The sequence below is a fragment of the Hydra vulgaris genome, chromosome 13 (genome assembly GCF_038396675.1).
Source record: "Hydra vulgaris chromosome 13, alternate assembly HydraT2T_AEP".
Classification (NCBI taxonomy): domain Eukaryota; kingdom Metazoa; phylum Cnidaria; class Hydrozoa; order Anthoathecata; family Hydridae; genus Hydra; species Hydra vulgaris.
In genome coordinates, this window is record NC_088932.1 from 43,172,969 (window position 1) to 43,245,057 (window position 72,089).

Sequence of the window (72,089 nt, forward strand, 5' to 3'; positions counted from 1 at the left end):
AATTAATTGATTTATTTTTTGTTTCTCTTTTTTTCATTTCTTTTGAATTTTTTTGTTTACTTAATTATTACACTTAACATGAATATTATTCTTGAAGTGTTTCTTAAACTAATTGTTATTTAATTTTTCCATTTATAATTTTCAAAAATTAATTTGTAAAGTATAAATATATTATACGGTTATTGTAAATACGTACGAATGGGGCTTGGTGAAAAGACGATTGGCGCTCGGTGATAATGTCTTCTACTTGCTCCGACAGTGTTTTTATTAATAAACTTTTAAATTTTAAAAGTTATTAAACGGCGAAACAAACAAATAAACAAAAAAACTCAAAAGCTCTCTCTAAAAAATATAAAAAAGTTGCGTGACACAAAAAAGTGCGGTTGGCTAATTATCATAGTTGAAAAGAACAAAAATATTCAGTTTTGTCAATTGTTAATGGGAGCTATTTTTTACAGCGAAAAGTTGCACACGACTTTTCTTGCGTGATTTTTAAGTATCATAGGTATTGAGTCTAGAAATGCAAAGAAAGTTATGTGATACCTTAGGCCTATTCATAAATTATGGCTTGAAAAAAAATGTTACAGTATACTTACAAAATGACCCATTACGGCAGAGGCGCTAAGTTTTGTAAAAAATGCAAACATGTCCAAATGTCAATACAACATGGTCCTAACATAATAATAAAAAAAAACTCGTGGGATTTTGTCATACAAATGATATTACCTGAATTAAAAATCGAACAAAAATCTTTTTTTAATGCTAATTAAATGAAACATAAATCAAACATTTAAATGTATTTCCACTTAAAACATAGTTGTTCATTCAGAAATAGAGTCATTTACATACATGAAACAAGTTATCCACCACATATTTTTATGAAACACATGTATTTTTTACAAATTATCACATATATTTTACTCTGCTGCAGTAAGTTTCTCTGAGAATAATGATATGACTGCATTATCTTCTTCGGATAATGAATAATCGCCACGACCATTGACTAGAAAAGGAGCATCTACTAAACAGATAATTTTTTTCAGTTTGGTAGTTTTTCTCCTCGGGAGTAACTAGCCAGCGAAAAGTATTTTTCTCTTGTCCGTTATTCATACAATTAACTCTGAAGCCAGTTATAAATACCTTAAAAAAACTAATATATGCTTTGAATAATATTATCTTCACAGTTTGTCCAATAACAGCAACCAAATGTATCACTTTCCATACAAAACAAATTTCTTTTGCAAGGTAGGCGATGTCTTCTTCATATTGATTACTATCTTCATTGTCCCCTGTCTGATTACAGTCATCATTTTTGCCATAAGCTTCTTTGTTATCGCTAATCTGACTATTTCCATCATTTTCTTCTATCGGTTCCACTAGCTTACCTTTTCTTTTCAGGTCACTAAATCTACACCAATATCAATTGCACATCTTTTTAGATATATGTAAACAAACACACAAAATTACAGTTTTCACTGAAATTTTAATTTCATATATGCAAAAGAACTATGTAACACTCAGAAACATAATCTTATTTGTAAAAGTTTTAATAGCAACAATACCTGCTTTGAAAATAAAGAACTTATCTATCGGCTAGTTACATATTGATCATGCGGAAGTTACCTTCTAAGTTGCATGTGAACCTGTTCAGGGCTCATTTTATTACCTGATTCTTTTCCACGAATAAAGTATCTATACAACAGTGCTTTCTGTTGATTTGAAAATCTAAAAAAACGTCGAACTGGTAATGCTAAACCTTGCAATACAAATATGTTCATGCAATTTAGTAGTTTGTCTTTTACAGAATCATTGTTAGAGAGTGAAGAAATTGACGTATTTAATTGTGAAGTAATTTTTATCTTATGAACAAACAAGCTGCAAACTTTATCCAAAAATATTAATGATTTTGGTACTGTATGAAGACCGGATAGCATGTGTTCTTCTAACTCAGCATTGCTTTCAAACGATAAGGTAAAATTTATTCAAAATCTTAATGAACATAATTGCCTGTCTGTTTTTCTATTAGTGACAGTTTCGCTTTATCAAATTATCTGTTTTGCTATATGGTAACAACAACTTAATCGAGGGTTGAATTTTAGGATTTCCATACTCATGTTCAATATCGAAACCAAATCTTCATACTTTTCTCACCAAATTCAAATAAGTAATAGTTGCCAATGTTCTAAATCTTTGGTCCAGTAACTACAGTTTCATCATTGCTAATTTGAGCAATTGCTACTTTTGCATCAGCGCCAAAACTATAACGTATAGCCTTGTGTATATCTTCAACAGTCAAAAAATTATTACCAGAATCAACATAGCTCCTTAAGTTTGTAACAGCGCTTGTCATATTATTCTTTTCCACTACAGAGCTAATATTTCTCTCTTTGCATACATTGTACATTACTTCAGCTAAAAGACTTTTCTGATAGCAGCCGGCATTATCAGGTTTGGTAAACATATGCTTGAAATGCGGTTGAATAAATTCTTGATATACGGTTGAATCAAATCTGAATTGGTGTTAGCAGTGGCTAACAAAACAACATCACCTATTCTCTGATCACACCTATACATTGAAGAATACATTTTATGAAGGATATATTTACATGCAAACTCATTCCTTTCATGCCAAAATAATCTCTTTGGCGCTCTTTGTATCAAACCGGAAGATTTTTTTAACAAAATTCTTCAAGCCAGAAAGCAGTTTAATTGTTTAATTGTTTAAAAGCTTCGATCTTTGCCTTTTTCTGTTGAAAATCTTTCATCGGATATTTAATGTAGTTGAAAACACCCTTTACAGCAATTTCCAAACCATAAAGAGAATCAACATCTTCAGAATTTTAAATTTTTCTTTGATCAACTTGATAGCTTTGCACAAATCATAACAATCGGGACACCACTTCCAATATCTCTGTGTTGGATTGAAGATTTTTTTTTAGATGGATTAAGAAAGCATGTTTTGAACTATAAGAAAAAATGCTTGAGTCATTGACACTAAAATTGTTTGATAACTTGTTTTCAGCTATCTTTTTCCTTTCTCAAGAGCAGCTTCAAGAGGTTCAGAATTAAATCTTTGTGCCAATTTTTTAATGTTTTAAAACCATTCATACCTGAAGCAGTGACATTATCTAATCCAGCTAAGCTTTTTCGACTTGACGGTTTTATTTCATGCAATACTTTCCACAAACTTGAATTGGTTAATGGTACATAATTGTTTTTACTGCAACTTTTTTGATAGAACATGATGGCAAATTTAACGCGGTTAAATTCGTCGTCAGTATTGCATGCGCTATCTTTTGTTCTTACCGCTGTTGTATTTCAATTTGGTTATTCCATAAGCAATATCATGTAAAATACCGCTTGTATATATATAATCTAAAAAATGTTCAGACTTTGTTTGATCAAGACTAGATCGAGTGAACACTTTCTTCTCTGAAAATGCCAACCTTTAATTAGATGCATGTCATTTTCTTACTATATCTATACAATGTTTGGTACACTCAAATGTATTAATTATAAACTATTTGGTATACTTAGTATGGTCTAATAATGAGAGGATAACTAAATTTCCAATGGAACCACTTTGTTTATATACTTTCTGAGCGCGAATGGTTTCATCTGGGAGAGGGCTGTTTAATAAGTTTTTTAAGCAAATATACCTGCATTTTAACTTATCTTTATTAGTATCTTCCAGATATTCGATCTTCCTTTTTACCTATATTTTTGTGGACTTGCATTAAAAACTTTGGTTACAGGAAGCTTCCTGATGATCCAGCAATGGTGAAACTTCAAGCCGAAGATAAAAGTTAGATAAGTGTTTTTTACTAATTAATTATTGCTCTGTTCTTTAAGAACATTGAGCACTCTATTTGTAAAATACACTAACATAATTTACATATATATATATATATATATATATATATATATATATATATATATATATATATATATATATATATATATATATATATATTTATATATATATACATATATTGTATGCATATATTTCGCCGTTTAAATAATGCTACTATACCAAAATGTATAAATAAATATTTACATGGCCGGGGTAAAAAGAAGACAAAAATAGTCTTATCACTAAGCCCCGTAGTTTATATCGTATTTTTACTTTATAAGCAGTTTTTAATAAGATAAATATATTATAATACCGTTTAAAAATTAATTGAAATATATATTTTATTTACAAACAAAATATGGCACAATTTAATAAAAGACAATAAAAACCTCAAGGTGTACAAAAAACAAAACAAAACAAAATTAAATATAAGAGGTGATTTGAAATATAAATTGATTAAAAGGACTATTTGTTAAAGTAATTTTATTGACTGTTAATCAATAATTATTAATAGGATTAAGAGTTATTTTTTACTCAGTTTAAGTTAATAATAACAACAACAGAAAAAAGCAAGCCAGTTGGCTTGTTTGCATAAGAGAAATTAAAAAGATAAATAAAAGATAAAAACCTGAAAATAATAAAAAGAAGATAAAAATAAAGTTAAAAGAAAAAAAAAAAAAATTAGAAATAACTTAATTCATTGTCAATAGTAAGAAGTTTTTGTTTAAGTTTTATTTTAATTATTGTGAAAAGAAGCAGTAGTTTTGATGTCGTTATTAAATTTAGAATTCCATAATTTGGGTCCTCTATTTGCAATAGAGAAATTGGTGGCCGTATAATAGATTTTGGATTGAGTGTAGTTTTGATTTTAAAATCTAGTAGAGCAAACATGATTTAATTGTAGAAAAAGGTATTAAAATTTAGAGGTGTCATTTTATTATCAATTTTTTACCTAAAAGTAAGTATCTGATAAATGTTTAGTTTATAAACATTGAGTATATTTAGTTAGTTAAATAAACTTTTTGAGGGTGTTAAACTGGTTACGTTTGAAATAACTCGTATAGCATGTTTTTGTCTAATGAGTAGTTTTTTTTATCTTGGTTGCGTTGGTGCTGCACCAAGCACTGTTCCCATAATTAAGGTAGCTGTGAACAAAATAAAAGTATATGTTTTTAAACAGTTTTAGTTTAAAAACCTTTTAGTTTTATACAATAAGCCAATACTTTTTGATATTTTGTTTTCTATTAAACTTATTTGTTCACGCCATGAAAGATTTTCGTCTAGAAATTCTCCTAAAAACGCGCACAGGTGCTCTCTTTTTATATTAGAATTATCGATACAAAGATAGGGAAGTTTTAATGGCATAATTTTTTTTCTCGTGGAGTATATGGAAAGAGTAAATTTGGTTTTACGTATATTTAAGAATAGTTTATTCGAGTTGAACCATTCAGTTAAGTTTGTGAGTTCCTTATTGACTGTTTCAAATAAGAAGTCGATGTTACTATTAGAGTAAAGCAAGTTTGTTTTATTGTCAAATAAAATTGAAGTTAAAGTATTAGAAAATCTATGTAAGTCGTTTATATTAACAAGAAAGAGTAGTGGTCCAAGTATTGATCCTTGAGGAGCACCGCATGAGACTGTCATATATTTTGATTTTCCTTCGTTATACGATATATGTTGTTTTCTATTTGTTAAGTAACTTTTAAACAAATCAATATTTGAGTTTTTTATGCCACAATGTTTTAGTTTAGTTAGAAGAATATTATGATCAACTGTGTCAAACGCTTTGCTGAGATCTATGAAAACCGCTACTGTATATTTTTTTTCATCAAACGCTTTAAGTATGTCATGAATAATGGCATGGTCAGTGAAATGTCTTGACTTAAATCGGAATTGTTTGTTGAAAAAAATATTATTACTATTTAGAAAGGAATAAAGTCTATTGTACATAATTCTTTCTAATATTTTTGTGAAACAATGAAGAATTGAGATCGGTCTTTAGTTTACAACGTTTGAAACATCACCAGATTTGAAAATTGATACAACTTTTGCAATTTTAACTTTTTCAGGACAAACGTCTTGTCTTAAAAATAGATTAAAAATAAGTAATAGTGGAATAGTTATATATTTTACTGATTTTATAATGACGCGACTACTGATATCATCATACTCTAAACATTTTTTAGGTTTTAACAAAAACTTTGCATCCAACAATTCTCTTACGGTAAGTTCATTATTGTCCATTACATTGATATTATTAGAATTTAAAAAAAGCTTTGAATTTTACTTTTGTGGTTTCTATTTTTGATGCTAAGTTAGAACATACATTAATATAATACTGATTAAATTGTTCTGCAGCTAAAGATTTATCTGTAATAAGTTCATTATTTGATTAAAGATTGATTGGAAAGCTATTCCGATCAAGATTTTTTTTCCAGTTACTTCTTTAATTATGTTCCAGATCTTTTGCGCTTCATTTTTGTGTTAACTGTTCAGAATAATAATGTTTTTTAGAACGTCTTAAAACTGATTCAAAAAGACGCTTATAGTTTTTACTCTTGATTTCATTTTCAGGTGTTCTGTTTTCGATAAATTTATTATATGATCGTTGCCCAGCAAGCACACAACGTTGAAACAACGTTGAATTAACGTTGATCAACGTCGATCAACGTTATTTCAACGTTGTTTCAACGTTGTGTGCTTGCTGGGTGTTGTTTTTGGACGACTTTAGAATACTCTTTGTTATCCAAGGATTTAATAGCGTTTTTGTTTTGACAAATTTCGTAGTCTCCGGAAAAACTTTGTTATAAACTTTTTGAAACTTGTTAAGGAACGCACCATATGCTTTGCTAACGCTTATAATCTTTAAAAGATGATTTTAATTTATAAAAGATAATAACTAATTAAATAATAATAATAGGTTATGAAAAGGTTTCTATAATTTCAGTTATTACTCTAGTTGTTCTTTTCATTTTTGGTAATATTATCGCACTTTTGTGACACTATAAATATTATCGCACTTTTGTGACACTATAAATATTATCGCACTTTTGTGACACTATAAATACTGGAAAGTGGTCAGAAATGTCAGATTTAAATATTTCTGTTTTAATTTTGATATTTACGAATCCGTTAGTGATTATTTGATCAATTGCAGTAGCACTTTCTTTGGTAATTCAAGAGGGTTTATTAGTGGAATGTAACCATTCTGGAAAATACAGTAAAAAAAGTTTTATTTTTTTATTTGCGTCAAGAAAGTTGAGGTTAAAGTCGCCCACGAGGTACACGCTTTTATTTGATCTTGATTTGATTATAAATATCTTTTCTACATAATATTCAAAGAGTTTTAATGTTCCAGAAGAACAGTGGGACAGAGTGTGCCAAAATACCAAAAAAACAATGTCAGCATTGCACAGCGAAATTTTGTCATAATGGTGAAGACATGTTCATTAGAGTAAATATCTAGTTAAAAAAACATTAAATATTAATTTAAGCGTAATTTTATGCGGTTATTTACACGTTAATTTGACATGTGTACCAAAACGCTTTTTGCATTTTTTATTTATCAACTTTCTTACGCTACAATTTTTTTAAATCAACTTAATTAAATTTCATTTTAAAATATATTATTTTAATAAACAATGTTTTTTACACTAAGACTTTTAAAAACAGTTTAGCGTAAGTGTAATCATAAGTTTTTATGCATCGAAGACAGACAGTTTTCGATATTTTTTTTGCTACTAACCTTTTTTACTAATTTTTTTTGCTACTAACCTTTGCTATTAGGTATCAGATAAACTATCCTCTAAAAAAGCTATTTTATGACAAATACATGCATTGAAAAGTAAAATTTTTTGATGCTTTCACTGATAAAAGTTGTTTTGTCCATTAAAAATGTTTCGCATTTTTCACTAAAATTTAATTTTTTTAATATTTTTTTTTATATTATATAATTACATGTTTATTACTTTATTTATGCATTTTATATATAAATAAGCTATTCTAATAAAAAAAACTACGAAAATAATTTTGGCACAAAAAATTCGAATTAGTCCCACTGCGAGGTGGCCTGTATATAAAGTAGATAATATTTTTCAAGGATTTGTTTGCGATTAAAATGCGCAGCAACTCGTAATTTCTTGTGTTTAGCAAAATTTTTTATTACCTCAATACGACATTAAGTTATTTATAAAAATACATAATCCCCCTGTCACCCCAGTTCCTAAATATATATTCTAGAACATTTTTCTACGGAAATTTTAAGCTCATAATGGATATTTTTCATTGAGTATAACTGATTTAATTTAAATTTTAGTAAACACTGTTAAAAAATGGCAAGTTTAAAACAAAAAGCTAGTGATGTGAAACTGAACTCAACAGAAGATATTGTTAGATTTATGCTTGAAAGTGACGAAGAAATTTCAGACTGTAGTAGTAGTGACTTAGATGATGTTATAGATGGCACAGACATCTCCACTGAAGAGGACAGCGATGATGATATGGAAAAGTCAATTGCTGAAAATAATCAAAGTATTGTTACCCAGCCTGTTTCTTTTGTTGTTCCAATTGAAAAAAGACAGCGAATGACTACAAAAAAAACAAAAGTTATGGATAATTTATGTTGGACAAAATGTAAACCTGTATCAGGTATGTGTAGGCAAATATTTCATAGTGAGCGAGGTGTCCACGAGATTTTTGAACTCTTATTCACTAATGAACTTATAGATATGATAGTCAAAATGACAAACAAATATGCAGATCAAAGTAATATAGGTAAACTTCACTCTAAGACATCACGTCTTTCCAAATGGGTAGACACAACACCTAGTGACATTCGAATGTACTTAGCTGTACTAATATACCGTGGCTTGTTACACAAACCTAGAAATGACTGGTATTATTCTAAAAACTTACTAATCACAACACCTGGATTTAGACGCCTAATGTCTCAAAATAAACTTTTACTAATTGAAACGTATTTCCACTTTGTTGACAATCAAGAGTTAGAGGAGAATTATAATCGCTCTGCAAAAATTCAACCAGTACTAGTTAGTCTAATTGAACGCTTCAGGCTTCTCCTAAATCTTAGCCGTGATATTTCGATTGATGAATCTCTGCTCTTGTGGAAATGTCGTCTAAGCTGGAAACAGTATATTCGAACAAAAAGAGTACGTTTTGGACAAAAATCATTTGTTTTGTGTGATGCAGCTACTGGATATATCTGGAATGTAATTATTTATACAGGAGCAGACACGTTAGGAATAGACAATCGTGACGAAGATTATCATGCATCTAAAATCATACTTTCTCTTCTGGATGGGTTGTTAGATTAAGGCCATTGTATTTATATAGATAATTGGTACACTTTAATAGAAATCTGCAAAATTCTCAAACAGCGCTCTACTGATCTAATTGGTACTATTCGGAGAGATCGTAAAGGTTTGCCTCTATCAGTAACGAAAGTTAAATTAAAGCGAGGAGAAAGAGTTGTAGAGTATGAAAATACATTAGGAATTTCTCTCCTACATTGGAAAGACAAAAGAGATGTATTTATGATGAGTACATGTATACCAGACACAGAGAAGATTGTAGTTAGACGTGGCATTCAAGCAAAAATACCAACTGTTATACACGAGTACAATCAGCTAATGGGTGGTGTAGATCGTTCTGATCAAATGATGACATCGTACCCAACGGAGAGAAAGCGTGTTAAAAAATGGTATAAAAAGGCTTTTAGTCATTTAGTCAACATGGCTTCTTTTAATGCACATATCATTCACAGCAAAAAAAATGGGAAACTAGATGCTCTTTATTTTAGGCTAAAGCTAATAGAGCAAATTGCTTTAAAATATGGAAATGAAGTTGAGTCTGCTTTTGATCGACGTGGTGGACGTCCAACACTTGAAGGGAATCCATTCCGACTTACCGAGTCTAACCATTACCCGAGTATGATACCTGCTACTGCTCTAAAAGTTAATGCTACAAGAAGATGCGTAGTTTGTTATAATAAACAAAACAAAACAAGAAAAGAATCATGTTACTTTTGTGCAAAATGTGATGTTGCACTATGTGTTGCACCTTGCTTTGAAAAATATCACACTGTATTAAAATATTAATTTTATATTAAAGTAATGTCTATTTAGTATTTAATATGGACCTAGTTTTATGTAATTTTATAATTTTTTAACTATTTTGTTCACTTTATCTTATAAATGCAATTTTTATAGAATTTTTTTTTTTTTTTTTCAAATTAACCTGACGCTGAGGCTATTGCGCGCTAAAATTAGGTGACGGTTAAAGGGTTAAGTGCTGGTTTGTTTTCTCCTAAAATTTTTCACATTGAGTTTGTTTATTTAATGCCTGTAATACCTTTATTTTGTCCTTATAGTGAAATAATTTGACAACTATGGTTCTGTTTTTCTTCGTTTTTTCTGGTTCTGTTTTCTTCATTTTTTCCCGTTCTGTGAGCTCTTTTAAATGAATGTTAAAAGCACATTCTTTGCATTAGTTTTATTTATTCATAATAAAACTTATCTAAATATTATTCAAATAAAAAAAATATTTAAAATTGTTTTAAAATGCAGTCGTAAGTGGTTAGCGCGCTTGCCTCCGAAACTAAAGATCCGTAGTTCAACGCCACATCTGGGCAGGCTTTATAACATCGGTAAGGAAGGAATGAACTTCCTTTCAAATACTCTTCCGTCGGTGCGGTGTAGTGACTTCTTGGGGCACCTAAAATAAAAAAACTCAGAAAAATCTAACTTTTAGAAACCCAAGTCAAGGCCCAGTCTGACTTATTGGGTAATTCAGCTCTGCACTAAATTTATACTTGAAATGCTATCAAAAATACTTGAAAAAAAAAAAGAAAAGAAATACTTGAAATACTGTTATATTATCATTCTTGTATATACTCCAATTTACTTTCACATTAAGAATTTACGCATTTATATAAGTTAATCGCAATCGAGTCTCATGGCAAATGTCCTTCTACAAGTTGTTAAGATAAAACAAATCAATACTATAAACAATTCAGAATAATAACAAATACAGTGGTAAAATTTTTTGAATTTGTTATTTTGGTTTTAATTATAGAATTTAGTCTTTTTTCTTAAACTAAGGTCTCTAAAACTTGGAGAAAACTTGTTTACTTAGAAAATAAAAATACTTTTTTTAACAAAAAGTGTCTAATAAATGCAGTTAATAGAATTTTTGAAGCTAAAAAAAAGCATTTTATATACACGTAAAAACGAAATGTTACAAACTTGTATTTAAAGTATAAGGATTTTGTTCATAAATATATATGAATTCCATCTTTGTAAAATATATACCATTTTATATATAACCATTTTTATTAAAAATTTTTAGTTGAAGAAAACATTTCTTTATAATATATTTATGTATAGTATAATATATTATCATATATATTTATTTATAAATATATATGAATTATATCTGTTTAAAATATATGCAATTTTATATAACTATATATATATGCATATACATATATTATATATATATATGTATATATATATATATATATATATATATATATATATATATATATATATATATATATATATATATATATATATATATATATATATAAATATATATATATATATATATATATATATATATATATATAACAAACTTTAATTAAAAAAATTTCAAATGATGTGTAAATATTCACAGAAACATTTCCAATTATGTCAATTTTAACTAAAAAATGACTGGCATGCTTTTGTTTTGAAACATCTTTCTTTGGTCATAATTAAAGGTTTCCTGTTATTTAGGTTCATCTCAATAACATTATTTCTGTATGTACGTCCATATATAACTTCGGTGCTAGAATCATATCCGATTACATCCAAAAATTGAATTGAAAAAACTAAAAAAAATTATTAAACAATAATATTAGGCATGTTTTAAAAGTACTAGCAAAAAAACATCAAAATTAAAATAATGATAAAAAATATTCTTTTAGTCTTTAAAGTCTTATTTTATTGTTGTTTATAAAAAACAATTCTAATAATTCAATTAATTTCAAATTTATAAATAAATTGATACTTTAAGCTTGTGCAAAGCTTTTCTTTGTACAAAGCTTTTCTTATACAAATTATTTTGCTAATTTTTTTGAGATTTTCTTTCTTCTTCTTTAGAAGCTTTCAATTTAGAAATCCTCTTTTCATTAAATTTTTTGCAAAAAAATACAACAAAAAAAACAACAAAACAAAAACAAACAAAAAACAACCTATTTTATTGATACAGTGTTTTTTTATAAGGTTGATTTGTTATAGTTGTGTCATATTTAATTATATTTATTATCGTTTTAAATTATTTTATATAGTTTTAAATATCTTATGCAAGTAAAAATCTTTTTTTTGTTATGTAAGTAAAGATTTTTTTGTTTCTTAAATAAATATAAAAGCTACATTTTACTTAATCACAAGCTTTATCAAGGAATCTTCTGGCTAACAAAAAGCATTTTTAAATTCTTATATTGACTAACTAAAACAACTTCTGCTGGTCCCAACAATCAAAGCAATCCCTTCAAATTATTAATCGAAGCTCAACAAAACTTTGTATAAAAATGATTGTTATAAAAATCATTGGCTGCCTTGACGAGTCATACAGAAAAAAAAAACATCGTTTTTTCATTAGTAGTATCATTTTTTTAATTCAAATCGGTACTTCTAAATCTGTATTTTGTTTATTGATTTTTTTTTTAATAATAACTTAATATTAGTTTTTATATTTATTAGTCATCTATTTTATGTTTAACATTTTTTTACAAACTATAATTATTAAATTTACTTAAAATTACCATAATAAACATTTTATATAAAATACAATTTTTTTTTACTTTTAAAAGTATGTAAAACCAACTGTTACAAAATTAATTTAAAAAAATCTAAATCAATTTAAATATCAACAAAGCGTTGACAACTTTTCAAATAATTAATAAATACATACACGTAATTATTCCTGTGGATATTTCACGTTGATAGCAAGGACTTGGTTGTCTAACAAAAACAAACTACATGTAATCAAAAATAAAGCATGGATGCTTAAAATTTTAAACCATTTTTCATAACAAAATAAATAAAATATGTATGTAATGAAAATTTTTTCATTTCCAATTTTTAAAAACAATAAAGCTAATATAAAGTTTAAATAAAGTTTAAATAAAGTTAAATTATCCTTTCACACTTTATTTATTTTTTGTACTATTTTTGAAACGAGAAAACTAAACAAAAAAACAAAAAAAAATACACTTGTTTACTATTGCAAATCATATTTTATAATTTTACAACTTTTAAATCTAATAATAAGAGCCTCATAAAAAACCTAAAAATTAGTGATGATACCAATTTCAATTAAATTGACTAAAAGTTGACTGCTCGATAGTCAAAATTAGTCAACTTTGAAAATTTAAATATTTATTTTATTTGACAATAGATTTCCTACCAATAGACTAAAAGTTATTATAGTCGAGTTAATCTTAACATTCTCATATCTTTTCATTCGATTTAACTATTTTAATCTTTAATTTTTGTTTGTTTTTTTACTAACAATAGTATGTACTATTATATCTATTAACATTATGTATATATTTACAGTTTTTTGTTTACTCTCAAGAACTTTTATCTAAAGTTTAAGGGGGTCCTAGAATATTAGGGCCTTGGGATAATTGTTCTGTTGTTGGAACAGTCCTTCTTTCATACTGTTTTATTCCACTATTATTTAAATGACATATCACACTATTATTTTAATATACATACATAAATATCATATTTAAAAATAAAAGGCAAATACAAAATACTTTCTTATTTTTATTCAACTATTTAAGAAAAAAAATATTACTCTTATTTAAAAATGTAATAGTCGATTTAGTCAACAGTCAAACTATTTGAAACTTGTAAAGATGTTCTTTTCATAGCTTTCAGTGCCTCAATTAAACAAGGAATTTTCCCAGAATAGTTACAAATTGCAAAGTTACACCATTTACAAAAATGGTAAACAATCCCAAAAAGCTAATTATCGCCCCATCTCTGTGCTCTCTATATTCTCAAAAATCATGGAAAGAACTATGTGCTGTATTATTATAATATAGAAAAACCTTGATAAAAATGACCTACTGTATGTTAATCATTTTAGTAAAAAGGATAACTAAATATAGCATGCAATTATTCAATTTGTAGATGAAATTTCAAAATCTTTTGAACCATCAAAATATACCTTAGATATCTTTATCGACCTATCGAAGGTCTTTGATACGGTTGACTATCACATTCTACTTGAAAAACTTACTATGGAGTAAATAGCCAAGTGTTAAGGTGGTTTAAAAGTTACTTAACAAACCGAAAACAATTTGTTGTTGGTAATGACAACTATCACAACAATTATTTAAATATTACCTGAGGAGTTCCACAAGATTCAATCCTCGACCCCCTTCTTTTTTTCAATCTATATAAATGATCTAAATAAAGCTACTAATCTGATGAGCATCATTTTTGCTGATGATACTCATTTATTCATCTCTAAGAATGATATTAGCAAACTTTTAGCCACCGTAAAAAAAAAAAAAAACTTTTATCCCACTGGTTCAAATCAATAGATTAACATTAAATACTGACAAAATTAAATAGACTTCTTTTTGTTGTAAGAAAAAATTTTTTTTTTACTCTCAAACTTGTCTCAAATCTTTATTATGAAATTAAAATAAAAAGAGACTCCGATATTTAATTCTAAGGTGTTTATCTCGATGAGAACATTACTTGGAATCAGCAAATTAGTTATGTACGCGCCAAAGTTCCTAAAAACATTGGAGTTTAATACAAAGCTCGAACTTATCTCAATAAAAAAACTTCAGACAACTTTATTTCTCATTTATTCACTGCTACATAAACTACGCTAATACTGCCTGGAGAAGTACTGAAAAAAGTAAATTACATTGTCTTTATCGAAACATGTGATTTGCATAATTAACTTTGCTGATAGTTTTCCTCATTGTAAACCTTATTTTACTGAAGATTTAAATATATTTGAACTCAACGTTTTAAATATTTTATGCTTTGTTTTTATGTGGAAAAACAATCTATCCCCCCCCGTCTTAAAAGATCTTTTTAGTTTAAACCCCAGCAGCAAATGCACTCTTAAAAAAAAAAATTTTACGAATCTTTTTGTCAAACAAATTTTAATCAATTAAGTCTTACATATTGTGTAAAGCACGTATGAAATAAACATGCTATGCCAAATTTTGATCAACAAAATTCTTTTTGTTTTTTTATAAAGCAAAATAAAAAGATCAATTCTTTCCTCGATAACATTTTACAATATTATTTTATCTACAATTTATCTTTAATTTATTTATCTCTAAAGTTTTGTACTTATGTTGTTTACAAACATTTATATTGTTTTTATATTTATATTATGTTGTTTAAATTGTTAACAGTTTTGCTTATGTAAAAAATGATCTCTCTCTCTCTCTCTCTCTCTCTCTCTCTCTCTCTCTCTCTCTCTCTCTCTCTCTCTCTCTCTCTCTCTATATATATATATATATATATATATATATATATATATATATATATATATATATATATATATACATACATACATGACTATCACTGTAAACTAATCAAAGAAGTAAAAAGAAAAATGAACAAACAAAAACAAACAGCAACAGCAACTACTTAAAATGCAGTTTGAAATTTTTTTTTACAGTAAAAAGCATGTGTTTTATTATCTTTATAAGGAACGCCAGATAGACCTATTTAATTTATCAAAAAAGTTTGGAATAATATGTTTCTTTTTACTTTTTTTACTGATATTGTTGGCGCAATTATGTAATATGATATGCCTCAGACTGTCAAACTTGTGTGAAATTGCTCTAACTATTACACCACTACTGAAAAAATACTTTCATAAAGAACATTTACACAAATTATTCTTTAATTAGTTTTAGTCTACAAATCAAGACATTATATGTTAAAAACACTGAAATTAGGACATATTTTTGAAAGAAAAACTTTTTCAGAAACTTTTAGTTTTTATTTGAATTCACCTCACCAAGGCTACAAAGACGACTACAATGGAGGAGGCTACTTTTAGTTGTGGTTAAAACACTCTCTTAACTCTTTAACTCTGAAACACAAACCTTGACGAACAAGCTCGGAAAAACAAGTTAAGCGTGATACTAAGAGGGACAAGGTGAATATCAAACTCGGAACTTCTTGCTTATGAGGCGAGCGCTCTACCACTTCCTAACTACCTCATTATAATTACAGAAACCAAGACACTTTACAAATTATTGAAATATTTTATAAGTTTTACTGTTGACTAGCTAAACTATTTATATTACAAGAAAAAAAAAACAAAAAAAAAAACAGCATAAACTGTACCTTTTCTGCATGTTTGTGCACACAAAATAATATTTTTCAGTCTGAAAAAATGTTTGGTTTGGTCCGCTATATGACGATATTGGATTCATTTTGACTACTAATGAAATTATAACTATTAATTATAACTCTTGGTTTCTATTTTTTCAAAATCAGTATATCAAATAAAACTTTTAAACAAATAAATCTATAATCTAGACAAGCAAGGACATAAAGTGTTGTATATAAAGCTGTGAATGTAATGTAAAACATTAAAAAATTTTATAAAAATATTTTTATATACTTGTTATAATTTATAATTTGATAATTAATGTGGAAAAACAATTAATAATGATTTTGATAATTTTGACTAAAATAATTAAACCAATAAAAATAGCAATGAAAATTAAATTACTAAACAACAGTTATACTTCTACTTTTTTTATTACCTCAGATAATTATATGAAAATTTTATTAAAAAAAGATATGTACATGCATTTGCTTTTAAAATGTAGAAAAATATTTTGCATGAGGTATGTGAAATAGTTGGTTTCACTCGTTTCAAATCAAGCTAATGTTTTCTAGCTTAAAGGCACCATTTAAACGAAATTGTCCTGGTAATTTGATAAGCACACCTACTCTTTCAATTTTCCTTTTAAATGCACAATAAGACATACACCCTTGACTAATCAATCTTATACTTACAAATTTTATCATTTTTACATTTATGATTATATAGGTTTACAGTCTGACAAAAAACCTGACCTTGACCTGTGCCTAAGACATAACAAAAAAATCTTGGTAGTACTCAAGCTTCTGACTCTATTTCAAGAGCAGTAATAAAATGAAAAGTGTTGTTATACTGATCACAGGGGCAAAGTTATTGCTAGATATTAGCAATTAGTTTTAGGCATGACAGGTTAGAAAACAAACTTCATACCAAAAAACACACACAAAAATGAATTAACAAAATTTTTATTCATCTTTTTGTAATCCATGACATGCCAAAAAAACCAAGTAATTTTTAAGTTAATAATAAAATTAATAAGTTAAAATATACAACTTTACCTGGTGTTTTAAATCTTTCTATTATAGGCACATTGAAATTCAGTTGATTAACTTTAAATACTGCGTCTCCATAACAACAACTCCATTTTGAATGACCTTCCATAGATGCATTAACCCTACAATTCAGATTTTTTCCATAAACAAAGATAGACGAAAACCATGCAGGTGAATCTTTAGAAAGTTTGGGGACCTTAAAATAATATTATTTTCTGTTATAGAAAAGTACAGTTTTTTTTTGATGTGAATACTTAAACTTTTTTAGATACTAACCCTTGATACGAACACCTACTTTTTTAGATAATAACACAAAATATGAATTTTTTCAGATACTAATATTTTTTTATATACAATTTAAATACAATACCAATCCTATTAAGTGTTTATCAACAACATTATATTAAAATATGTTGAACTTTGTTATATTAAAATATGTTGAACTTTGTTATTATATTAAAACTAGCTGGAGTTACCCGGCGTTGCCCTGGTCAATATTTAAACTGGCTTACCTGATATCTGTACACAAAAATGGGCCCAAAAATGGGCCCAAAAAATGGTCCCCCTTGACCCCGGGTACGGGGTCAAAACCCAGCTAAGAATCTTCTCCCCCTCGAGGACTACCCCCATGCCAAATTTCATCAAGATCGGTCCGGCGGTTTGGATTTCTATAGAGAACAAACAAACAAACAAACACACACACAAACACACATTGCCCTTTATATATATTAAGATTAAGATAAGATAAGAACATAAGATAGCTGGAGTTACCCGGCGTTGCCCGGGCCAATATTTAAACTGGCTTACCTGATATCTGAACACAAAAATGGTCCAAAAAATGGTCCCCCCTGACCCCGGGGGTCGGGGTACGGGGTCAAAACCCAGCTAAGAACTTTCTCCCCCTCGAGGACTACCCCCATGCCAAATTTCATCGAGATCGGTCCAGCGGTTTGGATTTCTATAGAGAACAAACAAACAAACAAACACACACACAAACACACATTGCCCTTTATATATATTAAGATTAAGATTAAGATAAGATAAGAAGATAAGATAGCTGGAGTTACCCGGCGTTGCCCGGGCTAATATTTAAACTGGCTTACCTAATATCTGTACACAAAAATGGGCCCAAAAATGGACCCAAAAATGGTCCCTCCTGACCCCGGGGTCAGGGGGGCCCATTTTTGGGCCCCCTCGACCCCGGGGATCGGGGTCAAAACCCAGCTAAGAACCTTCTCCCCCTCGAGGACTACCCCATGCCAAATTTCATCGAGATCGGTCCGGCGGTTTGGATTTCTATAGAGAACAAACAAACAAACACACACACATTGCCCTTTATATATATTAAGATATGTTGAACTTTGTTATTATATTAAAATATGTTGAACTTTGTTATTATATTAAAATATGTTGAACTTTGTTATTATATTAAAATATGTTGAACTTTGTTATTATATTAAAATATGTTGAACTTTGTTAAAAAAATAGATTGCATTCACAGCACTTGTATACTTTTTTGTGCCAAATAACTGATAAGTTTTATCTTAAACTTTTTTTCCAAATATCTCATAATGTAAAACATTAAATGTACTTTTTTGATATAGTGCTGTCGATTTATTTAATATTTCCTTTTCCTTTTGGACTTTTTTCATTAAATTACAACTTTAAAATTTTATGAAGGAACAGCTGCTTATTGCTACATACTTAAAAGAAAAAACTAGATTTAAATAAAAGAAGTGTAACCATAAAAGTTAAGGGTTACACTTCCTAAATTTATATGGACATGTTTTATTTTAGTTTTTTGCATTATCTTTAAATAATTATAATGGCACTAAAGCCAAACCAAAAATTTTAAAAAAGATTAGATTTAAAAAAAAAAAATTATTTTTGTCTGCCTGTTTTTGGTAGAAAAATTATTTTATACCAAAAACAGTCAAAAGACTTGGAAAAATATTGTTTATACTTATTTTTATACCATAAACAGTCAAAAGACCTAGAAAAATATTGTTTATACTTATTTTTACTTTTATTTTAGATAAAAGTTCAAAATATAAAAAAAAAACTTAATGAGATTGAACAACAAAATAATGTAAAAAACAAATGAAAATAAGAAAAAAAACGTACTATTATTCTAATACTAAATATTTTATGGGTATAATATTAAAAAAAGACAACATACCAAGTACCTTAATCTGCTGTAACACTATTAATGCAATTAACTAACTAAATAACAACTATTAATGCAATTAACAATGTTTAAAAAAATGCTTGTAACTTTAAAGTTCAAGGAAAAGACATTCTTGCTGGATTTAATAATGGGAAAGATCCTAAAAAGCATTAACACAAATCATAACACTGGTAAATAAAGTTGAAACTTTTCTTTACCATATGCACTTTTATGGTATTACTTTATTAGGTGGTTGCAAGAACAACCATTTAAAAAAATTTGTTGACAAAGATTTTTTTTTTAATAATTTAAATACATTTCAAAAAGCAATGACCTCATAAACTAAAAATATAAAAAAATATAATTAGGGAATTATGAACTAAATATTCCTTGCAAACTTTTCTTCTGATTGGGCCCTTTAGTTGGATCAACATATTTGAATTTAGTTTGACACAACTCTTCTCATTGATTACGCTCATGAATTCTCAGGGAAAAATTGCAGACATCAGCCTAAAAAAAGAATCTTGAGTGATATGTCGCAATTTAATGCTTGATAAGCCAACAATTTGATAACAACTCTCTGGAGCTCTCACTCTTATAACTACCCAAAAAACTTTCAACAAAATTTTCCAAACAAAAGTTTTTATTCTTTTTTTATGCGTTGCTAAAAACTCTAAGTTCTTCTTTAAATACTGAACTTTTAATTAACTTCCTGATATTATGTCTGATGTATTCACAATTAGCATATAATTAGCATATAATTAGTAGATTTATCATGTGGCAAATAACAGTTTTAATTTCAAAAAGAAATTTTTTTATGATGAAAACTACAACATGCTTGGAAAAATAAAATTTTCAGAAACTATTTTAAATCATAAACTACAACTTTTTTTTTTTTCAATTATCCATTTATTCAACCAAAAATTGAAAAATTACAACTTTATTATTAGTTATTAGAGTGACACCTAGCCTGTTTGTTTATTTTATTTAGTGAACTAAATAAAATAAACAAACAAAAAAATCAACAGCAATAATAATAAATAAAGACATGCATAAATTAAATTAATTTAAAAAATAATAATAATGATAAAGCTATAATAAATTAAATAATATGACAAAAAATATGAAAACACTCAATTAATAACAACAGCAAACAAAAATAAAAATAATTAGCAAAACAGCACAAATAAAAACAAACTTTACGCAAACAAAAAGGCAAAACACAAAAACTACAAAACTAAAATTCAAACACAAAAGCTTGTACAAAATAAAATAAAATAAAATTAAAAACAATTTACAATCTTTTGTTATTTTATCGAAAAAAGAAAGGTGTAGAAAAAAACAAACTGCAATTAAAACAATTAGCAACAACAGACAAAATAATAACAAACTTTACGCAAACGAAAAGGTAAAACACAAAAACTACAAAATGAAAGCAAAAGCTACAAAACGAAAATGCAAATATAAAAACTTCTACAAAATAAAATAAGATTAAAAAAAAATCTTCTCTTATTTTTCGCAAAAAAAAAAAAAAAAAGGTGTAGAAAAATTCATAGTGCACAGTTGTCTAAAAAGGGTCCTAACCTCTTCGTGAAAATTCCAACTGGCATTTGCAATTCATGTAAAAGCAAACTATAATGACTTCATACTGTTAGTATTATTGGACAGATACCAGACTTGTACAATTCTAATTTGATTATCATTAAGCCATCTACAAGGTATTCGGGTGCTTACCAGCGTATAATTTGTAGTGTGGCCAAATCAAAGCTCAAAGAAAATCTGCCACAGATTGAGCTTGATATATTGAATTAAAAAACAAAAGTCTACCCTGAAACAAACCATATCAAAGTTTTCAGTCCCAAACCTTCATCATCACATCACAGCTGAAAAAAGATGCAGTATTTGTTTGTCAGTATTTGCAAAAAGGACATCCACAGGCAAAAAAAGGCAGAAAAATGTACATAAACTTGCTGTAGAGGACCATAAGTGTGCTGAACAAATAGCAACTGATTTAACATCTAAAAAAGATGCCTTTTAGGAGGTACTGTCAACCTTAGTCGAGCAAGTGGAGGTAAATCTGTAAAAGTTCTGCCAGGACAATCAGGGAAGTACAAGTAGCAACTACATACTGCTGAAACATTGGTCCAAGTTCAAAACAATATGAACCTGTAGTTTTTTCTCGTAATCAACAAATCAATAAACAGATAAATTAAATCAATAAACGATAATCTTTTCTCCTAACTAAAACTCTCCTATTTACAAATTTTTCCTCAAAATATATACTCTATGCTTTTCCTAAAATATCCTTCAAAACACCGTCATAAATCACCGCAAAAACATATTTACAATTATTATTGGAATAAACTATTAAAGTTATTAAATCTCTAACGTCATTAAATGTTCTAGAACTTTCCGGAATTACACTCCTCCTTGATCCTTACGAATCATCCAAATAGCAATCAAAGTATTTCGAAGGCATGCGCCGTTCCCGACCACTCCGTCGCAAAAGCATGTCGATTTCTTGGGGTCTATCTTCAGCTTCAACATTCTCCACGTTCGTCTCTAATACATCTTTAACTTGCTCTCCTTGATTTTTAGCGTTCTCTAGACCAGTTTCAGTATTCATCTCTATTTCCACATCAGGGATAATGCAGGACTGAGTATCATTTCGAGGTCTAACGTGTTTCACATGACGCAGAATGCCGTTCACTTCTACGATTTGTTTCGACACATTCCGAGTTATCGTAGCTGGTTGCCACTTTGTATAGGACCTCGCATTTGGTGGTTTCAGCCAGACTTTATCGCTGATTCGAAACCTCTTTTTCGTGACATTTTGCACAGGAAGATTCTTTTTTCCCAATCCTTTCACACCAATGGTATAACTGTATATTTTGTCCATCGGACTTGCACCATTTTTGTCAGCTGAGACATTGTACCAATATAGTGCTTCCGGTATCGACATTTTCAATCGTTCAGCTATTCTCTTGATCGTACGGTGGTTTCTTTCTACAATTCCATTTCCTTCAGGATAGTAAGCGGCTCTAAATCTAATTTGTACTCCCCAACTATCAAGGAAACTCCTAATCTCTTTAGTATTAAATGTCGGCTCATTGTCAGTCAATATTTCAGACGGTGCTCCACGTTCACAAAAAATAAGACGGAGTATTCGGACTATGGCAAGACTTCCGTATGAGCTTGATAATTGTCGCCACAACGTGTATTTTAAAGGTCCGTAATCAATTAGACTCAAAAACTTGTCAGTGCCATAATGCGTGATGTCCATGTCTAATCTCTCCCAGTTTCCTTCAACATCCAATTTCCGCTTTTCCCACCGTATTGGCGCTGGATCTATTGACTGACATGGTTTGCAACTTTTTATCACATTTCAAACATCGTTTTCAGTAGCAGTCGGAATAGCTTTACGAACAAAGTTTAACGTTCGATTCACTCCGAAATGTCCAGTTCTTTGGTGTATATCGGAAATAGATTCAGCCTTTGTAGCTACGATTCCCATACAACTATTCCGACACTCTGGCACAGTCAGTTTGTTGAACCATCTGCTGCAAACTCTTGTTAATGCGTCAGCCAAATTATCTTTAGAAGGAATGAGTTTTACCTCAACGCTAACATTGTATTCTTCAATTAGCTGTTGCAACACGCTCAGTCTTCTTCGAATCAGCATTTCACCCGTCGCTTTTGATCTCAACCTTGATTTTCCTGTAAGGGCGTCAGAAACCCAGTGGAATACTGTCACGGAATCGGTAAAAACAGTGACTTTCTTCAGCTTCCACATCAGAGCCATATTCATTCCACATAACACAGCGTCTAATTCTGCCATGTTTATATGAATATCAGACGTTTCTTTTCGCAGCCATGTTGCATCCTCCACAGTAGTTTCCCCAACTTGAATAAGAGCATCAACCCACACTTTTCCCTCATCACCACACACAGCCCAATCACCACAAGCAGGCTCGCAACGCTCCACCTCAGCAAATACTTCTTTAAGCACCCACTTAACGTTCTCATCACAAATTCTCATCGTCCCAACCCTTCGTCAGACTGGCAGCTTTCCTCTTCAAGAGACTACAAATCACTTGCAGCCAACCACACACGGGTAAATGACCTACCAACTGTCCACAGATTGAAAACACAACTCATATGGTTAACTTTTGCGAGATAGCATCAACTCGATTCTCTCTGGATTACATCAGTTTGTTACCAACCTTGCGCACACACAATCCTAACACACGAACTCCATCATTATCAATCTGCTCACCTTCTTTACTTTCTAAACCATATTTTAAAAAATGCCTCTTGACATAATCAAGACTCACCACACTTTCGTCTACAAAAATATCGTCAACATAAGCGGACGTTCCACTCTTCACTAATTCGTCTTGATCAATGACGGCACTCACAACGGATTTCATGATCATTGGCGCAACGTTCAATCCGAAACCAAGTCGTATCAAACAATACCTTTTATTTCGAAACACCACTGTTTGGAAGGGCCAAAGAGATTTATCAGTTTTTAGTTGAAGATAAGCCTTGCGTAAATCAATAATTGCTGGTTTTTTACCCATTCTTCTCCATTCTCTAAGCTTTTCGACACACACATCTGCATCTCTCGTGTATGTCTCAATGAAATCGTTAGCTTCTCTCCAGTCCAGAACAAGTCGGATTTTGTGGTCTTTGTTTCTCTAAATGACAGCCATTAAAGGAATCTGCCCTTTGGGCGGCCCCAATTAATTTTCGTCATACTCTAACAGCCACTTCCGATCAATCCAATCCTGTAGTTCGTTTTCATAGTCTGCTCTAGCGTGTTGTGGAATTCCGTACTGTGCCACTTTATTGCGCAATCGGTCGGGGCTTTCTCCATCTCTCCATTTCCATTTGACTCTCCATTCAACACCATTAAAAACTGCTTCGTGATATTTCTGTTTTATTTCGATTTTCTTAACTTTGTCCTTGTTCAAAGCCGATGCTCCACAGTAACTCAATCCGATCTTCGCTTTTCCCAAAGGAGAAATGGATACTCCTCCTAGTAATTTAATGGAACTCATTCCGAGCATCATATTAACTCCAAACGGTTGGAAGTCCACTAAAATAACTTCATCACGTGAAGTTATTTTAGTGGACCATCAACCTCAAGAATCACGACCGCTGACCCAGTGCACTGATGAACTTTTCCTTCAAACGTTACTACCTTTTGAGAGTTTGAGTACCTACATTGACTTTTGGGCAGGAATTTTTTATTCAAAATCGTCTTCGAACATCCTGTGTCCACTAAAGCTGTCGCAACCATACCGTTAACTTTTAAACGAATAACAGATAATGTGCTCATTCCACCGTTGTTAAGGAGCGAGGTAGCGCAGATTCCTCGCTCCTGCAATCGTTTCCCTGCAGCTTCCAGCATTTCGATGCAATGTGTCCTTCCTCACCACATTTAAAACATCTAACAGTCTTCGGTGACAAGTTCTTCGCAAGCAAACAATTCTTTGCAACGTGATTCAAACCTTTGCAGTTGTAACACACTAACGCGGTTTTTGTAGCATGGCGTCTAGATACAGCGCCAACAGCGTCACTGTCAATCACATTTGCACAGTTCAAAGCAGCTCTCACTCTGGGTAACATTATATCAATCGGGTCCATTACGGCTCGAAATCTTGATGATAAAACTTCTGGCAAACCCACAACAAACGCCAAACGCACAGACTCCTCTGATAATTTAGCAAGATAGGCTAATTGTCTTAAATCAGCCAAAAACACGTCGGCTTTTTCTCCGTCGCATAATTTTCGTTTTGTAAACAGTTCATATGCAGTATAGGCATCTACAGAAAACACCGCTAATAACACACGCTCGACTTCCACAACATCTTTTTTATCTTCCGCGGTTAAAGCATTGTACACTGCATAAGCAGCTTCTCTAAGAAGAATCGGAAAAAGTAGTTCAAGCTTTAAGTTCTGAATTTCAGCAATCACTTTCGTTCGTTGAATCCAAACAGCAGCATCCAAAGTGCCATCATATGTTTCAAACATATCAAATAATCTCATACTTGGTTCCATGCCCGGCTAGCTTGTAGTTTTTTCTCGTAATCAACAAATCAATAAACAGATAAATTAAATCAATAAACGATAATCTTTTCTCCTAACTAAAACTCTCCTATTTACAAATTTTTCCTCAATATATATACTCTATGCTTTTCCTAAAATATCCTTCAAAACACCGTCATAAATCACCGCAAAAACATATTTACAATTATTATTGGTAAAAACTATTAAAGCTATTAAATCTCTAACGTCATTAAATGTTCTAGAACTTTCCGGAATTACAGAACCTTTCCAATGTTAGTGTGAAAAGGCTTGCATCAGCTCTAAACAATGCAATGGAAAAGAGAGCTGTAGAGGCAAACGTGAAGTGAAAACATGACAACCTTTGGAAAAAATTAGCAGATTTTTTTTATGATGTCAAATATTATCGTTCTGGACAAAGAAATGAAAAACCAAGTTCAAAAAGTTGTTCACTGCAAGAACTTGAATGCCTTAATCAACCATATTCTCTCAGTAAGAGGACTTACATCACATCATTTAATTAAACTTGGAATTGATAGAGGTGGTTAATTTTTTAAAATTACCCTAAGCGTAATTGACACATATTCCAAGCAAAGTTATTCTCAGGGATCACCATGTCTACAATCAAGCTCTTCTGTTATGAATGGTGGTGTAAAAAAACAGCTGATTGTTGCTGCAGCAGAAGGTATTCCTGAAACATATGACTATCTTAGGACACTACTAAGCCTTATACAAATTGAAGATGTGTCTTACATAATTTCATGTGACATTAAAGTAGCCAAAATTTTATGTGGTATCCATACTCACTCTAGCAAACACCCATGTTGCTGGTGTGATATCAAGTCTAACAACTTTACAAACTCTGGCCAATCAAGAGCATTTAGTTCTTTCTGCAACAGCTATGCTGGATTCCTGGATTCAGGTGCAAATCTTCAATTGGCTAAGAATTATGCAAATGTTGTCCATCCTCCATTAATTAACCTTAACAGGCAATCTGAGGTTATTCTTGATGTAATTCTTTCAATAGAACACCATCTTTTTTTTGGAATCTTCAACCATATTTTCAAGCAACTCCTTGAAATATGGGAGCAAGCACACAGTGGCAGAATCTCTTTCACCTTCAAATGCAAGCATATCATAAGGGACAGTTCAATGGAAATAAATGCAACAAACTGTTAAAGAATGTTAACATTCTTTAGAGCCTTACCCAAAAGCATTGTGCATTGCAAGCAATGCCTTTTGTTGATTGCTTCAGAAAGCTTCAATCTGTTAAAAAAGCTTGTTTTGAAAAGGATCTTGGAGACAGGATTTTGTCATAATATTTCAGAATTCAAGCATTTTTACCTAGCTCTTGGAATTTCAGTTACTCCCAAAGCACATGGAATTATTCATCACATTAAGGAAATTGCTGAAAAAAATTAAACTGGACTCGGAGTTTTCAGTGGCAAACCACTGATACGATGCATGCCGAATTTAAGATCCACTGGCAAAGGTTTGAATGGCAACCTTCTCATCCTGAGTATGGGGACAAACTTCTGAGTGGTGTTATTGATCTTAACAGCAAAAACATTTCCAAATAGACTGTTGTGGATTAAAAACTCTCAGGAGAAAAATCTCAGTCAGAATATATTTTTCTGTGTGTAATTACTTATTTTTGTCAGAAGATCTACAGTCTCTAATTTGTATTTAAGCAACTCATTTAGGCTTGGTTTAAGCTACTTTGTAATTCAGTGTATATATATTTAGAAATATATGCACAACTTTTTGAAAAAAGTTGTTTTAAATAATAAGAATACAATTTTAATATCAATATCTTTTGATTTTTATCCTACTAAAAAATCAAAAGAAATTTGATATCTATTTTGTATATTAATAAACTAGTATTGGAATGTATATACAAATATTCTTTATTAAAAGCATAATTTTGAATTTAAGGGATATTAGTTTGTGATAAGTAATTAAAAAAATTTAATTTTTTCTTTATAGTAATCCCTATTACCTATAGAATCACCCCTCCAAGCGATTTTTCAGGTCATTTTCAAAGAGGTAACCCCTAACAATTTGTTCTTTTATTCTTTTTGCTCATTTTCTTATTTTATTTTGTCTTCAATCTTTTAGTTTGTTTATACCTTTCAATATTTTTCTTATTTTACTTTATTTTCATAATAACCTTTTTTATTCTTCAAAATAATTTCTTTCGCTTTTCTTTTTTGAAAGGACAAAAAAAAAATAATAAATAAGTAGAGATTATTTTATTGTTCCAAAAACATTTCAGCTGATTTTTTAATAAGTATCCTTTCACTATGTTAACAGTTTATGACCTTGTTCCATGTTTACTAGTTATTGTTTTTATCACTGGCACGCAAAAGCAACACCGTAAATATTGGGTTTCAATAATAAATAAGCTTTATCATCCAAACCACAAAAAAATCAACTTTAAATTCATTTTTGAAAATTAATGTTGGATAAATTTATGAAACAAGGCTAAAAAATTATCAAAGAATTGAATATAAAATAACAAAAATATAACGCAGAGCAGTTACAAATTTGGGTTAAAAAAAACAAACTTTTAATCCATATAATATTTAAAATATCATTTTCAATTATTACTATCTTTACTCTGGTATGAAGTTTGAAGTGCTATTAAGAGACACTTTTTGTGTAAATAGTTTGAACCCTACTACATTCAAAAAAAGAAACTAAAAGTAAACTTTAAGTTTAATTTTTTTATTAATTACTTACATTAACAAAAATGAACTTTCCATCTATTTCCACAAATGACTCATTTAAGCTTGAATTATCCCATGAAAATCTTTTAAATATCAAAAGTTTATCTGGTTGTAGATAAAGAGTGACATTCTGGAGATAACATATACAGTTTGTTGTTAAGTTTATGTGAATATGTACTTCTTCACTAATTAAAAAATAATTGTTAAAAAACTGATGCTTTAAAACATATTATATATTTTAAAATAAAACTAAACTTAAGTAAATAATAATAAAAAAAATTCTTTAACAAAAACATCAATTATATATATGTATATATATATATAATAATTTATATAAATATATATATATATATATATATATATATATATATATATATATATATATATATATATACCCGTAAACTACTTTATGTATGATTGTGTTCTATTTAAATCTCTCATGCAGTGTTGGCTCAGTACCCAACTAGCAACCTTAACTCTAAAGCCTACGACTACCTTAATCTCTTGTATTTTGTTAGTAATGTTTTTCCTTATGCATTTCCAAAATAATCTTATTTATGTTTTTTTAATTACTCCAGGTCAATTGTAACTCAGAACAACCTGCCCCATGCCATGCTGCCTCAAATGGTTTGCTTTACTCTACTCATAGATTTTTGCTTGTGCCTCCTTGATAGTGACTATGAAAATCTTTATGTTATCTTCTAATAAGGATAAAGCTCTAAAATTCAGTTTAATGTTTTGGAGGCTGGCTGGTAGTAAGATTTCCGAACTCTGTGGTAGTTCTCAGAAAATATCAACAGCTAAAAAAATCAGAATATTAACAGCACCATCTTGTGCATAGATGGTGTCCCCTGTTAATACTTTTGATGTTCATTGGTAAGGCCACATAAGAAGTCCTACATAATGACGTTGGGTTAACAAACGAGATGGAGACAACTGCATAGCTCATTACTTGGGAGGCCATTCTCTACCTATAAGAGTCGATTTTTCTTTAAACTTTAATCATGCCCAAAGTAAATCAAAGTTTTAAACATAAAAAACCATCCCCACCACCTAACTGTTTTAATATATCTTTCACAATTATTTGTTTTTAGTTAACCTGAGATAACTGGGATTGGGTTAAGGCTTAAAATTGATCTGGGTGCCAGATGGGTCTCATATGGTGTAAATATATTGCCGCTGGGTTTCTACTAAGATTGACATGAATACGGGATAACTGAATAAGAGTGAACTTCATAAGTGCAAACTGGCATAAATGTTAACTTGCATAAGTGCAAACTGGCATAAGTGCAAAGCAGTTGCAAACATAGACATAAGTGCGATTTGCATTTCAATTAATATATATTCGCACTGCAAGCCACAATCTGTTACTGATTCCATTCTCTACCTCTAAAAATAACCTATTCGCTCCTGTATATAATACTGTTGTCATAATAGGGCTCGTTTTTTAATGATTTTCTTTCTTTTCTAGACAAGGTCTAAAAACTCATTATAAAAATTTTTTTTTCCGTTCTTAAAAAGAAATTCAAAGTTTTTATCATTAAAATTTTTAATGATTAATTATTGTTATTTAAATAACAATATTTAAAAAAAAATTGCGTTTGTCCACCGCTTTTTAAGCAGCGGATAAACACATTCACTAATATGAAAAATTTATTTACACAATATAACATAGTATTGGTTATTTAAAAAATGTACATTTTAAAAAGATTTTGTTGGTGCGCCTGTGTAATAAAAAAATAATTACAAGACCTGGATGCAAAGTGAGTCTGTATTGCTAGGAATTTTGATAGACAAGCATCATTACTATTACAATGAATATTTGTATAAAAAAACAAAACCGAATGACAATAATAACATTACGATAAAAATTATGTTAGATCCAAACAATTACATTCTGGAATAAATATAGAAATAATTGAATGTAGGGTGTAAAAATAAAACTTTTAAACAAAAAGAGCACCTGCACTCCACTTCACACCAAGACCCCGTACTAGTGATGTACTATGAAATTTTAGATCTGAGTACATAGTCAGCAATATTCAACATAATTGTAAAATAGTGAAGCAGCACTAGCTAAGGTGTTCTACCTATTTATTAGTCGATATAACAGCTCACCTTGCATGTTCTTCCTGTTTGTTAGTCAATATTTTTACTGTTTTTTTTTACTGTTAACATAACAGTAAAAAAATAAAATTATTTTGAATGTTTATACTTTAATTAAAAAAATAAAAAACATTCTAGTACTTATTTGCGTTTTTCATGATTTTTAAAAAGCAATAAAATTTAATTAGTTTCCTCAATAAAATGAAGTGGTTGTTACATAACTTATGTAAAAATCATTTCATCATTTCATTTAGGTATGTCACATGCAGAGCCGGTGTCATGAAATAAATTAATCCCCATAATAAATTAACTCCCGCAGTGTAAAAAAATATCCAGGGAGTTAATCTATTTCGAAATAGATTAACTCCCCTTGAAATAAACTAACCCCTGTCGGCGAATATATATATGTATATATATATATATATATGTATATATATATATATATATATATATATATATATATATATATATATATATATATATATATATATATATATATATTTAAACAACTTTAAAAAGTATTCTACACAATAGAGTGCTCAATGTTCTTAAAAGAACAGAGCAATTATATTAGTAGTAGAAAATCACTTAATGTTAAGTGATTTTCTACTACTAATATATATATATATATATATATATATATATATATATATATATATATATATATATATATATATATATATATATATATATATATATATATGTATAATATATATATATATATATATATATATATATATATATATATATATATATATATATATATATATATATATATATATATATATATATAATCACTTCTACAACATAAAATTACAACGAGAAAGTCTTAATTAAATCTGAGTTATTATCTAAGTTAAAGTTAACGTGAAAGTATTATCTGAATAATCTCTACTTCCAACAGCAAGAAGTGTGTTATTAAAGAATAAAGAAAAAATATACACTATGTGAGACCAGAGTATAGTGATACGTAGCAGTGAAACAAATGCGATAAAGGTGATGTCCATCAAATGATGTTCTCTATTTGGAAAGAATTGAAAAGGAAACAATCAGATAGATGTGCGGTGCAACTAAGAAAACAAAAAAAGTAGTGGTGATCTTATAAAGAGATTAGGAATAGTGAGTGTACCTGGCGGGTGCATCAGGGAAGATTTAGGTGGTTTAAAGTCGCAGTTGATCATGCAGTAGCGTCCAGAACTTCGAGTTTCAGGAGAAAAAGTTAAAAGTACAAGCTGAAAACTTGGAGATGGTGTGCTACAGGCGGCATAAAAAAGCTACAGTTAAGGAAGAAAATGCTTATGATCATATACAATAGAGAAACAGCTTTATCAGCGATATGATATTTCTAAGTGAAACTGCAATATAATATTATATGTGTGTATATATATATATATATATATATATATATATATATATATATATATATATATATATATATATATATATATATATATATATATATATATATATATATATATATATATATATAAATTATGTTAGTACGCAACTCCACAGTTATTTACGAGGCATTTTGATTTTTGTAAAGTCACATTTTTAGATTTATATTGTTTGTTTTAACAAATATGATGTTTATATATTGATCAGATGATTATATATAAATCATGTCAAAATCATTCATTTGTTTTCCTGTATATCGAAGTTCTGTTCAATTATTATAAATTTAGGATTTATAGTTGAGTATATGCTGTGTTTCTTATGGGATGCAAATAAGCATTGCCTTAAACCTGTTGTTTTTAGTTGAATATTTCAAGCCAAATATTTAACCTACATAAACTGACATAAACCTTCATAAAATTACTCACAAGGTTGTTTTAGCTTGTTGTGGACTCAAAGGATAAATGAAAATAAGTGAATGAATAATTTTTAACTTTTTATTAATTAATTATTACTTTTATTTTTTTATTAACTAATTTTTATTAATTAATGTTCAATTTCATTACATTCTCCCCGACAACTTCATGGCAAGATGAGACTCACTAGATATTGTAGGAAGTTCGAATGACACAGTCTCATCTGATTTTTGCAACTGGTGTGCAGCCTCATCTGGTTCTTGAATCAAGTGTACAGTAGATTATTCCGATGAGCTTAGATTCGCTGTTTCCAAGTTAACTGTAGGTATGACTTAAGTTTGAAACTGGTGTGCAGTCTTATCTGGTTCTTGTAACAGTGCAGTAGATTCCAAAGTTGCTAATAAAAGATTTTAAAATATTTACTGAAAATGGTAGTTTGCGAGAAGCAATCATTCTGGTAACACCAGGGTGGCATAACGAATTGTGTTAAGACAATAGAGTAAACAAGCTCATTGCTGTAGAGTACATACAGCTAAAAGTATCAAATGCAATATTGTATTCCTTTTCGGTAAACATGTCAAAGTTGTAACAAAAAAGCTCAAGACGGCGTTAGTATATGTTAATTATCATTCTTGACTTTACTCGCATTATTCTTATTAAACATAAACAATACTGATTGTTGATCAGTTAAAAGCTTGAAACACTTCCAAGTTAGTAGATGGCTTTAATGCATACAGATTCTATAACAGTACATGCCTCTTTTTCAATAGGGAGATATTTTACCTCAGATCGATATAACAATTGCAAAAAAAACCAACTGGTCTGCCATTTTGATTAAGAAGTCCTGCAATAGCTGTATTAGATGCATGGGTTTCTAATGGCTCATTCTCTTTAATAGAACACAACAAGCTGGACATTTATATCTAGGATGCACAATTTCTGTATTGTCATTAGAAACAGGTGCTGTAAAAGTAGGTTTTTGGTAAACCAAGGATAGATAATCTTCAGAATACTTTTGAGGAGATTCGTAAGTTCTAGCTTTGTAAAACATAATCTCTAGTGTTATGTCACAAGCTTTGTCCATTTGTTTTTTGTTACACAATGACTAACAAGTTAATAAAATTGTTGTGGACTCAAAGGATAAATAACAAAAACTGAATTATCGCTTTTTAACATTTTATTGACTAAAACAATTAGAAGAAATATTAATATAACAACAATAATAATAATGCTCAATTATATATCTTACGGGGATAATTTTATGCTTTTATCAAAATGTAGTTTAGCTACTATTTATATAAAAAGTATGAGGCCCAACTTTTATTTGAAATTTAAAACAAAAAAAAACAAAATTTAAAATTTTATAAACATATGGCAACCAAATGATTACTTGGTTTTTGTTTGAATTTATTTATTTATTTTATCAAAATAACTCACTTGAGCGTGGAATTTGCCCTAGCGTATTGTACAATTAGAATGCTTGATGTTCTTAAAGAACAGAGCAGTAAAAATTAGTAAAAAACACTCATCGAATTAAAGTTGTTGAAGAAAATTAGATAAGAATTTATATATATATATATATATATATATATATATATATATATATATATATATATATATATATATATATATATATATATATATATATATATATATATATATATATATATATAATTATATATATATATTATATATATAAGCTATATAAACTCTATTATATATTTAGCTATATAAACTCTATAATCTCAAACATTATTATTAGGAAAAGAGAAAGGTCCACTGAAGTTCATGCAATATTGTTATTTTTTGATCTCCTTTTTATTTTTACAACAATATACAAACTTGTCAATAATGAACAGTTACAAAATAATTTTATTCAACACAACACACATTAAAATAAACTACATTCGCAGTTTTGTAGAACTTATTATAAGCTAAATAATTCAAAACGCCTATGAAAAGGGGTTAATTTATTACGATGGGGGTTAGAAATATTTAAACCTCCGGTCAATCCATTTCGCCATATTTAAAAATAGTTAAACTCCCGGGGTTAATTTATTTCGAAATAGATTAACCAGGGAGTTAAAATGTTTTAGTTAATTTTTCGGGGAGTTATTTCATTTCGCGTCTCCGGTGTAGCAGCTTAAAATAACTCCCTGTAAATTAATACTCCCGGCGTACTTATTTCCTAGTCAAAAAGTACTCCCCCAGTCATTTTAGGCTAGTAAATAAATACTCCCTTTAGTAAATAAGTACTCCCAATGAGAGTACTTATTACCGTTTGAATTAAATTCAAAGAGCAATCTTTTAATGACAATTGATTTTACATTTGTAAATTCTGTTTTGTAATAAACTGAGCAGTATTAAGTTACTGTTAAGCTCTTAAACTTATTAAAAACCAAGTGAACTTAGTATATCAAGGCTGAAAAAGCAGTTCATGACATCGCGATGCATTGCTTTTTTTTAAAATTATTCCTTCAATATTGAAAGTAAATTTTCCACACTTTTAGAATAATAAATGACGCGGCATGTTGATTTTGTAACAAATGAAAGATACATTAAAGAAAAAGTTTCTCCTCTAGAAATTAAGGCTGATAAAGGAAAGAAATGTAGTTTTCGAAAAGCTTGCAAGAATTTTAGCATTTCATCTGGACACTTATTAAACCGTAGCAAAAAGTTAGTCATTGCTTGTAAAGATCAACAACAAAAGATAATAACTGACATTCATTTTGGTCTTAGTGAAAATTCCAAAGCAAAAGCAATGTCCTCGCACCGTGGAAGAGATGCAACTCATCACAAAATCTTTAGCAGGTTTTATTGGCATAATATTAAAATCGACGTAGAAAAGTTTATTCAAAAATGTGATCAATTTCAAAAACATGGTAGAATAGTAAGTTCTTTAACAGAGCTGCATTCCATTCCAATTGTAAGTAAAGCAATGGAACAAGTTGGAATTTATATTTGTAACTTGCCAGAGGTTGATGGATTTAAACATTTGGTTGTCTGTATAGACTATCTTACAAAATGGTCAGAAGCTAAACCTCTTAAAAACAAAACTGCTGATTCAATTGCACTCTTTTCGATGAAGTAACCTGTCGACATGGGTGCATTAAAATGCAAATTAATGATCAAGGAAGAGAGTTTGTAAATGAAGTCAGAAAAACATTGCATGCAATGACAGGAACAGAGCAATGGGTAACCATCTGCTTACCATCACCAATCTAATGGCTTATGTGAGCGCCACAATAGAACTATAAAAGAAGCATTAGTTAAAGTTCTTGATAAAAAAGCTGTGGAATGGCCCTACATTATTGAAGGAATATTATTTGCACATCGTGTTAGCAAGCACACTTCAACAAAATATTCACCATCTTTTCTATTATATAATCGAGAACCTACTTTACCTGTAGATGTTAAATACGGATTGGTTAATATTAAAAAGCATGACATTGAATGCTTTGATTGAGAAACTTTTAATGCAGTTCTTACTTCTATTATTTCTTTACGAGAAAAAGTTTACCATATCGCATTCAAAATCATTCAAACTGCTCAAAATAAACAGCAGAAAGATTATAATAAACGCCATCAAGCACCTTATTTGATTCGAATTATTTATAAAGTTCTTTTAAAAAATCAAAAAGGGTAGATAAAAAAGGAGGAAAATTTTCATTTAAATGGCTTGGTCCAAAAACAGTACATTCAATTTCTAAAAACAATTTGTGCACTTTGGTTGACCAAAAAAATACTACTCTAAAGAAAAAATACAACGTTACTTTGCTTAAGCCATACATTGATAAAAATAAAAAGTCATTATATAATGATATGTTGAGTTCTTGTGTTGAAACTGAAGAGAAAGTTACAAGTTTATGGTGCATGTTACCCGACGAAGTTGTTGAAATGATATTGATTAGTGCAATGAAAACATCCATTATTGTTACAGAAACATATCAATTGTTGTATCATACCTGTATGAGATTTAAAAAAATTTTGCAACAAAGAAAAAAGTTTCTTCTTCTACGTATTTTCCTAAAATTTTAAGGTCACGAACTCTCAAGTTTGATGCAACGGAACAATAGAATAAAAGTAAGTATTCAAAAGTTATTTAAAATATTCGGACCGTTTAGTGGAGTTGCAGCTTGCTTGAACAATTTTGTCAATTATAAAAAATGGAAATCTGCATGGATTATCATTTGTGCAGAAAAACATTCATGGTTTACAGTTGAACAACCATTTTGGAAATCACATCAAGTAATCAATTCAGTTGACTCAAAAAAGGCTTTAAAACCTGAAAAACTATGGTTAAATTTTCCAAATCTTTATCATCTTAAGAATGAAGATAAACAGATTTTGTTGTCTCATAATTCGTGGCTAAATGACAATACCATGGATGCTGCCCAAATGCTTATTTGTAAACAGCTAGGACCAAATGCAGAATTCCAATCTGTACTAAATGCTCAAAAATGTTCAAATAATCCATATCAGCCAGTCACTAATAAACATATTCAACTTATGCTTAATAGTTCATGCCATTGGTTTCTTACATTTTGCTCTAATGGAAGAGTCAATATTTGTGATGAGTCTTTAAAATTCACAGAATCCTGTTTCTTTGAAATGTGTTCAGTCTTTATATAAACCCAATGTTAATAGTAATGAAGACTTACTTATAACTTTTCTGCCTGTACAAAAACGAACAGATGATTTTAGTTCTGGATTGTTTGTTGTTGCCTTTGCAGCCAAATTATTAGCAAGTAAATCATCTATGGAAAGAAACTTTGATGTATTGAAAATGCGGGGACACTTGCTATTGTGTTTAAAGTCTCAGCATTTTTCACCTTTTCCTCATAGGAATTTTTTTTGTGTATAAATATTGTATTCAAACACAATAGTTACAACTGTATAACTTTATAAACTGTAAATAATTACTTTTATCTATTAATTATTTTTTGTTCCAAAACCGCAGGCCAAAAATTGTTCTGGGTTCCAGTATTTGCATTTTTTTAGAAAAGAAAAATTAGGAAGAATTTTTTAATAAGGGATTTTCTCATAATAATCCCAAGGAATCATAGGGATTCAAAATTCTACAAGATATAAGTGTTTAAAAGGGAAAAAAAAAATTAACAACGGAAACCCAATAAAATGCCGATTAAAGCCGATTACCAAAAAAAGCGGTACAAGTGGAAAGAAAAAATATCGTCTTGATAAAATTTGGAGGTGCCACGGTATTTTTATAATATTTTTGAAAACTTTAAAGGAAGTAAAATAACGAAAGATGCATCCGCTTTTCAATGTAAAAATACTGTAAAAACCATTTGTTTTTTAACCAATGTTGTTATGCCAATAATAATTTAATCAGTACGCATCAGAGAAATGCGATGCGCCACCTCAAGTTCAATGTTATATTTATATATATTTCAAATTCAACTTTAAGGGAGAACTTATATCCTGGGGTAGTATTTATTTCCTAGGAAATAAATACTCCGGGATTATTTATTGACAGGAGTTATTTTAGACTGTTAGACCAGCTCGTGAAACATATTTTATGTATGCGAGAATAAATAAGGCGCCTTTTAGATTTAAATTCCAAGTGAGCTCGCAAGCGTTAGCTTGCTCGCAAAAAATGACTTTTTTTTTTTTAAATTATAAAACAATACATACTACAAATAAAATAACTTTCAATTAACAATTTTATTGATTTTAAACATATTTTTAGTTAGATAACGGAATACTTCTAACTTTAGATTTTGCGAAATTTAATTTTAAAGTATCAATATCCACATATTCAGCAACTTTGCTTTTGATGGAAATTATTGATAAACCATTTAAATGTTCCTGGTCCATTGTTGATCGTAAATAGTTTTTTATTAATTTTAGTTTGGAAAAACTACGTATCCCTGTACTCACTGTAACCGGTAGTGTTAATAATATTCGTAGGGAAATACAAACATTAGAAAACAGTTCTTCAAGTTGACTATAATAAATCCATTGAAGCACAGATTCCGGTGACTTTTTCTCATCTAACTTCCGTGATAACAAATTAAGTTCCAGAAACAAATTTTCTGAATACACATCTTTTAATTCACCATGAGTCAATACTTTTTCCAGTAATCTGCATTTATTAATTATGTCTTTTTCTCCTACTTTAATAATATCTTTGATATCATACAAAAACTCGAACGGTTCTATTGTACTTGAAAAGCTTTCAAATCGTTCATTTATCGATTCGTCAGCTATTTTAAAGAGAACATCAAAATACTGCTTTTTGAATTTTTGGTTTGGTTGTATCTTTTTCACCATCAAAAAATCTTTTTCTTTTTCTTGCTCTTCACGTGAAATGTAACTTAATTCGTAAGTCAAATTTGCATCATTAGCTAGAATTTTGGCTTTTGAAATATATATTTTGTAAGAATCTTCAGTGTGTTTAGTAACAAAAAAATCGATAGTTTTCTTCAATGCATTTGCAGCAGTCTTCACGTCTACAGATTAAGATTGTAATAGTTTGTTAGTACAATTAATTTCAGTTAATACATCGTGCCAAACCATAACCCAACATATGAATTCAAAACTTTCTTATTTTAATGCAGGTGATTCAGCAATTAATCTAGTAATAGAATCTTTTTCAATATTAACAACTTCTTTCAATGTACAATAAATTTCTTTTAATCCCAATTTTAGAGCACGAACAGCATTCACATAACTTTCTCATCTGATAGTACTTAATAACTTTACAGTTAATTTGCAACATTTTGATTCAAAAATTTACCATCGCTTTGTAGTCGCAGAGAAAAAATTATACATAGCTTGAATTTTGTGAAAAAAATTTCTTAATTTCTAAATATCCTAGGACTGCAACCGCAACAACCAAATTCAAGGAGTGACAGACACAAGGAATATAAAAGGCTTGTGAATTTATATCAGTTATAGTTATAACCTTCTTTACACCAACTTTTTTACCTTTTATATTGGATCCATTATCATATATAAAAAAATAACCAAAACAAAAATGTGTAAATATAATTATATAAATAATAATCAAAGGAGATTCGTATTTTTTTTATAAAAACATTCAAGAAAATGTTTTTTTAAATCTGGAAAATAAGGTGCAGATATGTCATTCACAACTGACAAAAGAAATTTAAGGTGGGGACCAATGTCGGCCATCTTGTCCAGAAGTAAGCATAAAATGTAAACTTTCGTCTGATTGCTTAGCAGAAAACATTGAAAAAAAACTGATTGGGACTGGATAAGGGGCATAACTCAGTTTTTACATAAATGGACTTATTACCTTTTGCATTTTTAGTTGTAGATCTTGAAAGGCCTATATATTTTGTTTCTAAGCAGAATTTTATTTTTCACGTTTTTAATGCTGCGCCTGTGTGTTTCACACACTTCGCACACGCTACGAGCCGGCTCTGGTTACATGAAATTTAATTTTTTCAATTTAGGTATGTTACATAAAATTTTAAATTAATTAATTTAGAATCTAGATTGTTATTAATCATTGGAAAGAACTTTAGTACAGTATTTTAATGGTGAAAATTATGAAATCAAACAACTTTAACAAAAGTTATAGGGTTTTAAGTAACAAATTTTTGATTTATGGATTTGTTGAACAAACTGTGGTCAAAATTAAGTTTTTCTTTACATAAATTATTATAACTTTGTCAGTTCTTATTAAAACGCCAATAAATTAGTATTAAACAAAAGGTGCAAGAGTGGGCTAAAAGTTTATAATAGTTTTAACCTACATAATCAGTAATCGGAGGCTAGAGGGGAAACCAAACCACCATTTATACCGTTAAAAAATTCTTTTTTTACAATAAAACGAGTTTATCTTAATTAAATTTGTAATTTTTATATAAATAAATTGTTATTATTTGCTACCAGACCATTACCAAATATGAGAGGTGTATTTTTTAGTTAAGGGTGGATGGTCGTGTGATGGTTTAACACCTATTATTAAAGTCTATTATCAAAAATAACTAATTGATATAAATATTTTTATCTTTTTTAAAATGAGTAAATCTAATATAAAATACAAAAATAATATTTTACTTCATAATTAAACGAGTAGTAAGTATTAATATAACTTTAGGCTTAATTTTTTATTAATACTTACTATTCGTCTTCAAATTTCTCTTACGCCCTCCTCTCCCTTCTAATGATGCCGGAAAAACTAAATTTAGGTACCAAAAGTGAGGGACAAAATAAGGAATGAGCTAGTCAAAATAAAAACTTGAGATTTGACAGGTGCATAGAAAATGTATAACCCTAAGGTAAAAAATAGGATAGAAAAAAGAAAGATCATGTCTTCACCATTTACTAAGCACACAAAACTCAACATAGTTATTGATATTAATAAAATATACTATAGCGTTCATTAATATAATAAAAAAATACTCAATAAAAAGATTTAAATATTCTGCTTTTAAATTAACTCTAAGTCTGTAAAATGAGACAAAAAAGACCATTCTACCATACTGGCTAAACGCAAACTCTTAACAACGTAATACAGATTTTTAGATTCCGCAAAACGCAAAATTCGGTATACCTAACATAAAATGTGCTTAACTTTTTTATTTTTAAAGACAATGAGTCGTTAAGAACCGCTTTTGCCACAAATAGTAAGTTTGAAGCCTTTACTATTAAAGATAATAATAAAATTTTAAATAAAAAAAAGCGAATAGTATTTTAAATAAAATTAACCATACTAGTATTATGCAAGTTAATAAACCCTGAGACGCATTTATAATTTTGGCGCCCTGGGGCACTAATCCTTTAGGCGCCCTCTTTTACCAATAACTGTAAACTTTGATATGGGGCGATTATCAAAAACGAAAACATTTTCAATACAAACATATATATAAAGTTTAACTCACTAAAATTAAAAAAAAAAATTATAATTTTTTACGTGAGTTTGTTTTGCAAATGTATTTATAATTTATTTATAATGTCATTAAAGTTGACATTATGTAAGTGTAGAATCAATAAATAGAATTGCTAACCTATTATATCACCAGTCATTCCCAACCTCAAATAAAATTTAACCTTGTTTAATGCTGAAAATGATCTCTCGGCTGAACAATTGTACGTTGGGCTATAAGATATATGCTTAATGCTATACCTGTTAATAGTAGATATAGCATTAAGGATAAAGCGTGTACACGAAATAAATGTGAAAGTAGAAAAACAACTAATAAAAGAACTCTTCAATTTTTATTTCAAACCACGCAATAAATTTAATACAATAATATAATAAGATCGAGCATAAAAAAAATGGTGGTACCAATAAGCTTGCGCACAGAATAAGAATCAAAACTATTTGATACTTTTTAAATAATATTTTAATATCTTTAATGTTTCTGCAAAGTTTTTTTGTTTTTTCCATTTTTTTAAATAATAGCCTAGTTCTTTTCAATAACTCTCAATTCTGGGCAGTTTAGAGGTTTTTCTGTTTTAGGCACAAACTTCACTTTTTTATACTTTCCATATCTAATTTACAATAATGACTTAAAACTAAATCAGACCAAAATACAGGTCTGTTATTAAGTGATTTCATGAGAAATAAACGTCGTTTTTGTAAACACTTTTTAACATATATTTGACCAGAAAATGTGGACTAAGAAATATAAGGTGCTGATTTTTTGCCACAACTGCAAATAGCTTGCCAAATCAAGGCTCTTTAGCGAAATTGTCTTATTTTGTGTATTTAAATTTCTTATCTGCTTTTCCACTATATTTGGCAATAGAAAGCACCAGGAATATGCTGATTATCGTACTTGATATAAGTTTTATTGTCTTCAATAATACAGAAATATTTAAAAATAAGTTGTCATAAAATTTTCAGCAACGAGTTGTTGCACTTTTTTGTTAAGTTTCAGATTGGTTGGGCATTTTTTGTGCTTAGAAAGAATGTAAACCATATTTATTTCGAACTTTTACAACAAAACTATGAGAAAGTCCATAAATTTTTGCGCGTTTCCTAAGTGAAAGGCTTGGGTTAATCATAAAACTGTTAACCGGTTTTCTAACTAGTTTTATACCTTTAAAACCCTTCTTTGTTCAACCTAAGATTTTCATTTGATCAATTTTGTTTGAGAAAAACGTTGAATTACTCGATTTATAGCTACTACTGGAATTTTCCAAATATTGTGCATAATTTTTTCTCTTATGTCTTCTTCTTCGTAAGCCATGATATAAATACAAATAGCAGGGGCAAGAAGAAGACATAATTAGTCTTATCACCAAGCCCCTTAGTCTATACCGTAAATATAAGACAACAAAAATTAAAAAACGTAACACTATATAATATAAAACGTTGTTCTAAAGACTAAATAAATTAAAATCATCGGTCTTAAAGTCCTACTTTAACTTTTTGTTTTTGTATTAAATAAGAAAAATTAAAAAAAAAAGAAAAAAAAAAAATATTAGTACAAAGAAACTATATTACTAAAAAGCATGCAAGCAAATACGCGTAATCCCGAAGCTTTCCTTTTACACCAACATATACCTTGAAATATGTAAATAATTTTTATAGACCATAATTTTTTATATATATATATTTATTTTATTTTAAAAAAAGAAGAATTTAAGCAATAACAAATGGCACAATACTTTTCTAAGATCGTCAAGCCCATAATGACAAACCTATAGTTGTTGGATAAATTAAACAGTAGCAATCATTAAAACTTCAGAAAAAGCTGAGTGCTACGTCGTTCATCAGTAGTTTTCGCTTCAATTTGTTTTTAAACTCATTAAGCGTTGAAATTGTTTTAAGTTCATTGGTTAATATTTTATTCCATAATTTTGGCCCTCTAGTAGAAATTGAAAATTCAGTCGCCGCAAAATAACTTTTGGGTTGAATATAACTGTTATTTGAAAATCTGGTTAGATATCTACTCTGATTTATTTTGAATAATGGGTAAAATATTTTAGGAGATATATTTTTATTAATTTTGAACATAAATATAAGAATTTGATAGACATTTAATTGATAAACATTTATTATATTTGAAGTAACATCTCATTTTTTATATATATTTTGAAGTATTTTTGCTTTTTGTTATTTGAAAAAAAAAATGTAGTATTATTTGAAAAAAAGTTCAACTTTTTATTGGCTTCAATGAAGCACAATTTTCTTCTTCCTAGTTCAAAATTTAGTTTATTAATAATAGCAAAATACGTGTTAATCAAATTTTATCAATAATAGTATAATGAGTATCTAATTTTAAAGTTTATTTCTCTTCTTTTACCATTTGTTGTACAACATTGTCTGCCATTATCTACCTATGAACTACTTATATATACATATTAAAAGATAGGTACGATGTTGAACGTTTTACTTTATTGCCAAACTTCTCAAGATGCTGTGCTAAAAAAGGGTCAAAATGACCAACGTTACGCTTTTTACTAGATCAACGTTTTCGCATGAATAATTTGCGCAAAATTATGTATGATTTGCAAGAGGACTTTTGTCGCCTTTTGAGAGATATTTTTGATAAAGAACTTGGATAATTAGTAAGTCTATGAGTCGACCTATGATTTGGACATGATAATACAACAAAATTTTTCGCGATAATGATATGAAATAACTATTTTACAATTTTCCATTCTGACGGCTGGCGCCCTATCGAAACTTGGCGCCAAAACCCCCTTGGCCCCTACCTAAACACGTCTCTGATTAAACCCAAGATTAGGATTATAGTAAAATGGGGTCAAATGGAATAGTTAAGGATTTTAATTATTTATTTTTTATGGAAAAAGGTTTTTATTTTTTATTTTTTTTTTAAGTTGTAGAGAATATTGAGCTGTATTTAAATATATAAAAATCAAATAATTTTTTTTTTAAGTTTTTTATGAAGCTTCATTTGATTAAAAAAAAATTTATTCCATTCTACACTGACATTCGGGGAGAATGTAATACGCAAATACATGTGTAATTAAAACAACACTTTATTAAAAAAAAAAAAATCCATAATAACAATTAAAAAAACAACCAAATAAAATAAACTTTTTTATTTTTGAGTCGTTAAGAGGTACTATAGTACTCAATCTCTAGTACTAGAGGTTGAGCTGAGTTTTCAGTTGTGCGGCACTTTTTGATGCAATAAAACTCAGCGCCTTTTACGTATCGCTTTAATATGCATGTTGGATATAGCCAAACCTTGCAATTTCAATTTTCATCTGGTACCATATCATATTTGACTTGCTGAGGCTTTGCCTAAAACTTTTCGGCACTTTTTACACTTAAATTGGTTTGCTGCTGATATTTTCGTTGGACTTGTTCCTTGGTTGTTGCTGTTCTCTATCAAAGCTAAGCTTATGTTATTTTTTAGCTTGCTTTTACTGCTTTTTTGATCTCAGCATCTTTCAAACTTTCAAGTATTTCAGGTTTGTTGAGACACTGCCCTTCATATCTTAGCACATCTAAATTTTTTCTTTTTTGTGTGTCAACATGTTGAATACAAAACATTTGTTGCAAAGCTGTTCCAAGTGATTGGGTTGATTGCGGTTGTTTTTCAACCTCTTTTTAAATTTGCTTTTGAATAGTCGGGGTTACTACAAGATTGAAGGTTGTTTGCAGACAGGGTGACTTTTGAGGTGACTTTGGAGCTGATGCTATGTGACATATGCTGATACTAGATGTTAGTGTAGATTCAGAGGGCTTAATTAATTTATAAAAATCGCATTTGACAAGTGAGTAACAAGCATATTTCATTCGTTTATTAGAATCATTTAAGAAAAGTAAAAGTCATTCATTTAAATTCAGAAAAATTTCATTAAAAAAATTTTTTCAATGCAAAAAATTTATAGTTGGAGATTTAATGAGATTTAATAAAAAAAAGGCCGCATTAAGAAGCTATTGCTTCACTTATAATTAGCGTATTTTATTCAACCCCACAATTCACCTTTCCCGTTTTTTACTCATACCTTTTTCGTAAGGGGTCATCCATAAATGATGTCAGTAAATATGGGGGGGGGGGGGGAGAGAGTGCAGGAAAGTTTGACACTAATTGACAATGGGGGGTGTTGAGGCTAAAATTATGTCTATTTATATTATTTTTTTAGTTTTAATGAGCAGATTTTAACGGTATTTACATCTACTAAAATGGTATAAAATAATATTTTGTTGGTGGGGAAATTAATATTAAATGCGGGGAATTTTATATTATATTTTATTAAATTATTTATATTATAATATTATAATAACTTTCCCAGAGAAATTAAATAAATAACAACTACTAACGTAAAATAAAAATTACAACCGTTTTATTAATATATTACCATTTGACTGGGAATCAAATTATGTTAGAAAAATTAACTCTTTGTATATAAAATTCTCAATCGTTATTCGCTCCCTAGCGGATTATGAAACGTGGTTCAAAGTAAACTCATAAAAGTAAACTCATAAATTTGTCATTTTTTGAAATTAAATTGTCGTTATTTCAAATTCGAAACTCAAATTGCTCTCTAGTTGATTGTAAAACGTGATGCAATGCAAGCGCATAAAGTCTATTAAAATTTCGAAACGCTAATTTCTCCCTAGCGGGTTGAAGAAACGCTTTTAAAAAGCTTGCGCTAACGATGAGCAAAATCATTATTCTGATTGTGATGTAAACAATACTAATAAATCAATATTATAATAAGGATAAAACCGCATTACTTAACATATTGATGGTCTCGTATGGAAATGCTCATCCCGATAAAAAAAAGGCTAATATCCAGAAAGAAGTCCATAGTATTTGGAATTCATTAAAAGAAGAGAAACTGGTGCATAAGTATCTTGAATCAAGAGTAATGTATTTAATCAATTTATTTAATGAAAAGGCAATGAAGTTCAAGAGCAAGAAGTTATCAATACTCCAAAGCAGTCTGCCCCCACGTATACTCCACTTGAATTTGACAATTTCTCACAGTATGTTGAGCCCACCAATGAGCGATCTGTTATTGATGATCAATAAAGTGCATTACTTTTGAGTTTGTTGACCACGAAAAGTCAAAAAAATGCAAAAACGGTGGCTCAAAATCGACTCAATTCTGAGACTGCAGCTTTATATTGTGAAGTTATTGAACTGAAGACTAAAAAGTGGATTCATCGCTGAAGCTGAAGAGGATGAGTTGAAAAAGAAAAAGAAGAAACTAGCTCATCTATGTAAAAAACTGGCCAAAAAAAAGTATGATCAAGCTCAACAGAAGAAAACTAGAGAACTGAAAAAAGCTAGAATGAAGGAAATCTGCTTGGGGCATCCAGAAGTCAAAGAAAAACTAAAAATGTTAACAACTTAAAATGTTAACAACCAACTTCACGATTTGATTTGAATATAATTTACGTAATAAATCCCGTTTTCTTTAAAAAAAGTTATTTATATCCAAATATATTTCTTTATTATTTAGAGCATTAAAACTCTCGACGAATTGACATCCGAGATGAACAAAATAGAATTTCAATCAGCAAGAGCGCCCTCTGTACTCGTCTTCTTCCGAGAACTTACGGAACATTAGAAGGCAAAAGGCACGTCAAAACAGTCCCTGTTATATTGATCAGTCCTCAGAATGAATTTCATTTAAAAAATGTTGACGGGCTCTTTTGCAGTTTAACTATAAAATATGTGGAAGAAGTTTGTTCAATTTTAGGGCCAGATGAAGTGTGTTTCATTAGCCAAGACGACAAGGCTAGATCGCCGATTGGAACCACAGCAGCCAAAAAATAGGGGCCGTTGCTAATGCATTTGGAGTACCGGGTAAATCTCCCGGACCACGACTCGGTCGTGGCTGCTAAACACAAGCTTATACCATCTGTATACACTGGAATTACGATTAAAAAAAGATGGTCTCGAAAAAAAAGATGCTGTTACTTATTCTGGACCTACCTACATTGCTTTTCCATCAGGCAAACACGCATCCTCGACCGCCTTCGCTCCTGGATTAGACTTTCAGCGGCTCTTGGATATCAAAGAATTCGACTCTATTACCAGAGATCCTCAAACTAATATGGTTAAGCCTATTTTTATGCTTAGCGTCGATGGAGGACCCAACAAAAATCTCAGTTACCAGAAAGTAATTGAAATCGGGATTCACCATTTCTTAAAGAATAACCTTGACGCTCTTTTCATCATGACGAACGCTCGAGGCCGCAGTGCGTTCAACAGAGCTGAGCGACGAATGGCACCTCTAAGTAAAAAATTATCTGGGGTGATTCTTCCGCATGAACATTACGGAACTCATCTTGATTCTCAAGGTAATTACATTGACAAAAGTTAATTTGTAAAAATAATAATATCGTTTTTAACCTATTATATTAATAACCAACATATCTTTTTAAATCAGGCAAGACAATAGATGAAAATGTAGAAAAACAGAATTTTGGTTTTGCTGGACAGGCTTTGGCTGATATTTGGTCTGATCTAGAAATTGACGGTTATCCAACCATTGCAGAGTATATTGATCCAGACAAATCAGAGTCAAGGAACTTTTTATTACAAGATAAACGCTCGATTGCCAATCATCTTCATACAAGTCAATATTTTACTCAAATTATGAAATGTGAAAATCGTTCTTGTTGTCGGACTATTAGAAACTCTTACTTTACTCTAATTAGAGCAAGATTTCTTCCGCCACCTGTCCCTGTCAACCAAACGAGAGACGGGCTCAAAGCAGTAGATGTCTCAGAAGGAGCAAAAGAATTATTTCCATCATCCGTCTTTATGCTTATCGCATCAAAAATCGAAAGTATACTTCCTCGTACTGCCAAAGGATTTCTAATTTTGCGCTATGATGCGTTTTGTCCATCGCTGCCAAGCGTCAGACAGAATTTTTGGCCGTCATTGCCTTGCAGAAGAGTTCGGAAACTGCTGAATGGTTAGATGAAAATGAAGTTGACGCTACGAATTTGATTGTAATTCAAAATACAAAGTTTTATTCATAATTATTTTATCAACTGCTCACCATAAGAAATTTTATGCAACACTAAAGTGTTGGATAAAATTTCTTATGGTGAGCAGTTAAGCCTTTTTTAATAATTTGATAAGACCTTAAAGTAAATTCATAGAAATGGGTCAAAAAGCAGTAAGCAAAAAAGTGATAAATAATAGGTATCAAAGATGGCTCAATGTTCAATAATAGAGAAAAAGGAAGAGAATTTAAAATTTCAAAGAATTGCGTTAGATCTGCTCTAAAGATATTTTAAAAAAGCAGGTGGCATCGAAGGCCATTCAGGATCAGGAAGATTTAAAAAAAATTACTCAACGCAAAAATATTCTCATATTTCAATCAACATACATATATAAAAACGCTAGAAAACTGCATGGTTCCATCAGAGGACATGCTGCGTTGATCGAAATAAATGGTGGCAATTTCAACAAAATTTGGCTTCTGCCCACACAGATCGTAGAGTAAAAGCATGGATGAAAGAAAATAAAGTAAATTTACTGACCTGGCCAGCTCTATCGCCAGTTTGAATATAACTGAATCTAATTGGGCTTGAATGAACAAAGAATTAGTCAATATTTTCAGGAGGTAAAAATCAAGTAATGTATGACCGTTTGTTGTATTTTAAAGCATTGTTAACCCTGATTTTTTAAATTTTTATTTTCGCTTACTCGAAAAAATATATTACGTGAAGTTGTTTGACAAACTCAAAATTGGCGAAATCGCGTATTCTGAAACAGGGTTCAACAAATCGACAAAAGTACGAATGTTTAGTATAAAATTGGGAAGCTGAATAAGTGCAAAATTCATAGGTGCGAACTGGCATAAGCGCGAAGCGTTTAAAAAACTGGCATAAGTGCCAACTGACATATGTGCAAAATGGCATAAGTGCGCCAAAAGAATTTACAAACATTGGTATAAGTGCGAACTGTCATAAATGTTAACTAGCATAAGTGCGATGCAGTTGTAAAAACTGGAATAAGTGCGAATTGGTATAAGCGCGCCGAATAAAATTGCAAATATTAACATAAGTGCGAATCGGCATTTCGCACTTATGTAGGGTTGCCACAGCTTTTACAGAGGAAAATAAAGTGTCAATCTTTTAAAAATTATTTTCTTATTACTTTCTTCTTCGTAAAAGCCGGACACTTGGCAACACTATACCTATGCAGATCGCTCTTATGAAATTCACACTTTTTCAGTCGTCCCCATAAAATTTACAGAAAAACAGACGTCGAATTCACCGACTTTTCTTTCAAACGTCGACGGTCGCTTAAAAATTTGGAAACGAACGAAAGTTTTGCTAACTTTTTTTTTATCATCTTATTTATAAATAATTAATAATAAAATAATTAATAAATAAAACATTTCTTTTTCCCTTTTTATTTTTATTGTTTGTTTTTTTAAACCTGTTCAGAGCTGGAATAAAACGTTTATTTTGATTTTTTTACTGTAATTATTTTATTTAGAATTCAAATGAAACATTCTTTTTTGGTTTTTTTTTTAACTAATTTATCTAGTTTTTAGGTAGAAAGTTTCATTTGCCGTTTTTTTTTAATGATTTTATTAAGAATTTAAATAAAACGTTCATTTTTTCGTTTTTAATTTGATTACTTTATTGAGAATTTAAACAAAACGTTCGTTTTGGCAGATTTATATACTTGAAACAACAAATGAAATTATGTTTTAAAATTCTGAGGAATTTTAAAACATAATTTCAGAATTTTATATATGCTTTATATATTCTCATTTTTTATACCAACATCTTTAGACATAAAACTGTTTTTAATTTTTTTATTGCTTATATAACAATACTGTTCTAAGCAATATAATTAAAAACATGTTTTGTTACCTAACATATTGAACACTTGTTATACAATGATTGTGACTTTCTGCATCCTTTGTTTCCTACTTGCGTATATTCAATATACTTTTACTCAGCATTAAATTTATTTTTGAAGGTCAATAAAAAGTCAATATTAAGTCAATAAAAAACAACAGCAGCAACAACAACAAAGTTAGTTAATAAAATAAATTAATGTTAAATGAAATAGGAAAAGAGACACGAAGTATTAAATAAAAACCAATTAATTTTACTCACTTCTGAACGCTGGAAGAAAGCATGGTTATTAAACCACATGTCTCTGAAAAAGTAAAAAAAAGCACATTTTACTATTTTTTGATTTTTATAACCATTATTTAAGCATTTTTCTATCATTTTAGAATTTAGGCATTTGCTACCAAACACGATATAGTAGGTGTTACCAAAACTGATTTTCAAGGTGTGACACATGTTATCATCAAAACAAGTGGCTTAATTTTTTTTTAATATTTAAATTGACTTCTTTGTTTCAACCATAAAAAATAATTATAAACTCAATTTTAAAAGCAATAATTCAGATTAGTCATCATTTTATTTGTGCAAATGCTTTGAATAACAAAATAATGTTGCTCAACAACTAAACATCATTAAAAAAAAAAAAGAAATAATTTTTAATTCTTCTAATTGAAAATAAGCCATTTTTGGTACTACAATTTATGTTATGTAAAAATATGCCCTATACAAAAAATGGAATAAACTTTTTATTAGTTTTTACTTTAAAAACTTTTTTTGAAGTAAAAACTACAAAATAATTCAATTATAAGTAATTAATTGCTATTTTTGTTTTTTTACTTAATTCTTAATATAGTTTCGGGAGTTAAAGCGTATAAATAAACGTCCTCTAATTTCACCTGTGAAAATATTTACATTGTAAAATATTTAAGTTTGATTTTAAAGTATAGAATAAAAACAAGCATTCAGCAGATTTAAACGTCTGTCATAAAAATAAGCAAAAGGTGCTAAACTAATAGATTATTTTAATTTGTTCTAAAGCAATTTAGCTCATTTTTCATGCCAAATTAATTTAAATTTAGGGTTTTAACATTGACTACATCAAGCTCGAAGCCTCTTTGGTTGAGAAAAAAAAATCTTGAAAGTTCAAGAAAATTCAAAAAAGTAAATCTCAAACTCTAGAATGAAACTCTTTGATTGGTTCAAAAAATGCAAAATTCTAAAATTTTAGGTTAAAATTCACTTTTTCTCTATTGGCAATAACATGTTTTGATTATATTTTGAAGCTTTGTATTTTTAAAACAAAATTTTTGAAGAGCTTCTCATTTTGTTATACACAACTCTAGTTTTTTGTTAAACTGTTAATATTATTTATATTTTATCCACAATTACTGCCTAAAAAACCGAAAAGATTGTTAAATTTTTAAAAAGTTAATTTTTGAAATATCAATATACAAAACTAGCAGTTGTGAAAATGATATAGTACATTTTTGCTACAAATGCTACAAATTGTAGGCTTAAAAACTTTTTTTAATATTTTATTTATCTTTAAATACTATATTTTTCTATTTATTGCTCTCATATTCGAAGATATTGTTGGCTTCGCATGGGAACAGCCACAAATAGTCATTAAGACTAATCCAAAGAAGCGTCTGTTATTGACCAACACTTTTGCGTAACGAAGTACTTCTCAAAGGCTGCGTGAGCGGTGGCAGAATTTGATCTCGTATCGTAAAACAGTCCAGATTGTGACTTTTCGTTGGACGCTTTAATATATGATACAATTCAATAGTAATTAAAAATCGATAAAATGGCTCCAAAACATTAAACATTTCTTCCCCATATCAAACTACAATTAACTTAAGATCAAAGAAGATTTTATAATTAAGTTTTAAATCAAAATGTTTGTTCGACAAATATATAGTATAAGTTGAAGCTCAACTTATAGAAATGTATAGATATAAGTCAAATTAACATTTAGATTTAATACTGAAATTCAACTCAAATTTTAAAACAAAAACGTGGAGACTAATCTGACGGTTTTAAAGCTAAAACATTGAAAATAACAGAAAATTCAAAACAGTGAAAGTAAAAAAAACTTAATTTCAACTATAAATTGTAATATAAAATTACGAAAGAAAAATTAGTGCAAAAAAAACCCTTTAAGTATGCTTGAACTACTGTGCAAAAATTAGAAAACTTTTTCAACTTGTATTTTAATCGTTTTTCTTTTATGGGAACAGCCACAGATTGTTTAATAATAAAGCAGAATTAATGTCTGATTAGTCATGTTTTTTTGCTCCCAGCCTCCAATTATTGCAATTTTTTGCATAGCTTCATTATTTGAAATAAGTATAAACATTCAAATGTTTTGAGTTTGCTCGATGTCTGGAAGTTAGATCTCAAACACCGAAAAATCCTGATTCAGTCACTGAAAATGATATAGTGTTCTCTAGAATACTGTAGAGCTTAAGATTTTAAGTCTTCAGCTGTTCCTCTTGGAGGAAGAGGAAAAGTCCTAAATAGCCTCTTTTCAGATTCCTAAAAATCAAGGATTTATGCACTTCCATCACTATGGCTCTTTTATTGTTGAAATGATTTGATATCTCGTCTCTTTTACAATCAAAGTTCAACTCTTTTACATATTTATTATATAGTTATAGGTTATTCATGGTTTTCATCAAGCATTTTAAGCTCTTCACGCTTTATCTAGCTTTAGCCAATAACTTGCGTTTTGCCATCATGTGAATTAATTTCATTATTCTCCAGTACAACCGATGCCATAGCTGCAGCAGATCTATATGAGAACCTATAGCAGTCACAGACAAATGAAAGAGAATATAGAGACGATTCCATCTGTTTTGAAAGTATTGATGATAACGCTAGGTTATTTTCACCAATAGCAGTTTGTGTTAAAGTACTAGGTGTAGCATTTTTTTTCATTTCAAGTTTAAATTTTAGGTGCCCCAAGAAGTTTTTACGGTCTTATAACAGAGCACCACGGGCATTTGAAAACAGCATTTGAAAGAAAGTTCACATCTCCTTCCTTACCATAATATAAAAATTGTCCCGAGGTGGCATTGAACCACGGACCTTATGCTTCTGAGGCAAACGCGCTAACTATTACACTTTGGCTGCCTAACCACTGCGCTACGGCTGCAAATGCAAATAACAGAACTTAGTGTTACTTCATCAGCTAAATTTAAGCTTTGCGTGCTTTGAATAGTCAGCAGACCGCATGATATCAATTCCTGTAGACAGTTTCAAATCAGATCTTGGCTTTGAATATCCAAAAAATTAAACTATAGATATATAAAAGCATAGTATATATAGATATATATTAAAGTATAGCATATATAGATATAAAAAAGTATAGCATAGGAAAAAATTAAACTATATATAAAATTAAAGTATAGCATAGCAAAATATTAAACAAAGAAGCATACATAGCCATAACAATTTCGTTATTTAGAAAACATTATAACGAATATTTTGATAAAATTAGTGATACAATTTTATAATTACACCATTTAAAAACGCTTTTATCCATATAATTGTATTATAGGCTAAATTCAAACCAAAGTTAAACTAAATAACTAAAAAAGCTAACCTAAAATAAATTAAGTATGAATTTAAAACAAAACGCTAGCTTTTTAAATTGAAAATTTTTCATATTAGGCATATCCATGCTGTAATCGGAATTTTAACACAAACCATAATTGATTAATATTATTAGAAGTGCCGTGGTAAGGCCTACTCAAGCTCAACACCAAGAAAGATGGAGGAGGGGTGCTAGTAAGTTCATGTGCCTTTTTACAAATAAAAGTAGTTTCTTTTTTTTTTTGTAACATTTAATATAAAGTTTTTTCAGGAATTTAGGGGTCTGATGACAGGTCATATGAAAGAGAGAGGGGGACCTCCATTCCACTAGGCACGGCACTGATTATTACTAAGAATATTATAAAGTATAGCTAAATCATTATTATTATTATTGTTGTTATTATATTATATTGTTATTATTATTGTTATCATAGTTATGTTATAATTGTTTTTCTTATTATTATTATTGTTGTTATTAGTGTTGTTATTATTAATATTATTATTGTTATGATTAAAAGATATTAAATTATAAATATTATTATTACTTACTAAAATTAAAAAAAAATCGTTTCTAATGGAAACTCTGAGTAAGAACGGATTTTATCGTAAAATTAATATGCAATATTTGTATCGAAAAAAATTTATCTAAATGTGTTTAGAAATATTTTAAAACTTTTGTAATAAAAAAAAGATTATTTTAGTTTATTCAAACATATCTGACGTCATTGCCATTTATAATTTACCCCGCGAAGAAGCATATCTAATATGTTTTCACTTGAAAACTTCTTCTGAAAAACATTAAAAAAAAAATTAAAGTTTGAGCTACTGATTAAATGTAATATTAGTCAAAAAACGCTGCACGGGGTTGTTTTTGCCTATTTTTGCTCGCCTTGGTCTAATTTTTTTAGTTTTCTTATCACTAATATGAAAATAAGTGAGAGTAGTTGCATTTCTGAAAAAAGTTGTTTTCACTCCATCTTATTGATCACATGAAGAAAAAACATGCCGCATAATTGAGGCACTAGGTACGGCAAGATAAGCTTCACCATGTGTTCATATGCAAAAAAAGTTAATTAAAATTAATCTCAAGTTATGCAAAAAAAAATCTCATACACAACAACTAGAACGCGTATTTTGAAACCCTATACTGTAAGGTACGTCATAGATTTTTTTTTTGAATGTGATATTTGGGGAGTAATTTTCTTATAGTTTGGGATATTTTTTTAAATATAAAAATCAATTAAATTAACGTAACCAAATGACACAAAAATTACGGCAGAACTTTTAAAAAACTTTATTATTGTATAAATCCACTTATAATTGTAATCTTTGAATTATAAAGTACAATATTTTAGTAATTAGTGTTTGCTTAGTATTAGCAGTGAAGTTATTTAAACGTCTTCGATAACTGAAAAAGTTGTGATTTTTGTCAAAATTTTCTTGAGATTTTATGCAATAATTGTTTTTGTTTTACAGCGAATAATAAACAAAAAATATTTTATTATATAGATTTTAAAATAAAAACAAACAAGATGTTTCTCTACAACTAATTTATCAAAAAACCTTGAGGTAGAGAAAGATGGGCTAAAAATTAAGTTCTACAATTAACAGATGTCTAAGAAACGATCTACTTATTCATGAAAAAGTACTTCTTTCAGGCAATTTTATTATGTGAGTCACCAGCTGATAAAAATTTTACAGTTTTAAGTCTTTTAAACAAACAATTTTATAAAAGTTTAAATTTTTTTTTTTTTCAAGGATAAATCAGTTACATGTAAAAGAAATCTTGGTGGTATTGGTAGACTTGGTGTAGTTCAATGCATTGTTTATGAACCCTTTAATCGTATCTCAAAAAATGCTCTTAGATAAATTTTTATCTTTCTGGAATAAGTTTAAAAATATCAAAAATCATAAAATAAGTTTAAAAATCAAAAATATACAAAAGAAAAATTGTCAAATTGTGGTAAGGCAAGCTGGACAAATTAATGTACGTAACAAAATGTTGGTACAATACATTAAATTGTCTTGATGACAATGCTCCATGTAAAAAGATTATCAATATCTTTTTTAAAGTTCACATTTTATGCATTTTTTCTTGATATACTAAGGTGCCACATTTCAAAATAATTTTTAAAAAAAAAATCTTAGAAAAAAGTTAGGTTATCAAATGTACCGAGTTAACAATATAGAAATAGAAAGATAACTTAAGGAAGGAAAATGAAAAACAACAGATTATGCATCTTTTGAAATAAGAAAAAATTCTATTTAAAAATTCTATTTAAAAATTTTATATTAATACACAGATTTAAATAGAAAAAGTTGAAAATGAAGTTTACGAATCAGAGGGACACAATTTTATCCAAAAAATTTACCTGAAAATTTTAAGGATGCAAATGAAAAAGCTTTAGAAGTTTGCTCAAACAATATCAAACAAAAAACTTCTCCAGTTAATAATTGTTAAGTGAAGATCTTCAACATACCATTAATATCTTATTAAATTGACTTATCTCCTGTTGCTCATATCTGCATTCTTTAAAATTTAATCTAAACTAACTGTTTTATGCTAGCTAAAAATGGCTATTTTAGCATGCAAATCTCAATAATTTGGAGAACCGGCCAAGAGAATATAATTAAAACTAAGTTTTCCTCTTAAAAACTGGTTTATTAAGGTACCTAGCACGGGAAAATTAGTAGATAAAACTAAATGCCTACTTTTATTTTGATAGAAAATGCACAGGTTTCATCTATGGTATCATCTAAGGATAAAAATGCTGTATAAAGGATGTTACTTCTGAACCAGACAGATGGTAGCTTATTGACCCATATAATCTTTGAAAAGGTCAAAGGAAACCAGACAAAAAAGCAGTTGTTGGGATTTATAACTGGATAGTTTCTTGAATAATTGATTCGGAAAACATAATTACAATTAGCTCAAACTTAACAAATTTAATGACTGAGTTTGGTAAGTATGGTGGATTAGAAACTTATCTAGAGAATTTGTCAATATGCATGTTACAAACAAATGGGCTTTAAAATACCTGAAGCATGTTTTTGATGGACTTGATGAAATCTTGATGGACCTACAAGTTCCTAGTATGGACTTACAGGGCCACAGGAAAACTATTATGAAAAGTAAATAAAATAAAAAACAGAAATCGAATAACATGAACATATTATTCAGATTGAAACTCTGATTAAAAATCTTTATGATATTTATAGTCTGCCGACCAACAGAGTATGCTTCAGAATGATCAAAAAACGGCAAAACTCAACAAGTTTTGACAAACTTTGAAAATAAACATGTTTTATATTGAAATAGTAGTTGTTTTGGTCAAAGCGTTTAAACTTGTTAATAAAAATGTTTTTCATGCACAGGTTTAATGCTTTGACAAGTTTAAATTCTTTGACCCAAAATAACTGTTATTTCATTACATAACGCGCGTACACGTTTATGCTTGACTTCACACGTAAAAAATAATTAAAGTTTATCAATTTCATAAACTAAATTAGTGTATAAATTGGTAAATGAAATTTATAATCTTCAAGCCAAAACAAACTACTTTGATACATTACTCTAAATATTTTTATAACGATTAAGGATATTATACATATACACTTAATACATTTTATATATGTATATATACACACAAAATATAAACACAATATATATATTATATTTATATATATTTATATATATATATATATATATATATATATATATATATATATATATATATATATATAAAATATATATATATATATATATAAATATATATATATACTCACAAAAAAAACAACTGTATTTCAAATTCAGATGTTTTAATATTTATTTTATTATTTAAATAACAATCATTTTTATAACTTTCTAATGCTATTTCTAATGCTTTCTAAAAAGTAAGCCTAATACTTTGGACCTGACTATTCTAGATGTAGTGCATTTGATTCATTATAGTGTTTTACTTTGATATATTTTTTTAAATCTCTTTTGGTTGAAAAGCAAATTTTACAACTCTAAACACCAGGCTAATAAAATTCTGAAAAATTTTAGGATCGTTATTTGTTGAAATAAATTAACTAAGAATCAAGAAATAAATTTTAGGTCGGAAATAGAGTTTCACTACTCTTATCTGTGGTCTACTAAAACACTGATGGATATTTCGGACAACTAGTCTGTTTTTTATTGTTTAGTTTTTTTTGTTATGCTGACATTAATACTAATACCATAATATATATTTCTAATTAAAAAAGGAGTAAAGACTAATAATAAAATAACGTTTTGCATTTAAATAGTTTATTTCTCATAAAATACATTATTAAAAAATTTACATATATATTTGCTTATTGTTAAACTTTCAACAGTGAGGGAGATGTCTGGTAGTTGTTTTCCATTGAACCGTTTGTGTTTGACAAAAGAGATATCAAAAGATGAAATCACTGGATTACTTCAAATACGATGATGGTTCATATGGTTTTTCTTAACACTTTACCTTGACATTTTAAAAGAATAATTCAACCTGACATCCAAATATTTTTGTTTATAGCTTCTTAAGTTTCTTCAGAGTTAAATCCAATAAGAAGTTCTGAGAATTCTGGTTTCTGAACATTCTGCTTCAGAAGTTTGTGAGCCCTATTTGGTATTACATACCAATTGTGGGGGGAAATAAATAAACCAATGGTATCTCTGTTTTTTGCATTTTGTTGAATAATTTTTTTCTTTTTGGCCAATTTAACTTCACATTAGTTGTCTGTAAATAAGTTTAACTGGCCGGCAAAAGTAGGTAATGGTCTTTTGTTTAACCAGATTGTTTGGTTCTCAACAAATATTTTAAAGATACCTTAGCATTCTGAAACATACTTTCTTTATTTGATATTGATTGCTGTAGATCTGTGTCACTGTATTTTTATTTGTAAATACTCTGACTTGAAACGCCATCTTTGATGCATTTTTTTATCTCCCGTCTTTGATGCAGTTTTATTACTTATATATTTGATATTAAGTAGATTTGACTTATTTGGTTAAATTTACTTAACTTGTATGATATGTTTTTCAATTTAAAAATATTGAACTAAGTTTTTTCTTTTTCTTTTATTTTCTAATAGGTTAAGACCGATTAAAATTAACTTTATTTATTATGGCAGGTGTCTAACTTCAGTAAAAAGTTTGGTAGCTCTTCTTTTATTTTTTTGATGCATTCAACGTTTTTTTTGAAGTACGGGATCCATAGGTTTGCAAACACTCATACTGTGTTCTAGTGTATGCTGTATAGAGTTTGAAAAATAATTCTTAATTCTAGTTTTTAAAGGATCTCATAAGTGTATCAAGAGAGCAAAGAGTATTGTTTGTTATCGCTTTGATGTGGCTTGACAATTTCAGTTTATTGTTGTAGTTAGTTATTAAGTCTCGTTTAAAGCATGTTTTATCAAGTGTGATTCTTTTTCCTTCGGAGATATCCGTTCTGAATTTCTTGTTGATATTTGTTACATTTTTAATTTTTTGATTATTTTTTTGTATTAGTTGTCATAAACTTATCTTTTTTGGTAATGAAGCTCGAGTTTCATGTCGTCATTTTGAATTAAATTTCGAACTTTTTATGATAATAGCTTACTGTCGTCAAATAATTTTCAGACGATTAAAGCTAATTCAAGCATATCGTTTATATAGATTGTAAAGAGTAAAGGTGAAAATAAAGTGCCTTTAGAGACACCGCTTAGCACCTCAAATTTATTTATTTTTATGCAACACTAGACGTTGTCTTTATATACTTTTGTATTTAATTTTCATATCCTTAATTTTCTTATTAAGAAAAAAACAACAACAAAAAACTACAACTAGTACTCTGCGTACTAAAAAGAAAAAATGAGTGCGCAAACGACAACATGACGAATTGACGTCTAATGAAGCTTTGCTAGTAGAGAAAAAAGAACTGATGATGTTTATTTCATCAAGTATCAACTTTAAACGCTAGTTTAAAGTTGATACTTGATGACATAAACCTCCTTATAAGTTTGCCTTCACATAAGTTAGCATAAGTTTGCCTTCACATAAATAGTTTTAAAAGCTAGTTATGTGAAGACAAACTTTTGCTTAACTACTTTTTCATTTTAGATTTCTCGTTCGTCTTCCAGAAATGGGTCTTGTTACAATCATATTGGAATCTCTTGTATCTTTAAAAATCTACCCAAACGATGCGGAAATATTCTGAATAAATTTCTGCATTTCAAGAAAATTGTTTTTCAAATAACTTTCAGCATTTCAAGAGTTTTGTTTCCGCCTCAATAAAAAAATGGTACCAGTGAAATTAGAAAACTAAATCATTCAAGTTATCAATTACATATCTTTGCTAGTTGTTGACCAAATGTAGCGATTTTAAGTAAGTAAGCCATTTACTCAAAACTAAATCGTGTTGAAGTATGTCTATACTTTTTTTTATGGGAAAATGGAGGTTGGATGACACAACTGTTTATTTGCCTGGGGGCCTGGATGACACGAAGACGGGCCTGCTATTCCCAGAAATAATTATTTTTTTACCACATTTCACAAACTTTACTTTAGCTTTCAGCCATGTCTTCTCATTTTCTAGCATAAGTTCTGTTGTAGATTTCAAATAATGCCTACAATTTTGAAGCTACTTTATCAACAGTTTGTTTAAAAAATTCAATTTCAATGTACAGATAATTTTCTTTTTCTAAAATAGTATCAACGATTTGTTTTGTTAGATTAGGACACATAAAACCACCTATACTTTGAACTTGATCTTAAATATCTTGGCTCTTCATTTTGAAAGTTGTTTTTAGGTCGTACTATTTAAATTTTTTCAATAATCTTTTTCAATCTCTTTTTATAACACAATTATGACAAGTTACTACTTGCAATTTATTAGTGTAAAGAGCAAAATAGTTGTAAACACTGGGGGAATATGTAGGAATTTTTTTTTAATTTTGCTTATGGTTTTATATACACAAACAAAGATATTTTGTGCATGATTTCATAGTTTATTTTTATTAGTAGATATAAAAGGATCCCATCATCAATATTTAAAAAAAAAACATTTTTTCTTGGCTTTAACACTATTTTGAAATGTAATTAAAAATGAGACGAAATTCAGGAAATGTTACTTTGTATTATTATGCACTCTGAAAACCTTACGTAACCCTTACGTAACCCTTAGTTCTATAAAATTACCATACAAATACCCTAATATTACTAATATATATGTCTGAGAGTATATGAGCTGCAAGTTAATAACTTGTCTTGAATCAAATACCTTAAATTCTTCATTTGTCAAGCAAAAGTCTGCTAAAGTTGCTATAATGGGTCCAGATTTTATGAATATCTTTATATCAAAACAAAGTTTGCTTTTATTTATTTCAAAAGTGTTAGCAATTGAAGAAGATTAGCAACATTAGATAACAGCCAATGCTAGTGGTTTACGATAAAACTTAATACCAAGATTTAAAACTAATATCGATGTTATTAGATTATCAATAATGTCATTGTTAAAATCAAACTAAAAAAAGTACAATGCTCATCACCTCTGCGCACTATATAAACTTGTTTTTTTCGGTGTTAGATGAGATTAATTTTGAAATTATCTGTACCACCCTTCTGTATTTTTCTTAAAATGCAAATAAATCAGATAATAGTAACATGTATTTATTTAAATATTTAAACAGTTGATATCAGATTTAACTAATTTTTTTTTATTAAAATTATTTTTTATAAAATATGTGTTCAAAGCATCAGTTTCCACTATAAGTGATTTTATTTTTAAGCATATATCAATGTAATTGCAAAGACAATATTAACATTATAACTTTTTAGGCATATATATATATGTGTTAGCAAAAGTTATAAAACAGTTGTTTTTGGTTCTAATATTTTAACAACATATTTTCAATTTTTTGATAAAATATAACAGTACCACTATATGGTCTACCAATTAATATGTAAAGTAACATGTTTACTGATAATAAACTTTGCTTACTGTCTAGTAAAGTTAACAACCTAAATTCATTAGATAATGACCAATGCTCTTGTAACAAAACAAATTCATATGCCATTTGTTACAACACATTGTTTACAAATGAACAGCATTTAGTTGACTATTAGCTAAACTGTTGCTATTAGCTACTCTACTATTTCAAATCTGTTTTTTGCAGAGAGCAATCAAGATATGTAAAACCAATGATAACTAATAAACTTAATTTTAATACTAATAAATTAATAATTTAAAACTAATAAGATTAATTTTCAAAACTCAAACTTTATTGAGTCATCTTATTTTAATTTTTAAAATATCAAAAAATCATTAACTCACTCAAACATCTTGAAACAAATATATCAATGTTTCATTTGTACACTTTTTCAGTAGAAATTGGTTCAAGTCGTTTATTAAAGTTAGACATACGAAAAAATTTTTTTTTTTAATTTCGTCGTTACATTTTTCTGCAAGTATAGGACATTTCAGTATAGTACCTCTTTTGTTAATAGCACTTTTCAAACGCCACTTTTTATTCTGAAACGCTGTGACTTGTTTTACTTCAGATCAAAAATACGGACTGAAGCAAAGCACTGATATCAATGTGTTGTGATCCTACTGGATACATACAATATCAATTGATACTTCATTTGTTGGGTTGAAAATCAACTTTTTTAGATCATTTATTTTTGCATATACCATTCCATTCCTTTTCCAAATACACTTAGCTAGAAGCAGTTAAATAACTATGGGATTAGTGTCATTATTTGACGTTCTTCTGAGGATGTTTCTTTAACAGTATATTTTTAGTTTTAACACTTTCAATGACAATAAGTAAGCGTAGTATTGAGAATATCATAAAGCTTTGTGAAATCGGAGCTGTGTGTTTAAAACGTGTTGACATATTTTTATTTTTGTAACATTTTATGTTTTATTTCGAAATATGCACTTGTATGCATAACAATTATTTTTGTTTAGAAACATTTATATTAATGATAATATTTGTTTTATAATTTTTTTGAATATATCATATAAATGATATATTTATATAATATATTAAAAAAAAATTATAGAACTGATATTTATTGACTGACTCAAAAAAGAATAGTTGCATTGAAGTTTATATCGACAGAGGCTTTTGTTTTGTTCAGAGTTTTCAAGTAATCTAGTTTTTTTTATTCATCTTGAAACAGATTCTGTTGCAAAATTTTCTTCTACATCCAAAATAGAAGCAAGTTATTGTGCAGTTTAGATTTTTTTTTTTTTCCCAATGATTTTTAAGCCACTGAAAAGTTCGTTTAAGTTTTTTGGAGTTCCTTGCTTGCTAAGTTAATTTCTAATAAACTTTTTGCCAAATATGATGAAACAAGTAAAATTAAACTTTGCTTTTACATTAATTTTAAAGCAATTTTCTTGGCTGTGATACTTGCAATTGTTTCATCAACGTGCTTAGCCGCATCTTACAGAGCTTAATTATTTTATGTATTTTTTAGACTTTTCTGATTACGTATCATTCAACCGTTTGACTGCTGAAAATAAGCACTTTTTCAGCGGTCAAACTGCAAAGATAAACATCTTTCTGTTGAGTCAGAAAAAATGTAAACATGATCATTAGGTAACTTTAGCAACTTTTTACATCAAGTTGCTTCAACCTGGAAAATAAGAGTAAAAAATAATAAAATCTTAAGTTAAGTAGTAGCAATCTTATTTGAAAAATAAGTTTAAAAAATCAACATAAATAAACCATTTTATAGGCGCCAATTTTTGCAGAATTACAAAAAAACCACTCGTCAAAATCAACTTTAATTGGACTTAGAAATAAAAAACATCAAGAAATAAATAAATAAATTGATTTAGAATGTTAGAATTCCAAGATATGTCTGGAATAACCCAGACTTTGTAAACTTACATAACAATTACTTAAACACCAGTTTCATTAGTATTAACTTAATTGGTAATTTTGAAAACGAACTTACTCAAATCAATGCTATTATTACCAGCAGAGGAGCAAGGGCTTTTAGAGAACAACTATAGTCAAATAAAAATTCTATGTATTCAAAACCCATGTGGACTCCCGATCTAACTGGTAACAAAAAAATTTTTCATTTCATGGAGTAAAACGGGTTTCATAAAATACTCAACATCTTCTATCTTTAATCGCTATCTATTTTAAAAGATGAATTTACCAACAATACATAAAAATTGAAAGACCAAACACTCTAACCTAAAAAATATCTTCTGGAGATATGAAGTGCAAAGGAACTGATGCATCTTGCAACACCATGCGTCAGGATACTTCTAGATCAAGAGACAGTGCTCCAATAAAAGAAGACCTAGAATTTCTTTAAGATCAAAGACAAGACAGAAAAATGTTTATCAGTGCTTACGTTGATGAAGAGTTTGCGGCCAGGTTAGTAAACATTTAATGAAACTAAAAATGATTAAGATTTGTCAAATATTAAAACATTTATATTCACTAAATTTCAAAAGTTTTCATTTATTTAGATCGAGAGAAGAATTGACAGATACACTTGACGGAAACAGCTTTGGAAGAAAGCTGAAACGGATCGGTTGGTTCCTAATGATTTAGAGAACAGACAATAAAGATCAGTGAATAAAGATTAGTGAAGATAAGGTAAAATGATTTTAGTATCTTGAAATTTTTTCCTAGTCATTTCTCTCTCTCCCCCCATCATTTTTAATATTATGTCATGTAAGAGATAAAAAATTTTGATTTCTTTATACTAAAAAACTTCTTTGATAGGTCCTGTACTGCTGCACCCTGATAGAGAAGAATTCTCTATCAGGGTACATCAGTACAGGACTCATAGTAACACACTTTGGTATCTTTCATTAAAGTGTGTTACTATGATATTAGCTGATCCTGATCTTGACAGATCTACCAGAATGTCTGTCATTGGGAGTTACACATTTTCCCTGTACCTAACATAAAAGATTTAACCATAGAGACTCCAGGGAGAGTATCCATCATTGAGTCTATTAAACAACAAGACTTAATTACAGAGTTGGCTTCTGTTTATTATCATCATCACCACTAGTGTTGTTAGGGTGTGGTATCAGACTGAGGGAGACTTGGAGGAAGTTGCATCTTAAAAAGACTTTTGTAGCTCTGTATGTGGGTTAAGTTTCGTATTATTGTGCTGAAAAAACATTGGTTTTATCCAAATATATGTTGATAAAGGGCCGGCGCCAGCATTTTTTGGTCTTTGAGATAACTTCTGGACATAGAGCCAACTCCAAACATTTATATGTTTATACTCATGTCAAATAAGAACGCTTTGCAAAAAATTGCGATGATTGCTGCTTGGGAACAAAAAGCCCCAAAATTTGGACCTATTCTGCTCCAAACGTGAGAGCAACAATTTGATGAAATATTTTCTGTATTATTTCCAAATAGACTTATATTCATCGATAAATTTTAACTTTTCTAGTAAAATATTTTAGCATTCAAAATTTATGACCATATAAAGTTTTAAGCCCGCTCAATTTGAGGGGGTTGCAAATGTTATATTGTCATAATTTTTGAACGCTGAAAGATAATACTATGAAACTTAAAATTTATCGATGAGATTAAGTCAAGTTGAAAATAGTACAAAAAATGTTTCATCAACTTGTTGCTCTCACGAATAGGGTAGGGTAGGCCAAATTTTGGGCTTTTTTGTTTCCAAGCTTCATTTTTTTCATTGCAATTTTTTGCAAAGCATCCTTATTTGACATATGTATAAACATATAAATGTTAGGAGGTTGGTCCATGTCTGGAAATTAGCTATCTGAAAGACCAAAAAATGTTAGCGCCGGCCCCGTGTTGATTAATCCTACAATCAAGATCAAACCCAAAATATATAGTTGATTGTAATTTAAAAATAAGCGATGTTCTCTAAATTTAAATAAATGATGTTCTCTCGATTCCGTTTAAATTAAAAAATGAATTATAAAATACATGTCGAAAGCGGTTTTTGAGGCGGAGAAGAGCTATATTTTTTTTGTTTTTCTTAAATTCCTCTATGTATGTCTCTCTTTCTATATATAGTTTTATACAATAAGTTTATCGTAGAATATTCTCCCAGATCCGCCCCTGTAACATATATATATGTGTAATATATATATATGTGCATACATACATATCTATATATATGTATATATATATATATATATATATATATATATACATATACATATTTGTATATATATATATATATATATTGCATTTTATTGAATATAAATCAAGAACAACTGATCTTAGTTAACTGATCTTGAACAAAACATAATTTCTTCAGTTCATTATATTTGTCTTTATAACGGGCAATGTCTCGAAAATTAAAAGTTGAGTTATCTAGAATTAAATTTATAACTTCGAAAGGTCTTTTTGAGTTATAATTTTTTTTTGAAACACAAACCTCTATGCTTTTGAACCCATCTAGCTTAACGCGGATCAATAAACTATGCTTGATCAGAAAAAATAAACTTATTGAGATTTCACACTTTTAAAACTTTAAGCATTGCATGATATATCAACAACAAAATCATGGGAATGGCGCGCACAGTAAACAAAAAGATCTTTTGAAATTATAAATTTAATTATAGATAAAAAAAGCTCATAATTATCTAGACATTGTCCTTTCACCATCATAACTAAGACACCTAGATTTTTAGATATTAAGACAAATATCATGAACTGAAGAGATTACATTTTGTGCAAGACTAAGACCAGTTGATTTAGCTCTTTATTCAATAGATTGCAAAAAGTATATATATATATATATATATATATATATATATATATATATATATATATATATATATATATATATATATATATATATATATATATATATATATATATGTATGTATATATATATATATATATATATATATATATATATATATATATATATATATATATATATATATATATGTATGTATATATATATATATATATATATATATATATATATATATATATATATATATATATATATATATATATATATATATATATATATATATATATATATACTTTTTAAATGTTTATATATACATTTTTTATATTTTTAGTAAAGATACTAGCCTTCATTTCCGTTTATTATCCTAAGATCTTTAATATAACCATCCTGCACAATGAACCACGGATTTGCTGCATACACATTTACATTTGTAAACGCTTGTGGTAGTTTATTTTCAATACTATAAATGTTGTTTCCATTAAAATACACTTTATACATGTAAACTTCATTAATATGAAACTGGGATATTCTAATACTTGACCATTCATTTAGCATTAATGGTTCCGTTAAAAAACAATAATTATGATCTCCATTAACTGATGAACAAATTAACATTTTTCCTGAACCATCGTTGTTAAACCATACTCCTGGATTTCTATACCCATAAATCCCATAACCACCTCCAATAGTCAGATGAATAACAGATGCATAATCACTTGCATTATATGATTTTGGTTTAACTTTAAAAGAAACAGAAAATATTTTTTCCTGCAGGGGCAATGTTGCAATCAGATTGTCTTTTATCAATGCACGTTCTTTTAGATCTTCTATTAAGTCTATAAAAAATAATTAAAACCTAAGTAAAATGCAGTTTATAAGTAAATGAATAATAAATTTATTTATTATTCATTTACTTATAAACTACAGTTTATAAAGAAATGAATAATATAATATAACAGTTTATAAGTAAATGAATTATTTATTTCCGGCATAGTTTTTCTAGATAAAGGTATTTAATGCATTACTTTTTTAAATTATTAACATACAGCTATGCGCAAAAGTTTAATCGACATGGTAATTTTAAACTAACTTTTCAGGGTTTTTTTAGCCAAAAAAAATCAGGAAAATGGATTTAATTATTTTTTTTATTTTTAAAAGAACAATTTATTAGCTATACAACTAACATTAATATGATATGGTAGTTAAAAAAAAATTAATTATTACAATTTTTTTTAACTACCTTAAAACAAATTAGTTAAATCAATCAAATAATTATATGATCATAAAACTTCCTCATTTGGATCGATAGCAAATTTTATGCACATCTGATGTGGCATTTTTAACCAGTATCTGTTCATGAGTTGCTTTAAATACTTATTTGATTGAATTTGATGGTTTACCAATTGAGTGTCAATCCATGACCAAATTTTTTCTAATCGGTTGATATCTGATGATCTAGGGCACCAAAGCAACAAATTGATCTTCTTTGTGTTAAACCAGTGACTTATACTATGTGCCCCGACTTGCTGGAAAATGTATAGCTTGCTTCCGCCTATAGTGGTAATTAAGTATAATAATTACTTATCGAGAGTGAAAAATTAGTTAACTCGAATAAATTTTTATCAGTAAAATACATCGTATAACGTTTAATTAGTTTTACATTAGTAGTGTAGTATGTGTGAACATTTTTTTTTGTCTATTTTATCGGTTCAAACATAAACAGCAAAACATAAAAAGAAAAACTTAAAATATATCCGTTTAGCTTTAATGTTTGAAATCTGGCAAATAGTTATGAAAATCTCGATTAAACTTTTGTGCATAGCTGTACATTTAATTATCAGTGTTAGGTAAAAAAATATTCATCGTGTAGTTGCTTTATGTTATTTAAAAATGACAACCAAAGCTAATTTGATGTCGTAAATGTTGTAAACTTTGAATTTTGTAAATGTGTATTACTTTCTAAGTATTGATGTAAATAAAGAATTATTATATTTTAGTTCAGGTCATGAACAGGATTACCATAATCGTCATGCTACATTTAAAATGTAGTTCAGTACAACCAAAGTTCTGTTGCATTGTAGTACTCACTGTTTAGAAAAAAACTAGGAGAAGTTAACCTTAACTTAAAATACTGCTCTGCCTCTGGGATCTTGGTTGATCGAGAGAGTATATGAATAAAAACAACTCGGGTAGATGTAGCCAGATGTCTGGCAACAACCCTGTGAACGGTATTATATGAATAGACTTTATTATTGAGCAAAGTATTTATATTGACTAGTTTCATTTCCTTTCTTTATCTCAAAGACTAGCAAAGATGTTAACCTTTAATAACCTTTTGAAATTTTGAGATATAACTCAGAGAGGCTAATTCAATCAACAGCTGTAAAATATTAGAGTGATAGCAGCGTCATGTTGCTCATAATTGTTGCCCCTGTTAGTGATTTTGACCTAACCAACTGAAAATCTTGATTCTCGTAACTCTACCGGTGTTATATATATATGACAGAAGCTTTTTAGAAGTCATTTTTTAACTTGTTAAAGACTTTTAAAAAATTTAAAATTCATCTTGAGTAATTCCTTTCTAATCACAATATTAAATTAGTACTTAATGGACAACACTATCTTTTATTTCCTGTAACTACTGAGGTACTACAGGGTTCAATTTTTGGAACTATTCTTCAATCTTTCGTCATTTCGTCAAAAAGTGATAACAAAAAGTGGTTGTCAGTTTTGTAAAAAATCTTTTTTCATTTTTTGAGATTTTATGTGACCAAAAAAATGTTCCAAGCAACAAAAAAAATCACTTTAACAGAAGGATCTTTATTATGATAAAATAATAAGGTTACTCCTTACCCTAACCATAACCCTAACTCTTTCTGTTTATTATAGATACCATCATGGTTATTGAAGTAAGCCATCATCGTCTGTTCCATCAACAAAAACTCAATCTCAATCCATCAACTATAGAACTCGATCTCGATTATTCCGCTTTTATAACTTCTTTAACATACTTTGAACTGTTCTTTTTCGTATAAATTTTTTTTTCTTTTGTTTGAACATTGGTGTTTTAGAACTCACTTTTATTTTCTTTATTTCCTGACCAATTAAATGATTCTGAATTTATTAAGGAACCTTATTCGAGCTCTTTGAATCTTTTCTAAGTTTTCTTATATTTCCAACTTATTAAAGTGGTTGCTTGAAGCATTCTTTATAATCAAGTAAGCCTGTTTAAAAAATGTTTGATTGAATGGTTTAAAAAAATTAAATATAAGTTTTGCAGCTTTTGGTTTCAAGAAGTAATTTTTTTCACTTACTTTTATATAAACTTTTAATGACAACGAGGGGGATGACGAATACCCTCACTTAATAACCTATGGAAGCACAAAGAAAAAAAAAGGTTTTTTTGAGGTCAACTTCAAGAAAAAGGTTTCATGTAACAGAAAACGAAGAGAAACTAACTTTCTCAGCGACAGCAATTTACGCAGCATAACCTATTTCTGAAAGATAAATTTCCAAACATAGCGCTGAATCATATATTAGGATGTGCTTTTGTACACAATATTAAGATTAACTTTTAATTTTTTTTTCCAATTATTAGAGGTGTACTGGGTATAACTATTTTCATATCGGGCCGGATATGCTAGATATGCCCGATATGTTGAGTTCCAGAATTTATCTTGTTTTTAGATACAATATTAGTTATAGTGGCAACCGACATAATAAATAAAATTTATTTCTTGCTTCCTAAAAAAAAGATAGTGAATGTATATTTTAATTTTTTTTCTAACAGCAGAGGAAAACAATATAGTTTTAATTATTATTAAAGATAATTAAATAAGTAACATATTTGTGTTATAAATAAAAGTTAAATATTTAACACATACAGTTTATATATATATATATATATATATATATATATATATATATATATATATATATATATATATATATATATATATATATATATATATATTATGTATATATATATATATATATTTATATATATATATATATTATATATATATATATATATATATATATATATATATATATATATATATATATATATATATATATATATATATATATATATATATACAACAGTTAAATGTTTTTAAACAAATATGAACTAAGAACAACGAGGATGTTTTTAGATAACAGCAAATACCAATTTATTAGCAATCAAATTGAGAAAATACAAAATGATGTGTAAATCAAAAAAATTCAATTTTTATTAAATTTTGCATACCTTTCTGCATATTTGCATTATTTAATACCAGAAAACTCGTCTGGTATAAAATCAATATTAGTAGCTGCTGGTGTAGTTCTGTTTTTAATTATATTTCTTTGTTCTTTTTTAAATAGTGCTACTTTTGATGACGATTGCATATAACTAAACCGATCGGAAAGTATGAATGATAATAGGAAAATTTTTAAAGTGTCAAAGATATTAATGCAGATTTATTTTTCTTTCTTCACTGTTTGTATTTTTTGATCAGAGTACAAACATTTTTTTTCTTGTTTCCATCCTGTTTCTGATGTCTAGTGATGATATGCACATATTTTCTTTAATTGAAAATTGTTTAAAGTTTCTTTTTAAACAATTTTCAATTTGTCACCCAAAAACCCACCCATGTTGTATACACGCGCATGTTGTTTACGTACGCACAGATATTGTTATTTTGAGTTAACTTTGGTGACTAAGATGATTTCGTTGTTTTGAAAGCAGGCGACTTGTGTTTTTAAAACAACAAAACCAGACCTTTATGTGATATGAAGATCTTCCTGCATCTAGTCAGAGATAAAATATTTATAAGAACCTAATGCTTTGAAAATATTCATTGCCTGTGAAGATTTTTTATAAAATAATGATAAACATCATGGTATTGAACTCATCGCCATTTAGTTAGGTCATCTTTCCAAGTATTTGCAAAGACCTTATATGGACAATGGTTGATTCCAACGATTGAAAGTGTGTTTATACACTCTTCAGCGGCGTTAAAATCTAATTTTTCTAATTGTTTATAAACCAACAATTCTTTTTTAATTTCTTTAATTCACACAAGAATTCTCCTGCTTTAATAATTCAAACAATCATTTGTTTTCCCCCATCAAAGATGGTAACATTTTGCGCTATTGAAATTTTGCATAATCGCAAAATTTCCAACTGCAAGGATAGAAACAGCGAGAAATCATGTATACAATTTTATGCTATGCTTTCTTATCTATTGTAAAATCCCACATGTAATTTTAATAAAAAAAGTATTTTAAAGTCAATAAAAGTTTTTTCAAACTAAAGTTTTAAACAGGTAAACTTAGGGCTTTAACCATTATAAAGTCACAATCAATCCGTCATATGATTAGAACTTCGTTTTTGAGTTGGGTTTTTTGGATTTAAGCCTTTACTTCCCCATAGTTTTTTTAAATTATTTTAAGTACGTCATTAAACGAAGATTTATAATAATAAAACAAAAACAAACAAAAAATAATATGGAAAATCACAGCTTTTAATAAAAGCGAAGATTAAAAATAACAAAATAATAACTTTTTGTGTTTTTTGAAGCATGGTATTTTGACAAGAAAAAAAAATAATTTTTTAACTTTATTTTTTTTCGTCTGAACTAGCAATGCTCAGTTAAAATTGTATTTATATGAAGCGTTTTTTTTAGTCAAACTTTGACATCCAATGTCAAGAAAATCAATTAATATTTTTTGAAAAAGTTTTGGAATTAAGCTTATAGAATGAATAGCAACAACATATTAAGAAATTAGCAATATAAAAAGAGTGACTACAAAAAGTTAACGTTTTTGGTTGATTCTTTCAGAGAGT

At 28.6% G+C, this 72,089-nt stretch overlaps 1 protein-coding gene across 1 annotated transcript; it reads right to left on the reverse strand.

Moving 5' to 3' along the window:
- Positions 1–11,529: 11,529 nt before the first annotated feature.
- LOC124815535 (uncharacterized) lies at positions 11,530–50,241 on the reverse strand. The gene is made up of 6 exons (XM_065816195.1): positions 50,203–50,241; positions 28,274–28,445; positions 17,299–17,488; positions 16,255–16,351; positions 12,827–12,876; positions 11,530–11,741 (listed from the first exon to the last, which is right to left on the reverse strand). Exons 1-6 carry the CDS (start codon positions 50,223–50,225, stop codon positions 11,569–11,571), a joined length of 705 nt encoding a protein of 234 aa, XP_065672267.1. The 5' UTR covers positions 50,226–50,241; the 3' UTR covers positions 11,530–11,568.
- Positions 50,242–72,089: the final 21,848 nt, after the last annotated feature.

Bases quoted from the DNA above. Each gene is read 5' to 3' on its own strand.
- LOC124815535 (XM_065816195.1), bottom strand. From the start codon at position 50,225: ATGCTTTCTTCCAGCGTTCAGAA. The intron at 12,877-16,254 runs GTACAGTTTATG...TGTTTTTGTTAG, and splicing joins TGCACAAACATGCAGAAAAG to ACAACCAAGTCCTTGCTATC. The intron at 11,742-12,826 runs GTATGTATTTAT...AATTTTTTTTAG, and splicing joins ATCCACAGGAATAATTACGT to TTTTTTCAATTCAATTTTTG.